Source organism: Drosophila nasuta, chromosome X, assembly GCF_023558535.2.
Source record: "Drosophila nasuta strain 15112-1781.00 chromosome X, ASM2355853v1, whole genome shotgun sequence".
Classification (NCBI taxonomy): Eukaryota; Metazoa; Arthropoda; class Insecta; order Diptera; family Drosophilidae; genus Drosophila; species Drosophila nasuta.
Window position 1 is genome coordinate 18,761,173 of NC_083459.1, and position 70,496 is coordinate 18,831,668.

A 70,496-nucleotide genomic window follows, 5' to 3' on the forward strand; every position below is an offset into this window, starting at 1 on the left:
CCATAATTATAAGAAGGAACTTCAACTGCTTGGTGAGAGTATAAGTTAAACGATTATGCAGAAGTTTGCTCGAGGAAATGACCCATAAATGACAGCGCCCATAGAAAATGACACGCACACAAAATGATTTTACCCACCATCAGCTACCACCACAATATATGCACTATATGTAAGTAAAGGAGAGGAGAGAAGAGGAGTTGGACACTGACCCAATCCACAAAAACAGAAAAAAGCATATGGCATGGCGCTTATCCATTTATGAGTGCACATTAGCCATTATATTATAGCTTGCTGCCGTTATGATTTACGGGAATAAGTGAAACCCAAACCCAAACCCAAAAAGAGAAAAAAAAAAAGAAAACCCCATCCATCTAGCCATCGTCGTCGAGCGTCGTCCGGTAAGTGCCATCGTTGTGCAGTTGAGTGGAAACTATAGATAATATATTTATAGTAGTTTTGCAGTGTTGTGTGAGTTGCGAGTTGCGAGTGAGGTGCATATTCATTGTCTCTGGGTCTTGACTATTTTTGTATATTAAAATGTTGCCACATTGAAATTTATTTGTCTATTTCTTGATTTATGACTTGGCATTTCTTTTATTTCCAACTGGTCAGCTTCTGTCTGGTCAGACCTCTGGCCTCTGGTCAACAAATGATGCGTCAGCATTCGTATCATCATGCCACGACATGTGCCACACATTAAAAGATAGAGACACTTACTTTCATGCCCGCAACCCGCAGAAGGGTAATCGCTTAATTGACAGCATCTATCTCAGTGACAAAAGGTTGGCACTGCTCCAGAGATCAAACTAAATACTATCTGAATCTATTATACCTGAACTCAATTCCTGCTGCGTGTTGTGGACAGCAATGTGCAGATTTGCAGATACAAAATCAAATAGTACACGAAAGAGTTTAAGCCGCCAGCAGCTGAGCAAATTAATTCCACATCGAAGCTGCTCTAACTAATCTATTTTACAATACTTATGCGTAAATCAACTTAAATTGTAATTAAGAAAAATCTATAAAACATAAGTAAATCATTTCCATACTAATAAAAATGATCATGTTTAATCAAAAAATCTTCTTTCAGAATTTTAAGACTGAAAAGTTCTTTAATCAAGATTTGCTTTATACTTTTCAATCTATATTTTTTCTCTACTTGGAGTTTATCTCATCTTTAATAGATTCCAAAACTAAAACAAGACACTCTTAAATTCAAATTCATGGCAACATTATCATGAATATTAAGAAATAAACAGAAATTTTAAATTTCATATTGAATTAAAGCATCTAAATCTAAATACTGAATAAAACTTCATTGATGTTTCATTTTTATTTTTGAAAATACGTATTTAAATATACAAATATTTATTATTAAGGAGACAACTTTTTTAGAATGATGCCAACTAGTTTTTTAATATTATTTTGAATTTTTCTTAAAGAGTTCAAATTTTATTAGAATAATACTCAAATATATTTTACAAGTAAATGTATTTTAAATTTTAAAATAAATGTAAATATGTAAAGATGTAACTATGTAAAGAAGATTTAATATATTTTATAGATGTTCAATATTTATATATAGACTCATGTAATGTTAAACATTCCTCGCATAGTTGTGTAATTCATAAGATAATTTCTTTATAGCATTCAAACATGCAAAAATTCGTTTAAATTTGAAATTTTTATTACTTTTAGAAAAATATGTGAATAAGAATATATAATATTAATATTCTTCACATTCAAATATGATTTTTATGAATATCTATAAGCTTCATATTATTAATTATTATGAGATTTTAATATATTTTAATTGAAAATAAATTTCAATATGATGTTTACAACATATTTAAAACGGTTTGTGCAAATCTATAAAAAATATATTGTTAGATTAGAGATATAATTTTTAGAAATTACCAAAAAGGAAAAGCTTAAAAAGTCGCCTACCTCACGTTCATTTTGGCAGTTATTAAGTCCTGGGATAACCAATGCTATAGCAGGACATTTGTTTCAGTTCAGTTCAGCTCATCTGTGGAGCTCTCAGCTTGCAGCTTCAGCTACGTTCCTTCTTCGGATGGACAGTTTAACTTGCCACCGAGGCGGTGGCAGCAACAAAAACTTGCCGACACTTATTAGCCTTGAGTACATCAATCATCGGCTTGTTTTAATTTTAAAAAATCGCACGCTGTTTTCCCGAGTCGTCGTCGCCCAACCCTCATGCTGCTCTCTCTCTCTCTCTCCCCCCTCCTCATCCCCCTCACGATGCCAAGCAACGATGCGAGGGGGAGTTGTGTGCGCACGTTTAAGCACTTAATTAAATGCCGCAGGCCACACGCCCCCCGTCGTTGTGGGCGCCATCGTCGTCGTCGTCGTTGTCGTCGTCGACGTCTCGTTGAATCCCGCCCACTGTGCAGCATGTGCGGCATCTCTTTCTGGCTGCCGAATGTATCTCCATCTCTCTATGCAATGGTACTTTGTGTGTGTGTGTGTGTGTATGTGTGTCTCTATGTCTATACCGAAATCCTTGGGAAATTTTCTGTTTGGCACTTAGGGAAATTTTCGTATCATGTTTAAAGAGCGCCATTTTCTTTTTGTGTGTTCTCAACTTATATTTCACTTGAGTTCACTTTGTGATGATTCGTGTGGTTTGGGGTTGGGTTGGGTTGGGTTTCGCTTTCTCGCTTCAAAATTCATTCAACTTAGGCATTTGCCTTGTGGTCTGGCAAATGGCAGTCAGCAAAATAGCGGGGCGAGTGGGAAGTAGACGACGACGTTGCTAACTGGGCTTATCTGTTGGCAGAAATGCTTATGTTGCGGACAAGATTGATCTGTTTAATAAGCAAAACCTTAAATTTTTGATTAAGCAAAGTGTAAACCTTTTTTAATTCGCTTTTATGTGCCACACCATAAAAAATAACATAAGATATTCATTCCCCCACCACACTCTGTGTGCATTTCATTATGAATACAAATTGTGAATGGGGCGTGGCATCTCATCGCCATCAAAATTATTAACTTAACAATGAACTTTTATGATTGCGGAAGATGAGCCAAGTTCAAAGCAACCACCGACAAAATTTTAATGAATTTTTATATGAAATATGTGTGAGAAAGTTCAGAGTAAAGAAATAAAAATGTTGATTACAGCAACAGGTAAGTAATAAAAAAAAATATAATAATAAATAAAATAGAATACATAAAATAATAAAAGAAAACATTTTCCCTTTTAAATATCTTACCAGAAATCCATCCATAAAAAAAAACAACTCGAGTTTTGAATTGAAATACATAAAGTTTTTAATGATTCCATTTATTTTGTTTATAGTATTTTTAGAATTCAATATAAAAATAGTTTGTTGTGTATAAATAAAGATAAAGATAATCATCGTTATTGTTTTCATTGTTTTTGTTTTGCTTTTATAATAAATATGCTAAAGCTAATCGACCATTCATTTTCTCTAGGTCTAAGTATATAAAATAAACTCTAAAATCAGCGTTTAATGCATACAAGTTTGGCCCAACTTTATACCCCCCAAAACTGAATAATCCTGACACAATACAATATTATTTATATAGCTAAATATATATTTATATGAGTAGGGCAAAAGTTGCACGGTAAAAAGAGAACAAAAAAAAAGTACACAAAAAAAATACGTATTACAAATCTAGGATTGAAAAATCTTTTCATTATCTAGGCGAAGATTCGTGCCAAAAAATAGTATTGCTCGGTGCCATGTGAAATGCATTAATACGAGTAGCTTGCTGTATGATAATAAATAGTTGCTAGCCAGCCAAGAACAAAAAAAAAAAACAAAAATAATAAAAGTATGTGTGTGTGTGTGTGTGAGAGAGAGAATAATGCATTTACAAAAGCTACAGTTTATCTCCCAACTGAAGGTTGTCTCTGCCTCTACCTCTGCTTCTGCCTCTGCTTCTGGCTCCAGCTTACGTCTCAAAGTACTTGTAGATAGCTGTGATATAGGACATGACCTGTGTCCAATCGGGTCGCTCGATTTGACACATATCATTGATATTCTGTGCGTGAAATAAGAAACATTATGAGCACAGAAAATGGATGATGAATTAGAAGTATTTTACACTTACCAGCGTGGTGGTAATGCCCACAGATTCGGCGGCAGCAAAGGCTAAAGAAAAGTTGCGCCGCTTATTCACCGGACTGAGAGTATCGTAGGGTATGCGATCCGGCAGATAGGAATGTAGAATGGCGCAAAATGCTAAGCCATCGTTCCACGATGAGCTAAAATTGGTAATGTCAATGTTGCGATAGCCAACCGTCTTATTTTGACACCACTTGAGCAGTGCATTCCGCTTCGAGCCGCCATTCTTGGCCAGCATATTGAGCGGATCCTTGCGCTCACCTAAAATGAAATATATTTCGTATTTCAAACAAATACATCTTTGAAATGTGTTGCTCCTCACCACTCAAGAATGATTTTGAGACGTTGCCAAAACTGAGACTGCCCACAAGAGCGCTGCTTGGCGATTGTCCGCCCGCCGTTGTTAGACTGGGCTGCAAGCTGCTGGGCGTGTTTGGTGTGGAAGGCTGCGATGATGATGCTGATGCTGATGTTGCCGATGTCGCTGCCGATGCCGCACTTGCCGTTGACTGTGTCGACAATTGCTGCTGCAGCTGTGGCGGCTGCTGTGTTACTTTGGTTGGATTAGCTGATGCTGATGTTGCTGATGCAGTTGTTGCCGATGTTGCTGGTGGTGTGGTTGCAGCAGCATTGTTGCTTGCCACTCCTCCTCCAACATTGTTGACATTCACATGCAGATTGCTGCTCTGCAGAACGGGCAAACGTAGCTGCGTAGTCAAAAAAGAGAATTATTCAAAATATATTCATTACAAAAAATAGATTTTTATGCTTACGCTCTCGTGCCAATCACTGGATACGGGCAAAATGATGGGCGTGTGGCCTGCTTCGGGTGTGCCGCTGTTCAAACTGGACGTTGAGCTGTAATGAGATTCCGTCTCATCCGCTTTGCCTTGCTATAAGTAAGAAATCAATATTAGATCGTTTGTACAATAATAATTAAGAGAACAAGAGCTAAAAGGTCGCATAGTTAGTGTAATTTATACGTACAATAAAAGTGAATTTTATTTTAGACCCTAATTTAAATATCTTCTATTATGCATTCTAAATAAGCTGACAGTTAGAAGGCTGCATATAATTTGCCTGTACAATAACTCGGGGTTTTTTTTTAAACCTTGCTTTAAATAACTTCTCTCGTGCATACTAAATTAGCTGACAGGCTAAATTATTAAGAGTTAGAAGGCTGTCATTTATACACAGCATAGTTCATGTAATTTGCCCGTACAATAAGTCAGGGTTCTTGCTATAACTATCTGCGATTTAAGATTACAACTTAATATGAAAACACTGACTTAGTTATACAAATTTTTTGAGATTTAATTGACAATTGGATGTCTAACTCATTGCAAATTTAAATTTCTAATCAAGCATTGTTGTTATAGCAAAATGCAAACTCAAGCTAAGTTTACATTGAGTGAATAAAAATTCAACATAATTGTAAAATTAAGTTTAGTTCCAGTTATAATATAATATAATAACAATATAATAATATAATATATATATATATTATTTAGTAATATACTATAAACAGCTGTCTATTGATATTGTCATAGTTACAATAAAATCAGCCAATGAGTCAATATAATGATTGGCGATATATGCTTAATAATTATAATAGGTTTGTAGGCAAGTGTTTAGTAATGATAAAAGAAATGTAACTTCCAACTTACCGGCTTGTTGTTCTCAATGCTCTCGATGAGCGTCTTCACAGAGAGTCGCGAATCCTGCCGACTGAAGCTGAGCTTGCTGCGTCGCGAGGCCATCTCCTGCTGCACAGTTGATAGCACCGATTGCTGTGTCTCCGTCTGCTGCAGTTCTGTTAGAGAGCAACCACAAAATCAAGTCACGAATAAAGGACTTCTTTAATAGTAGTTCAACTTACGTTGCTTGGTCAACTTTTCGAGCTGCTGCTCGAGCAATCGGATCTTCTCCTTTTGCGTTTTGTTGTCCAGCACCAGCTGTTCGCGTGCGCTGAGCGCTTCAGTCTTGAAATCGTTGGCAACACGCACCGTCATGAGCAGATCGGCCTGAAACTGTTGCCACTCATCCGCCTCCCGTTTGCGCAACTGCGTCTCCTTATCGAGTCGCGATTCGCTGTCGCTCAAATGCAACTGCGCATCGCTCAGATGTCGCTGCGTTTCGCTGAGCAACTGCTGCAGCTGCGCCTTATCCTCCTGATGGCATTTGCACTGCACCTGCAACTCGTTCACACGCTCCTCGAGCGTCTGGCAATCGCCACTCAACTTATCCTTATCCCGTTGCAGTTGCTCCAGGCGAAACTCGAGATGCGAGACAGCGCATTTGGCATTGTTCTTGGCCACCTTGCACTCCTCGGTTAGGCCGGCAAGTTGTTCGCGCAATCGTCGCAATTCCGCCTGGCTGCGTGACCATTGATCCTGCAGCTCAGCCAGCCGCTCCTCTAGCGCATCCTTTTCGCGACGCGCCGCATCGAGGACATCGCTTAGATCGGTTTTGTCGCCACGCGCCAAATCCGCCTCCAATTCCTCGATCTTGGATCGCGCATTCTCCAGCAGCGTGCTCAATCGACTGATCTCGATCGCACGCTGCGATATCTCATCCTTGGCCAGCGACAACTGAGCTTCGCTCTGCTTGCGCTCGGCATTCGCCGCATCCAGCTGCGAGTCGAGCAATGCATTGCGCTCTCGCTGCCGCTGCTGCTCGAGTTGCACAGTGTCGCGGGATTGCCGCAACTCGGCCAGCTCGCTTGTTAATTCCTCCTGCTTGAGCAGCAAGGCTTCGCGTTCCTCTTGCGATGATTGGATCAAATCGAGCAGCTTATTCTCGAGCAACATGAGCTCTTGCATCGTGCTGCGATTTGTGCGTGACTCGTTGAGTTTTTCGGTCTGGCGACAGAGCGATTGAAAGAGCACATCCTTCTCCTCGGCGAGACGTTCGTTTTCGGTTTGTGTGTCGGTCAATTGGGTTTGCAGATCGGCGAGTTCCTGGAGTGTGGCCTGCAACTCCTCGTTGGTTGAATAGTGCGTCTCCTCCATCTGTATGATCTTGTCCTGCAGACACGCTACTGATATCTCGCTGGACGACGAGTGTTTGTCCCAATCGGGCGTAAGACACGGCGTCCCATCGTTGGTCGCTTCGTTGGCCTATTAATATGCAATGTATAACTGATTATAGAATAAATATATATTTATATAGAGTGACACTCTTACTGTGGGCAATGCTATCGAGGCGGGCGCTGAGCTGTGCAAACGCTGCGAATCTTGGATAATCTGTTGCTTCTCGGCGTCCGACAATGGCGAGTTGACAACGTCCCGCAAACGATTGCGCAAAGATTCATTTTCATATTTCAAATTGCCAATTTCCATTTGAGTTTTCTCCTGTTGATTCTGTAATAAGAGAGAAAGAGCGAGCGTTCAGTTCAGTTCAGGTGAGCGAATTCTTTTCCCTCATTTATTGTTGTTGTTGTCGTTGTTGCAACACTGAGTGCAAATTGTATTTAAACTGGAATAAGAATGTTCAAATATCGATCGTTTATGATCTACTTTAAATAAAGAGCAAGAGCTAGAGAGTTGCATAAGTTCGTGCGATTTAATCGTATAATAAAACTGGATACATATTATCCATATTATGCAAATTATAGTCATACAATTTAGCCAAGTTTCAGTTGTAGATTGATTGAGACATTCGCCTGTTAGCTTACTTTTAATGCACACTGTTGAGGTGGCGACAATTTCAATTAAATGAGCGCAGTTTTTTGTTGCATCGCATATATATCGAAACATATTGAATATCAATAAATTGGTTAAAGTAACGAAGCGCAACGCCCCCAGCAGCAGCAGCAACAACAGTAACAACAACAACAACAACAACAACATCAATTGCAAACACAGTAACAATATTAGACGACAATTGACAGCTTTTTGCGGTTAATTGACTGACTGACTGACTGATTGAGTATATGTTTTTTTTTTGCCATGTGATTCAACTGGCTTTTTACCTGCATCTTGAGCAGATCACCCTTCAGTTTGGTCACCTCGCTTTGGTATGGCAACAGCTCCGTGATTCGCGTCTCCAGCTGCAATTGCTCGCGTCCCAAACGCTCCAATTGCGTCTGCAATTCCTGCATTTTGTTGTTAGCCTGCAAACCAAACACGTTTCAAATTTATTCCAATACATGCATTATTTATATGTATTTTGTTTTCATACGCACCTCTAACAGTTGTTGTTGCTGCTGTTCGTTGTTAATGAATTGCAGTTGTTGTTGCTGCTGTTGTTGTTGCTGCTGCTGATAGCTGCTTGCTGCAACAGCAGCAACTGCAACAGCTGCTGCGGCAGCATTGGCTGCTGCTGTTGCGGCGTTGTTGGTGCCGGTGCTGCTGTTGTTGCTGCTGCTACTGTTGCTGGCACTTGTTGTTGTTGCTGTTGTGGTTGTTGCTGCTGCCGCTAATTGCTGATAGAAATCCGCAGCGGCAGCGGCAGCAACGCCGCCATCTTGCAACGCATTGCTGTTGTTATTGTTGCTGCTGCTGCTGTTGTTCGGCGCCGGCGCAGCTGCAATCGAAGTCATCAGTTGCTGTTGCTGCTGTTGCTGTGGTGATTGCTGTGGCAATTGCTTTGGCTGCTTTTGTCCTTTGAATTTTGATTTCTTCTGCGGCAGCGTGTTGCTCAGCTGCTGTGGCTGCTGGCGTAGCTGCTGCTGTTGTTGTTGTTGTGTTGTCAGCAACAACGCTGCCTCGTCACCAACATCGACACCACGTTCGTAAGTCGCCTCGTGATTTGAATAGAATTTTGTTGTTGCTGTCGTTGTTGCGTTGTTAACTTGTTGTGCTTGCAACAGTTGCTGCTGCTGCTGCTGCTGTTGTTGCTGCTGTTGTTGTTGTTGTTGTTGCTCATGCGCCGTGTTGAGCGATGTGCTCGACTGTGACTTCTGTCGATTGTTGTTGGAATGTTGCTGCTGTTGCTTGTGCGTTGAATTGTTGGAGGAGGCAGAACTCGAGGTTCCTTGTCCTCTGCGGAATAATGATTTTAATTTAATCATTGTGTTGCAATTGTTATTAACTTTGCTCTCGTTGTTCTCGGTGTTGTTGTTGTTGCAAAACGTAAATCATTAACTTTTGTATGTATTTTTTATTGTAGTCGAGTTTGTTTTTTATTTTTTGTTTATGCAGTTCGTTGTATTTTTATGTTTATTAATATTTCGTTGTCGTTCGTTATAAATTAATCGTTATCGCTTTCAAAGCTGTTATCACAAAACACACACACACACATAAAATTTATGATAAAAACAAAATATAAAGACTTCTTTCATTTGCTCTGCAGAGAAAGTACAAAAATTTCTGCGAGACATTTTCCCATTTTTGCCATTGCAAGTGAAATAAAAAGACACACAAAAAAAAAGTAAAGCGAGCGCAGCAAACCGATGAATGAAAGTTCAAAGCAGATGCTAATAAAACACAACGCGCGTCTCTTGTCTTGTGTTGCATGCCAAACAAAAAACAAAAATAACCAAACGACAACAACAACAAAAACTCGTTTTATGTTGTCGGCTCTGACAATCGCATTGCATTGTTGTTGTCGTTGCTTTTGCTGTTACGCCGCCGCCCCATAGAAAGGGTGTGTAAGCGAGAAGGTCGAAGCCACCATGAATGTGCCGCTTGCTCGCTCGCTCGCACACTCGCAAGCTGCAATAACAGCGTACTGTTCTGTTAACTAACATGCGTCGCGTCAACAGTGCGTTTTGTACTAAAAACAAAAACAAAACGCAAAACCACAACAAGCACACTCATTAAGTATGCTGTTAATAAGAAGGTAATTACAAATTGAAATGCAAAGGACAACAATGCCGATTGCAACGTCAATGGTGTCTAGTTTAAAAAATCGCACGTAGCTAAGTGCACGCATACACAGGCATATGCATGTGCTATATGTATTCATGTGTTTGTTTTGTTTGTGTTTGCTCATGTGGTTTTTGTTTTTGTGCTGCTATTTTTTTATTTTCTGTTTTCATTGTCATCATGTGGCCTGCGTATGGATTACTCATTCGTATATACGAATTGAGAAATTGAAATGTGCATTAAAGACAGACGACGTTGACAACGACAGCGACAACGATGGGGAAGTACTGCTTGAAGTCATATAGATAAACATACGCACACACATGCGCATCATATGTTTGTATGCATGCGTATTGTCCATAAATGACACTGCTTCTTCTTCTTTTCTGCCGTCTATGGCCGGCCGGCGCTGTTAAGGTTACCCTGCGATCAGGTTGCGCTCACGCTCTTTACAGGGCATGACGTCACATCTGTTCAATGATCGCTGTGACTGTTGATAGCATTGAAGAGTAGTAGCAATAAAATACTATAACATATTACAAGCAATTTTGTGACGTCGACGTACACACAGCTTGTTGTAACCTTTTTTGTTTACATGCAATGACTTCCCACACACAACAATCTACACGCAAATTTGTGTGTTTTTGTTGAAAAGGCTTTTTAAGGCTTTCAACTTTTTTTGACAAGACAGCGACACATTTAAACTGAAGCACAAATAGCAAAAGGCAACAGAAAATACAGAAAATAAAACAAACATGACATCATTGCACGCGAAAATTTCGGATTATTTCATTAATTACAAAACAAGCTAGCGAGTTTTATCTTTTTTCTTTTTTTTTATCAGGTGCGTGGGTCATTTCACACAATGAACAAGAATGAGAGACAGAAGTATGGTAAGGCAGTTTTAGGTTTATCTGATGTTTGTCTTTTTTGGCGATAATGCGCTAGGCTATTAGATAATTACATATTTTGCTATCATACAAAAATGAAGGTGGCTCGTGAGCTTGTTTTTTGCATTTCAATGCTAATTGAATATACAAATACACAAATTCACGTATGTTTTTAGCACACACACACACGCGCGTTTTGCAACACTACATAAATGTTGCAAAGGAGTGCAGCAAGAGCAGGATGCAAGACTTGCAAACACACACATGCACTTTAAGCGGAAACTGTTGCTGGGGTAACAACAAACTTAACAGCTCGCTGTAAGTGAGAGGAGAGTAAATTAAATAAAAGTAACAGCAGCACTTGAAGAATGTCGTGCACACAGAAGAAGAAAAAACCAAGACAACAGCAGCGCTTGAAGCCGTTGCGACCGCTTAACAATGAATTGAACACACGCACACATACACACTCACGCATTTACAGAGGTATTTTCGTATATACAGGGGAGACACGTACACACGCCGCTCTAGCTTTCGATATGTGTACTCACACACATACACACGCACGCATACACTCTCATTTAATTGTTTGCAGCCAGCAAAGGTATTTTTTTTTTATAGAGGTTTGTAATTTTTGCATCAATTTTATTTGCACACACACATACCGCACAGTGTGTGTTAGCCATACAGTTAGAACGTATATACAGTTAGACTAAACACAAAGTCGTACAAATAAAAACAAACAAAGCGCGCACGAACGTAAAAAAAATAACAAAAAAAAAAGAAAAACAGAGCTAAGAAACTGACAACAAAACGCGAACGCGACGCGACGCGCGTTTTCTGAACGAGCCAACTGTAAACGGTGTGACCGTAGTTTGCAAGCGCAAAATGTTTGCTTTTTGGAGCGCGCGCGCATGTTAACAACAGCGCTATGTTACTTATGTCTGCCAACAACAGCGCATGCGTAACACGTTGCCCAACACTGTTGTTGTTGTTGTGAGCGAGCCGCTTTACAGCACTCAACTCAACACGCGGTGAATTTGACAATTTCAAAAAAGGGTAAGGTAGAAACAAGTAGTCTTGCTTTTGTTTTCTGTTTGTTAGTATCTTAGGAGCAATTGAATTTTATTGTGATTAGGTTCGGTCGAAATATTTGTTTGTTTATTCCATTTTTTGTTGTTCGATTTTCATGAAAATTCTACCATTTAACAATTAATAATCAATTTTTTATCGAACGATGAACGCCCCAAAGCAGAATAACGCGCCCATTGCTGAGGACATTGCTAAAGATATAGACGATGATATGCAAGTTAGCGACTTATTCGAAGGCGGACACAAATTGAGTGCCCTCGAAAATATTGGAACATCCCTGACCACGTTATGGAGCAATTGTGCGATCAATGGCATTCCAAGCAGAGAAAACCTTGATAATCACGATGGCAAGTTCAACTCCTTACTATATATATATATATATATCTGTTGAATTAATCAATATGTGCATTTATAGTGAAAAAGAAGACCAACAATGCTGCCAAACAAAATGGACTTGGTGCCGTCACGTAAGTTTCGAAATCTTTAATCTTAAAACAATCGACTTTCTTCTCCCTCACACACAGCTTTTTACCTTTTAATGCAATTTAACCGGAACTCAATTATGCGACATTCATACATATATAGTAAAATTAACGATTAATTATCACAAGTGATAAATGAAAATTACCAGTTTCCGGTACATATTTTTATAAAATAAAAATGCGAATGAATATAAAACAAGAAGAAATAAAGTGCAATCTTTTTAATACACTTGCTGTTCTACACGAAGTGAAGGATGGAAGATTTGATCCGCGAAGACTTATGAAATTAAAATTTGTTAAAGAATATAAATTAATAATAATAGCACGTTGCAGTTCGCTAAATTTCTCTCTGATCTTTAATCATCAATAATAATTTAATATACGATTATTGGAAGACTTTTCGATTTGAAATAAATTGATCTCAATCTTAATTGACTTTCTCCTTTACAATCTACAAAGATTCTTCAGCAGCTTTCTTCTAAACTTTGGAGGCAACCCTCTGGCAAATAGAGAAGCGAATGCAGAATGCAGAACCGGCAAAGGCAACGTTGATGTATCGATTTCACAGCGTTTGTCGGATTAGCGACGTGGAGTTTATTCAAGGTGGAAAGTCAGGCATGAACTTTTCCCAGGCGATAGGGCAATCAACCAAAGAAGAGTCCGAGTCCGAGCCATTGGCTGGAATGTCTTAATAGATGACAGTTCAGTTTCAGTTTCTTTCGATGCTGTGATTCTTGCTTCGTTCTCTACAGAGCCAGAGCAAGAGGGCAGAGGGAGGCAGCGAGGTTAGAATAGAGACAAGCGCCTCAGGTAGACAACCGGTAGATTACTTCTGATGTCTCTCTTTTGCTTTTGCTTTTCCATTTCAGTTCATTTCGTTTAGTATCTTTTCTATTTATACCCGTTAGGGTCAGAGAAGGGTTATTAAGACTTAATGCCAGTCGCAAACAATATGATTATATGAAACTCTAATTCCAAAGTTTACCATAAACTATTCGATGATTATGATTATATGAAACTCTAGTTCCAAAGTTCTACATAAACTATACGATGATTATGATTATATGAAACTCTAATTCCAAAGTTTACCATTTACTATACGATGATTATGATATGACATTCTAGTTCCAAAGTTTTACATAAACTATACGATGATTATGATTATATGAAATTCTAATTCCAAAGTTCTATATAAACTATACGATGATTATGATTATATGAAATTCTAATTCTGAAGTTCTACTTAAACTATACGACGATTATGATTATATGAAATTCTAATTTCAAAGTTTACCATTAACTATACGATGATTATGATTATATGAAATTCTAATTCCAAAGTTCTACATAAACTATACGATGATTATGATTATATGAAACTCTAATTTCAAAGTTTACCATTAACTATACGATGATTATTATTATATGAAATTCTAATTCCAAGTTCTATATAAACTATACGATGATTATGATTATATGAAATTCTAGTTCCAAAGTTCTACATAAACTATACGATGATTATGAAGTTCTATTTCTTGAAAAAAGATAGTCGATTTCTTTGATTTAAAATAAAAAAAATACCCTTTTTTATTATTATATTACATTTTTAAAATATGGTTTTCAAATGTGTTCTATTTCAAACTTTCCTTTTTTTGTCGCTAAAAACATAAGTGAGATTTCTAATAAAATTGTACTAAACTTTTTTGATTCTACAAAATATCAAAGTATTTTAATGACCTCAAATAAATTAGTGGTTGATTTTTCAAAACTTTTTCTATAATTTTTTGTTACCACAAAATACTAAACTGAATTTTTTGTAGGCTTTTCTCTCCATATCAACTATTCTAAATTATTTAATGACTTTTTAGGTATCTCATAGTCGATCAGCTTTCTTCCACTGTTTTTTTTTCTTCTGTATAGCAGCTGATGCTGTGGTCTGGTAACTGCGATAGCTTCTGCTGCTGCTGCTGCGTGAGCTTATCAAGCGACCCGCAGATAGACCAAAGAGATAGACAGATAGAAAGAGGGGAAGAGGGGGAAGGTTGTTGGTTGCGCGGTTCCGGAACCACAAAAGCCACAAACCGCGTCGGCTATTTGCGGTTTTCTGCATTATTTCGTTCTGTTGTTTTTAATTCTACAAACGTCGCTGTTGTTCTTCTCATTCGCTTTTTTTTATAGTATGTTTATTGTTTAGGTTTTGGTTTTGGTTTTGGTTATGACCAGCTCGACTTCGACGTCGTCGTCGTCGTTGTTGTTGTTGCTGGGGTCTATGACCATCTGAAACACGAACGAACACAACGTCAGTTATCGCAACAGCGGTGATAACCACCGCATAAGGTGCTTGCTTCCAAAACCCTTCCCCTCCCTCTCCCCCTCTCACACTTCTCCTTCGTCGCCTCGATCGCAAGTCGTACTAACGGATCGCATTACGCCTGGCACCGACTGTGGAGGCACCTGAGAAACCCAGTGGGCAGTTAACTAGTCGAATAGTCAGACAACCAGAGAGTCGAACAGTCAGAGACAGTCGGCTAACCAGCGAGCATGACATAAGTATTTAAAAAACACAAAAAGCAACGACTTAAGAAATGCAAGAAAGTTGCGCTGCAACACAACGAAGTCTCAATACACTAACTAGTTGCAAATTACATATACTTTGATATCATTTTGTTGTTTAAGTAAAAATAAAGATCAACAACAAGTTCGATTTAGATAATTGAAAAACTAAAGAAATTATTACCAATGAATGTTACGGAAAGACGAACGAACCGCTAATAATTATCTATACGATATAGTAATCCGATCAAGCTGAACTTAATATATGCTATTAAAAAATACAAATACTTTGATATATTTTTGTTATTTTAAAAACATCAGCAACATGTTATATTTAGATAGTTTACAAAATGAAGAAAATATCACCAAAGAAAGTTGCGAACAGACGAAAGAACTGCTCTATATTATATATATGATATAGTAATCCGATCAAGCTGAACAAATACAAATACTTTGATATCTTTTTGTTTTAGTAAAAATAAAGATCAACATCAAGTTCGAGTTAGATAGTTGAAAAACTAAAGAAATTATTACCAATGAATGTTACGGACAGACGAAAGAACTGCTCTATATTATCTATATGATATAGTAATCTGATCAAGCTGGACTTAACATATGCTATTGCAAAATCAAAAATATATCTATGCACCTACTTTCGTATCAAAAGCTTTACCACTCAATGAGTTATTGCTGTGAAAAGCGACGGACAGACGGACAAACAGCTTTATTTATATAATATGTAATACTATTAGCTAATGTACAGATCGGAAACAAGTTGTATTCCAATAACTTGTAAACTGAGCGAAGAAAGTCTCAAACAAAGCGATTTAGTGATCATGCAAATTCGTAAGATTTTCTGTAAAGAGTATGACAAACCAAACTCTAACACTCAGTCCATGAGCATTCACTCGTGTGAGCAGCAAAATATTTGTTTGTTTGTTTGTCGCTTTGTCGATTTCTTTACGTGTATTTGTGTGTGTTACGCTTTGGTGCGCAGGGTGTTGCGCTATAATTTGGGGACTATGCGTTTCAACGCCAGCTTTGATTAATGTATTAGATAAAAATAAATATTGTATTATATTAAATTAATAATAACTAGTTTTTCAAATTTTACTGTTATCGATAAGAAAATCCTTAAGCAATCATCTAATAATTCATTATTATTGGAAAAAAATTAAAAATAATATCGTACTTAGATTGAAATTTAGAAATGCGCAAAAATTTTGAAATAAATGTAGGAATTGTACAAATATAAAGTTCTGACTGATTTGATTGTTATACAAATTGATCAAAGTTATAGAGAAATAAGCAATTCCACTTTCATTGATCGCGACTTATTTGACGATCTCAGCTATATTTTTTAATTTGAATAAGCTTTGCTATTTTGTCCATCAAAATGCGAGTTATTGGAAGAATTTTCACAAATGCACTTTAAGAGATCGTGAATAACTTGAGGTTCTAGTTATTTTATTCTTTTTTAAGAATAATAATTGAAATTACGAATAATAATTCACGATCTCTTAAAGTTAAAAACTATGTTTGCCATTAAATAAATAAATTCATTATATTTCTATTTCAAATATTTACTGAGAATTGAAATCGATCATAAACTGTTATCGAAGAGTGTCGCAAATTCAAGTTGACAACCCTCACGATCCCCGCACTCCGCAGAGTTGCCTGGTTCCCCATTCCCACATTCCCCATCCCTGATTTCGATTCCGCCAATTCCCTTTCCACCGTTTTCATGCTCGAGAAATGTGCCTTGTTGACATGTGTGTATGTGTGTTTATGTTTGCGTGTTGTTGTTGTCGTGTTGTTGTGTTTATCGCACGCTTTGTTCGCATTTCTACCATATGCTAAACATTTCGCGGCGCTTTTTTATAACGCGTTTTTTTTTGTATTTTATGATTCGATTGTTGTTCATAGCCATTATAATCCGTTTTCCTTTCGTTTCTCGAGCACAACTCACAGCAATAAGAAAAAAATAATAATAAATACAAAATACAAACGAGATACAAAATACGAAATAAATTATTTTTAGAAAACGGTTTCATTTTTTTCTTTTCTATGTAAAAATAGAAACTAACGCTATTGTTGTTATACTTTTGTTGTTGCTATTGTTGCATTTCTAAACTCAGCTCATTTCTGTTGAAATTTATTCATTGATGTTGCTGTTGTTGTTGTTGTTGTTGTTAATGATTTACGTTTTGCTTATTAATGTTTTTTCTTGTATTTTGCTGTTGCAGCTGTCTCTCGCCATCTCTCTCTGCGGCTTAGAAGCAGAAAGTGAAGTCGAAAAATTTCACTCAAATTATATAATTAATGAGTTTTTAATTAACTCTTGAAAACTCAATTTCGCCAGCCAGCCAGCAAGAAAGACAGAGAGAGCAACAGCAAAGAAGGGTCAAAGAAAAGAGAGAGCGATATACATTCATACATATGTAGATTGTTTATAACTTACCCGCAAGACAGAAGCAGTAATAATCAATCAACGGTACACACACACACACAACACAGCAGATGTGTGTGTGTGTTCTGCAGCACTTGCACTTTGATTTTGTTTTTGTAATTGCCAACACACTGAAATGCCGTTAGATGACTGCGACGTTGTTGAACACTTGACTCTCTTTTCCAACTGCTGTTTGCACTATGAAACACACACATGGAATGGAAAGAAGAGCATTTAAATAGCATAAATTTATATAAAAAAAAAAAATTCAAACAAAAAAAAAACACATTTTCCACTCAGCTGCTGTTGCAGCAGTAGCAGCGACGTCGGCGTCGACGCCGACAGCGGCGCGCACGTTAATTGCATTAGAAATTCGTATGCGTGTCGCGAATGAAGCCTTTGCAAGACATCAAAACAACAACGAAAAAGAAATGCAACTAATTAGCAATTATTTGCAGCTTGAGCGACTTTTTCTCTTTCGGCACAAAAATTCCAATTAGACAAGAGTATTGCAAATGCCATTTGTTGTTGGTCCCGTTATTTCTCTGACACACACACACACACTCTAACACTGCGACGCGCCGCGACAATAAGGAGCAAAAGAGGAAGAGGAGAGCAGACAGTGTGACCTCGCTTGATAGCCAATTAATATTCATTAAATAAATTTCGATGATGCTGTTTGCAGTCTGCAGTTGTTGTTGTTCTTCTTTTTGTGCTGCTTGTTCTTATTCTTATTTTTAGATGCAACACGACCTACACAACAGCAGCAACAACAACTGCAGCAGCAGCAGCAACGCAGTCACGAAGAAGGATTTAATTATTACACATACACATTCAAATTTCAATTCTTCACTAGAATTTTGTTATTATTATGTTTATTTCAATATTATTGCCGAGCGATAGCGATTGAGACGTTGAGTCTGCATGCAGCGCGAACGTTAGCAGCCTTGGCTTTGCTTGTTGTTTGTGTTTGTTTGCTGCTGAGCGTCAGCAGCGGCGTCTGTTTCTGTTTGCGTTTAGCGACCAGTGTGACCGTATCGCGTTTACGTTTTAAGGGCAAATAATAAACCAAATCCAGTATTCTCGTTTCGCTTTTGCACGTTTATTTAACAATTACCAAAAAAAGAAGTTAAGAACTAAATTATAAATTACAGTGCTTATTCTTTGACGCGCTTGGCTTCAGTAGCATCGAATGGCACCTCCTCTACTTTGGAGAAACCGCTGATACGTATAATTTTGCCAGTGCCCTCCACATTGAGATGCTTGGCAAATTGTTGAGCCGGCGAGAGAGCCGCTTCTTCAGCCGTTTTGTAGCCATAATACTTGGCCCAATCATTGCGACCCGTGTAGACCATATAGCAGACGAGTCCAAATGCCTGCCAAGCCAGTATCGCGTATCCAATGCTGAGGCGGCGCTTCCACAATTCTGCGCGATTCTCCGCTATGGGATTTGTGTGACGTCGAACAAACCGTCTCAGCCATTTCATCTCAAACAAGGCCATTTTCCGTAGTTTGTATTATGTAAACAATTTTATTTACGAATCGCGTTGTGCGGTGAACTTCAAAACAGAAAGAAATGTGAAAACCGCAATCAGCTGTTCACCACAAGAGATGAACAACACTGCGCTGCTTAGTGATGTGCAACTGTCAAAAGCAGTGATAAAACTATCACGATTCTTATTGTGATTTATTTTGTTTGCAAAATATTCACAAAAGTTCTTTGAAATAAATTAAAATCATATCAATTAACTTGTAAAAAAAATAAATCCAGAAGTTATTGACCAAAAGACGCATTTATTTGTTTTTCTAAGGCCTTAAAAACAATCGTGTGATTTAACATGAACAAAAATCACAGTCGCATCTCATCTCTATTGCGCATAACACTCACATAACAACAGAAGCAAAAATATAGAAGCTTCTCAATTAATTGCAATTATATTTGGCAACAAATCAATTTATTGTTGATGTGATAACTAAATAGCAATTAAATAATAAACAATCGCATCACAGTGGCAAGTGTCTTATGTTTTGGGCCAAAGTGGCAACGCTATATTGGCAAACAAACGGTGCTTCATAGAATGCAATGCAGTTTTTTTTTTTTTGTTATAACATAACACTATACCAAAAACTCCCAAAACTTTGATTTAAAATTTTGCAAGTTAGACAACTTAATGCAAAATTGCAATAGGTGAGTTAAATGATGCTGTAATTAACATAGCACATATGTTAGATTTTTCTAGTAATAAAGTCTCGCCTGTAGAACCTCTGCAGAATTTTGAAGTTATTTCGGCTGCAAGATGCCTACTGCGCAGCAGACGCCACAGCAGACGCAACAACAACAACAACAACAGCAACAACAACAATTGACCAATGAGGACAACAATGGCGTCAATGAACTCAAGTTAGAGGATGACAATATGCCAAATTTATCAACACTGTCACTGGATGAGCTAAAGCAGCTCGACCGCGATCCCGAGTTCTTTGATGATTTCATTGAGGAAATGTCAGTGGTGCAGCATTTGAACGAGGAACTCGACTCCATGATGAATCAAGTGGAGAACATCTCACGTAAGTTGTCATCGTCATTTGGCATTGCACACGGTTTAATTGTTCTGAATCGCGCAGGTGAAAACGAAAGCAAGGGCTCACATCTTGTGGAGCTCAAGCGGCGGCTCAGTGATGACTATACGGCGTTAAAAACGCTAGGTGAAAAGTGTGACCAGCTGAACAAGAAATACTTGAAGAAATCCGAGGAATATGCCCCACAGCACATCAGAGTAAATATTGTTCACTAAACCCACACAACATATATACTTACTATTTGTGTTGTTTCTGCAGGAACTATTGCAAATTGCTGCATCCAATGCGGATGCGGATTGCGATCGGCATGTGGAGCATTTTTTGAATGGCAAAATCGATGTGCAGACATTTCTTAACACTTATCAAAGCTCGAAGAAGATTAGCGCAGAGCGCAAGGCCCGCGAAGAACGTCTTGGCACACAATTAAGTGCACTAGAGCGTGCGGGCATCTAAAATAATAAACGAGAGTTTCGAGGATTTTTGTCTATATAGAATTCTCTGTGCTCGCGTTCTTTGCTCATTTGCCCGTTGTTTTTGTGTTTTACCCCCTTAATACAAACAATATATATATGAGAGAAATGTTGTTCTTCGCAAAACCGCAATATGTAGTGATTAAGGTTTTTAGCAATTTAATATGTAGAACAAACAACGCGATAGTTATTTATAATAATAGTGTATATGTAAAGAGATAATAATGCTATACTACTATGTATGTACATCTTAAGTCGTTAGGGCAATCAAATTATGGTTTTTTTAATTGTATGGAATTTGTGTAATAACCAACCACAACCAAGATTGTATTGTATTTAATTGTCGTCGATAGGCGACGGTCCAAATAACTTATTATCCAACCGAATGTATGCGTATGTACCAAGGAAATATAATGTGTATGACTTAAATATATGTATTTACAAAAGATTTCAAATAGTTGCGTCTTTCATATTAATTCAACAAGTACATTTAACGCACAAATTAAATAGACCGCTAATACTGAGTTGTCAATCGACTATCGATACCCTAATTATCGATACGGGATATCTATTTTATTGCTACATGGCAGTGGAGCTGCCACTTATAATATTTAAAAAACGTGGCAACGCCAGTTTTAATCAACAGATCCCGCCATTTATGCGGCGCATCATCAGTTTGCAGAAATAAACGCATTCGACATTGTGGACATTCATTTAAAATATTGGACAAATCGGATAAAACGTGTAAGCAATATGACGAAATGCCTGTTGTGTCGCAGTGCCAACAACGATGAGCTCTTGCTGGGTAAAATGCACATTCGCCGACATGGCTGCGTTGCTGTTCATGAGAGTTGTTTGGTGGGTAAAGGACAACAACAACAGGTCCAATAATTTGCTAACATTTTATTTGTTACACTTGCAGTATTTGAGCTCGAATTTGGTGCAGCGCGGCCGTGAAACTAGCAACGATATTTGCTGTTTCACTTTAGCAGACATCAAAAACGAATCACAACGTACACAAAAATTGGTAAGTTGTTTTGTTTTTGTGTTTGTGTTTATTGCGGCCAATTTCCTTGTATTTACATACGTTTGTATGTATGTATGTATGTATGTAGTAGAAGTGTATTACAATTCACTCAACAGGCAGCAACAGCATCAATTATTATTATACCTGCCTACGTACACCTGCGTCCGACTATTTACTCTTTTATATCTTTAAGAGTAGATTTGTTCAAAATGTTTATGTGGTTGCAACGCTTGGATTTTGGACACGCCCACCTGCGTCCTTACAATTCCATATAAACTAACTTTTATGGCCGAACCAAATTTGGCAAATTTATAATTCAAGTTTTCTTCCACAGCTTAAAAACCGAAATATCCAAATGCTCAGTTTCGAATTGTTATAACGAGTTCTCTTCCTTCTTGCAGGAATGTTTCTACTGCCACAAAAACGGTGCCAACATTGGATGCTGCGCAAAGAAATGCCGTCGATCATTTCACACCGAATGCGGCATCAAGAATGGAGCCCAGAATCAATATTGCAACACGTACAATTCCTTCTGCAGCTCGCACATCAAGAAGTTCCCACAGCGACCCAAGGATCAAGAAGAATGTGCCATTTGCCTGGACACGTTGCTCAAAAAGGAAAAATTCAAGTACACGGAACACATCTTAGGCAACTGTTGCAACCGTGGCTGGTATCACAAGCGCTGCTTGCAACAATATGCTAACTCGGCGGGATATTTCTTCAAGTGTCCGCTGTGCAACGATAAGAAACAGTTTCATTTGGTTAGCATGTGGGGTATCTTTGTGCCAAATCGGTAAGAGATTATTGCCAGCAAATAATTGGAACTGAAATTATAAATTTACTTTGTATTTTTAGTGATGCTTCTTGGGAACAAACAGATGCCTATGACGATCAACAGGTGTTGGCGACTTCCTGCACAGCCGAGAATTGTCAATTGCGACGCGAGAATCCAGATGAATCGGTATCGGAAATTCTATTGTATTGCAATCTCTGTGGTGGCAATCCAATGCACACACAGTGCACACCATTGGACACTGAAGATTATTGCTGCAACGATTGCAATGGCGTGGCAAATGATACAATCGATCCGACACTGGACGATACTTTGATTCCAACGGAAACAGCCACGAACTTGAATGGTTCACGCATGAAATTCGAGACAATGGAGCTTTCAATGAAAAAAGAGGAGAATGCTCCTAGCATTACGCCTTTGCGTCCACGCAATTGTTCACCATCCGCAGAACATCAAGATTCTCGTTTTCGTGATCGCAATATTTGCATGACAACGACTGACATGAAGGGAGAGGAGAAGAATAACGAGAATATTTTCTTGGCACAGTCGCAACCGATGACGCCAGTTTCATTGCCTTCCAAACGTGGCCCCATCACAGTTGACGAGCTGGAAAAGGAGAATTCCTCACCGATTTTGCGAGATCAACGCTTAGGGCATGCCATGCAAGCAGCGCTTGAACCGAAATTTAAGAACGAAGATCAATTGAGCGATTCGGATATAGGAGATGATTTGGAAATCGCTGTTGCAACGCTCAAGAAGCAAGAGGAAGAATCACGCAAAGCCAATCAATTGAAATATGAGCAGATGCCTGTTTCTGATCAACGATCAAGTCACGGTGATCAAGCATCGCTTGAGTCAAAGTCAGAGATCAAAGATGAGTTGAATGATTCGGAGATGGGAGATGATTTGGAAATCGTTGTTGCAATGCTCAAGAAGCAAGAGGAAGAATCACGCAAAGCCAATCAATTGAAATATGAGCAGATGCCTGTTTCCGATCAACGATCATGTCACGGTGATCAAGCATCGCTTGAATCAAAGTCAGTGAAAGATGAGTCGGATGATGAGATGGGCGATGATTTAGAAATCGTTGTTGCAATGCTCAACCAGAAGAAAGCAGAAGCAGACGCGGCAAGGGAGGCTCTTAAAAGGGACATGCAATGGGAGGAGGATAAAGAGAATAATCAGCTAACTTCAAATACAACTGCAACTCAAAGGCCTTCAATCTCAGTTGAAAAGTCTACGCAATCGAGTGAAACAGCTATTGAGATGCGTGAAACGCGTTCGCGATCGAGACGTCGATTGTCACAGGATGTAAATGTAAAGCATGTTGAATCTCAGCCGGAGAATATAACTGTGCGTTCGAGACTGAGTTGTGGATTGTCGCAGAATCCCAATGATGAACTTATTCAAGCCCAGCCAGCGAAGGCTACAGTGCCTCCGATGCGCTCGCGCTCGAGACTGAGCTGTCGATTGTTCCCGGATGTGAATGTTGATCATATTGAATCTCAGGCTGAAAAGAATACTGTGCGTCCATCGCGCTTGCGTTCAAGACTGAGTTGCCGATTGCCGCAGGATGTGCATATCAAACCTGTCGAGTCCCAACCAGAGAAGATGGCTGTGCGTCAAACACGTTCGCGTTCGAGATTGAGTTGCCGATTGTCGCAGAATCCCAATGATGAGCATATTCAAACCCAGCCAGAGAATGCTACAGTGCCTCCAACGCGCTCGGATGTGAATGTTGATCATATTGAATCTCAGGCTGAAAAGAATAATGTACGTCAAACGCGTTCACGCCAACGTCGCGCCACAATTGCCGTGCAGCCGCAACAGTGCGAAACAATGCGTCAAACGCGTTCACGTTCACGTCTCCGTGGCTCCCTTAAAGATGCAAATAATGTGCCTCAGCCAACAGCGAATCGTGCAGCTCGCTTGCGTCAAAGACGCAGCACATTCGCTGTGGAAAGATCAGCGAAGGAGAAGTCGCAATCGCCGCCTTTGAAGCGTCAAACGCGCTCACGCTCTGCCTTAAAGCGCAAATCACCGACGGACTTGGGTGTAGGTCGGCATCCAATGCGTCGTCGTAGCCAACATGCGCTGCAGCCCGAGGCGATGTTGAAGAGCTACGATGTTGAAGAGCAATGGAGAAGCAGATTGTAGCCAAACGGTTCCCAATCGAATGATCTCATGTGGTTTCATGTACCGCAGTCTAATATAAAATGTATCCATTTATCTTTTAAGCCAAAAGCGTGAAATTTGCAGCTATATTTTTTTTATAACACATATTCACCAAGTTAAGAAATGAAAAAAAAGCCTGGTATAAGGCAGTTTTTGAAGGACTCGAATATCTTCAATTTAATGTATTTTCATTAAACATATCCACCAACCTGGAAAATATTGGTGCATTTATTTTTTTTTTAAGTTCTAAGTTTGTAAGTTGTGAATTACGCGAAATGCTAAAAATTTTTGTTTGCTAATTGTTGGTTATTTTTACCTAATGTAATAAATGGATTTACTTTGTTTTGATACACTTACGTTCTCTTGTCTGTCATAAATTATTTGCACATCAACTAGACAAGGACTGAAGATGTGAATCCCAGAATATCTCGCTCGGATTTGTGCATTGCTATCGTTATCGATATACCAACATTTAATACTTTTCTATGCTGCAATTTTACACCAAAGTAAGAGCTCATCGAAGATGTTTTTTTTAGAACTAAGAAGAAACTACATAAAAAATATAATATATTTATTATTTTGCTAACGATAACTTATTTTAAAAGTTATTTGAATTTTATCAGTGACGAAAATCATTGAAATATATGAAAATAAAGATTATAATATATATATGTATAATAAAATTAAACTAAAACAAAATAAATATAAAAAAAAACATATCAGAGCGGAACGTCAATGTGACCACACACCAAGAGCCAGCAGCAGTATATACTAGACTCATTCACTATATATACTAGGCTATGGAAAAGTTGGGTATATTTGCGACCAAAGTAGTTATATTTGATCGTTGAGATTTGGTCACACTGCATTCCATATATTCGTGTGTTAGTAATAGTTTACTCATAATATGAATATTATTTAGGATTATGATTTTAATTAAGTTAGTGCAAACAGTCAGCAGAGCAGGTGCGAAATAATTGAAAACATAATTGCAACACCATAAAGTGAATATTTGTGAGTGAAAACGAGCGACGACGCCTAACGCCTAAAATACAACAAAAAAATCGAGGCATAATCCGCTGGCTTTGTGTGCACGAAAGGGAGAGGGAGAGTGACTAGGGAACCAAGCTGCCAGCAGCAACACCAGCAGAGACGGAGAAGGAGAAGGAGAGAGGGCGACTTGCTAATTTATTGTGCGTGTGTTTGTGCGTTCGTTGAGTTGTGACATTATTAATATAAGCATTATAATTGTAATATTTTCAAAAATACGCACACCAGCAGCGCAGCAACTCAAATAACCATTGTAAGCAAAAGTTCCACTGTGCTTCCAACACAGCAACAGCAACAACAACTGATAAAATACATGGAAAGACAGACGTGAGCGTCAAGTGCTTTAACGCCGGGGCGAGAATTAAATAACAAGTAACAAAAGAAGCAACAAAAACAACAACTATAAACTCTACGTACAACAACAGCAATAACAATAGAGAGAGAGCTTATCACACATACACACACCCGCAGCTTCAGCAGAACAACAGTTTATCATATTGTTTAAGCAACCGGCGGCAGCAAGCAGCAAGCAGCAGCAGCAATAATCAGCATCAGGCACAGGCAGGCAGCGCTGTGGGAGTGAGAGAGAGAGCGAGATAGGCACACGCCAGTGTATGTGTGTGGGTGTGTCTGTGTGTGCATGTGCGTGTATGTGGGAGCAAGGCACAAACACGACGGCAAACAACACCACCGGCAGCAGTGGCAGTAACAACAACAACAACTACAACCGCAACTACAACAACAGCAACAAGCAGTAACGAAATTTTTTTTTGCATTGTTCCGCAACTTGGACGCCGATTAACAATAGATTAAAACACCAACAACTATAAGCAGTAGAAGCAGTAACAGCAGCAGCAGCTCCAAAATGGCACGCCACTTTGATCATATGTTCAAGTTGCTTATAATTGGCGACAGCGGTAAGTGTAAAATGCAAATACACACACACATATATATACAAACCCAAACCCAAACACAAACTCACACTCAATCACTAACATGCTCACATATCCGCTGACAAGCTTGCATGCTTAGACATACGTGCGTATGCGTAATATGCGCTTGCATTTTTGCATGTTTTTCACCTGACCAACAACAACAGCAGCAAGAACAACGCGAGAGCGTTATAAATAGCAACAAATCATAAAGCAACAAAAAAAAAGTGCAACGTTTGTGCTCAATTCAACATTTGGGATCTTTTCGTTGTTATTTTTTCTTTGTGCGCTGTCTTCGCTGTGTTGTTGTCTCGACCAATCAGCTGTTTTGTCTTCCCTTTTGAGAGAGACTTAGTGTAAATGAGAGAAGTTTGACCCAAGCTTGGACAACTGGTTTGTGTCTTCGTTAAGCATGGGTTGAAATATATGCTACGCTTGACTTTGGTTCTTTAATGAACGAAAAACGCTTCGCTTTATTTTTAATTCTAAGTGTCAAATTTATTTACAACAGAAAGTGCTTCATTTAAATACTTTAAAGTTCTTATTACTTTATTTTGAAATTAACTAAAGTAAATATTATATTGCTGATTAAAAAACGTGCTTTGCTTTGTGTCTTCACTTAATGAACTTACATCCATTTTAGTTTGATTTGAAGCACGGGACCCAGCTTAATTGAAAGAATAGTCTTTTAAGAATTTATCCTCTGTCTTGTTCCTTAATGTGCAATGTTTATGTTCCGGCAGATTTCGTAGTATCGATCAATTGATTATCTCTTAAACTGCTTTAAAACGGAACTCGTAAAGCTCTAGTTTGTTGCGGCTGTAATTGGAGAAAAGTAATTTACCAAATCATTTATTTTTGGATAAACAATCGCCGAACATTCCACACAAATTGCATGGAACTTTCTTTTATCTCTTTTGCTCACTTAACGCTCTCTTCTTTAAACCCATTTAACAAATACATTATTCATGGTTTTTCTTTCTTTTTTTGTTTTGTTTTGTATAGGTGTTGGCAAATCCTCGCTTCTTATACGCTTCTCAGATGACACATTCTCGGGCAGTTATATAACGACAATTGGCGTGGACTTTAAGATACGCACGGTGGTCATCGATGGACTGCGTGTCAAGCTGCAGATTTGGGATACCGCTGGCCAGGAACGTTTTCGCACCATCACCAGCACCTACTATCGAGGCACGCATGGAGTGATCATTGTTTACGATGTGACGAATGGTGATTCCTTTGCGAATGTGCGACGCTGGCTCGAGGAGATCCAAAACAATTGCGATGTCGTCAACAAAGTATTAGGTGAGTACTCTCAGTCATCTATCTCAAATGAGATATAAATAAATGTATGTGCAATCTTCGTTTTTTTAGTGGGCAATAAGAACGATGATCCGGATCGAAAGGTTGTCATTACGGAGGATGCGGAACGATTTGCGCGACAAATGGATATTCAGCTGTTCGAGACATCCGCCAAAGATAACCTCAACGTGGAGGATATGTTTCTGTCGATAACGCGGCAGGTGCTCAGTCATAAGCTGCGCACCGCCTCCGATGAGCAGCAAAAGGATCGCATTGTCGTGAGCAACAAGAAGGGCAATCGGAAATCCAATAAATGTTGCAGTTGAAAGCGGCGTCGTTGCAGTCGAATCTTGATGAGAATATGTTGTGGTGGCGCGTAGTACAGGTTCATAATGGCACACACACACACACACACACACACACACAAACACACAAACAGATAGACCAACATGTAGTTTACACACACACACATACACACAAGACAAGTTTTTTTTTGTTTTAATTTTTGTAATGCCTCAGAGCCGTAAAAGAGAAAAGAAAAAATTATGAAAATGTAAAGCGCAATTAATTGTATTTAGCAATTTATATACATATTATATACATATATATAAATTCGATATGTATATATATATTTGTGTATATATATACATATATGTATCTCGATATACGTATTCTATATATATTATATATAAATATACATAAAGATGAGAAAAAAACAACAAAAAAGAAAAAAAAAAAACAAAACAAATTGCATATTTATACAAGAATATATTTATATTTGAAACAGAAACAAAAAACAAAAACAAACAAAATCGTATTTACAATATTATATTATAATACTAAATAATGATAACGATAATTGAAACAATAATTGCGATTATACGCAGCAGCTGAGAAAACGAGACAGAACGAGAACAAAACCAACAAAATGATCTATGATTATTATACGTTTCATCGTTGTATTATTTGTATTTATCAATTTGTGCGTCAAAAAATGGCATTTTGTACAACACTTTCGCCAAGGAAACTATTTTTAACACCTCCCCCCTCCTGTAACTGTTCCCAAAACTGAAACTGATATTTGCCACACTCACACACACATACATAGTTCAGTTATCAGATCAATTTTTGATATGTGTAGTATTCGATCATCAATCAAACTTCACTTCCAATTTTGATATTTGACCACCTCCTTGCACTTACCACTTAGTTAATGTTCAATTTATCAATTATATATTGTATAATTAATATAATTATTATTATATATATTTTTTTGTTTTTTTTTTTTTTTTTTTGGGTCTGTAAATTTGTTTTCCATATGCCAATTAGATATGAAAGTGAGATCAATAATAATTGTATATGATTGTATTTACTATATAGATTGATAATAGACTCTTTTTAAATCAGAAATCGTATACATATTTATTGTGTTTCAACACCAAATATAATTATTTAATGGCAGAGACTTTTAGAAAGTGCGGTAAATCCATAGTTAATTGCTATCCACACTATACATGCATATATAATTTGATATATACTCGCATATACATCTCTATATATATGCTATATACATATATGTATATACGTGTATATATATTCATATTCACAGCAGAATGAGAACGAGTATGAACGTTATAAAATAAAGCCACTAATTCAATTTTTAAAAAAAACTCTCTTGCACAACTTTTTGCTAGTGTGTAATTATGGTTGAAGTACAGAACAAAAAAAGATATTTAATAATACAATTTATATTTGCAGATGATGTAGATTGTGCAATGGAATTTGAATGTGTCGTTAATACAGTTGCAACACATTTGAGTGGATGCTGTTTGACGAGCTTTAGTTAGGAATAACAAAGTTATTCGCTCCTCTTTTTCATGCATTTAATTACTGCCATTATTCCTTTTTACAGGGTATTAGAAGTTTGCTCTGTCTGTCCGTATAAACTGATTTTTATATTTTATAATAAGCTAACGAAAAACTTTGACAAAAAAACGGTTGCTGAAGTCCAGTTGTAATTGCTTTGATTGACAATTTGGTATATTTTGACACTCAATAGTATATTCTGTACTCAATGGTATATTTTTAATGGAAAAGTATATCGATCCAGTTCGGTTTTACTTGCTTGAGTTGACATCTGGTATATTTTGAATGAAAATGTATATCGACATAGTAAAAATATAACCATCGGTATATTTCAGTATATTTCCGTTAAATGAATTCGGTATATTTTAATAATAATACCACAATGTTTTGATTTTATTGAGAGTCGAGCTTTCTTACATGTTTCTTTTTATAGGTAGAGTTATTTTTTTATCAATTGATAAAATCCAATATTTATAGTATAGTTACATTTTTAATCGCCACAATTTTGTATTTTATAGTTATGCAAAGTGTAGGCAATTATTAAAATTTGCTGGCTGCCTAATGTAACATATTCAAGGTGACATTTTTAAAGACAATTTAATTGTGGTTTCTAATATTTTTTAAAATAATTTATTATCAATTATTTGATTTTATGTTGCTACCTAATTGAAAATCTTTAACTTGACATTTGTAATGGACCATTTTATGGTGGTTTTTAATATCTCATTTTTTAACTAATTTATTGGCATTTCTTTTATTTTTTCTGCATAATTTAACAACTCTAAATTTTCAACTTTAAGCAAAAATAATTTATTTTGAATTTATTTTATGTTTCTGCAAATTTAACATATTTGAAATTGGCATCTTTTATAGACAACTTTTTGGTGGTCTTTAATATTTACTTTCCTAAATTATTTATAATCAATTTGTCTAGTTTTTTCTGCATTTTTAATAACTTAAACTTACCAAATTTAAAGAAAATAATTAATTACCAATTTTTTAATTCTTTGCTTCCTAATTTAGCATCTTTAAATTGGCATTTTTTATGGAACATTTTTTGGTGGTCTTTAATATTTACTTTCCTAAATAATTTATAATAATTTTTTCTAGTTTTTCTGCACTTTTAGTAACTTTAGTTTATTACCAATTTTTAATTTATTGCTACTTCATTTAGCATCTTTAAATTGGCATCTTTTATAGCAAATATTGTTTAGCAACTTTTAGTACCTATTCCAAAATCAAAGAAAGACGCAATTTGTTTTTAATTATGTTTTTTTAATTCGTTTTTATTCGTTTTACAAATTGTATTTGTTTTGTTTTTTATTTAGCGGTGTCACAGGCGAATTAGGTGCAATTGGATTAATAGAAAAGCACTGAGAACTGTGAGTGAAAGTGAGTGAGAGTTTTGTTGTTGTTGTTGTTGCGGGCAGGCAGTGCGGCGTTTTGGTAGCCAGAATGAACATCATCTAGCACTGTGAAACACTTAAACTTATGTTAGTGGTACTTGGCCACGGGGAAGTTGCGTGTTTGGCGGCACGAGACGAGCGCATCGCCCGATTGTCCGGCGGGACAACGACAGACGGCGAGATGAGCTTTCGCCTCGCAGCTGGCGCCTGTGGCGCATTTGCCAATGCAGGGATCGACGCACTGATAGTTGATGCAAGCCCGGTGATCGGGGCACTCGTTGTTGCTCAAGCACTCGCCCTGCAACAGACAAGAGAAGAAGTTAAAGGCAATTTTGAAAGTGTGAAGTGTGAAAACTTACGCGCTGACAGTGCGAAAGAGGATTGCCCGTGTGTCCGGGCAGACAATTGCAGACGGGACGTTCGCGTCCAGTGTTGTCGTGACCGGGGACACAGATGGCATTGGTGCCGCATGGATTGGGCTCGCAGAGATCCTCCTTGGTGAAGGGGCGACAGCGCACAAACGGATCGCCAGTCATGTCGCGTGGACAGCTGCACACGGGCGTCAATCCACGCAGATTGCAATCGGCTCCGACACCGCAGGCGCCCTCGCATGTGTTCTTGCAGATGCCATAGAAGCAGGCGGGTCGACTGGCTGGACAATCGACATCGCCGTAGCATTCGGGACGGCATTCGGTGTACGGACTGCCAATGTAACCCTTGGGGCACTCACAGATGGCTCGATGGTTGGCCACCGTTTTGCAATTGGCACCGATGCCGCACTGGCCGCAGGATGGGACGCACTTGTAGTTGCTGCACATGTCGCGACCGCCGCAGTCGCCGTCGTGTTCGCATTCGTGGCGGCAACCGCTCAGCGGGTTGCCCAGATAGCCGTGGAGGCAGGAGCACGTTGGCACCGAGTTAATGATCTCGCATTTGGTGTTAATGCCGCACGGACTCGGATGGCATTGTTCCTCTGCAATGTACGAGTAATCGATGCGATAAATATATTGTTATTATTTTTATCGAGTAATCCCCGACCATGACAATGAAATGAAATTAAAGTGTTAACTATCGAGGATAAATGTGGACCACAAAGCGACAAAAGAACTGAGTATAAATACAAAATGATTAAACATTGTGGAACTTGCTTCAACTTGCTATAGTTTTAAATATAATTTTAATTATAGTCGCTACAATTGTATTGAAATAAAATTGAAAATGAAATGCTCAAGTAAATCAATAAAAAATAAACTTACTTCTATTGTACATAAATAAATTAGTTTATCAGAGTGAATTTCATACAACATTATAAATTCTCATTCAATACATATTCGTACATTTTGAGTGCAAAATTAAATATTTTAATAATTTCTTTTATGTAATTTACTTAAAAATATATCAATTTTGAATTGAATGTATTTTTGAATCACTTGCATAAAATCTATTAATTTTTTTTAAATTTCTCTGTCACAAGGAAATTTTAATTAACAAATATATATTTGAGTTCAATGTATTAATTTCATTTATGTAAATTACTTTAAAAAAAGTATTTCTTAAAATCAAATACATTTTGAATTGAAAGTCAATTTTGTAATTAAAACATTTGTATTGGAAAAAAAAATTGATTATTTTGTGTATTTTTTCTTTGCATATAGAAAATTTGAAGTAAAATTTGCTAATTTCAATTATTTCTTTTTTTAAATTTTAAATTTGTTGATGCAAAATATTGCAAAGTATTAATATTGAAAATTACCTAAAAAACAAGTCAAGTTTTATGTCAAAGAAATATTGCAGATAAATGATTTGATTTCTTGAATAAAGAAATATATTCTAAATTTGAAAATTTGTATTGAATAAGAATTGATTTCTTTCTATGAAAATTAAACACTTTTGTAATATTAACTAAGCAGAAACAAGACAGTTTTGATTTATAAGTATTTCAATTTCAAAATTTTCTGATTTCAAAATACAATAGAAAAATTTAGTAACGTGCTTAAAAAGAAGTTTGGAAATTTTTTTTTGCAAAAATCATTATTTCAGAAAAGCTTGACAATTTTATAATTATATTTTCAAAAGCAAACATGAAAATGCTGTTGATATTTCTCAATTCAAATAGAGATTTTTAGTCTCTCCATTAAACACTTTGAAAACAAAATGTAAAAGCTGTTGACCACATTTGAATTAAGTTGAATGTATAATACTTAGGCAAAGTAAAGACTTCACTATACTTTAAGAGAATTCCCTTAAGGGGACAACTGGGAGTTTAGGAAACTTTTGAAGGAGACAAGCGCACAGGGTATTAAGTTTTGTGGCATTCAGCATTCGGTTATCAATTTCATTGAGTGCATTTAAATAAATTTCCAATTTAAATGCAAATTTTTTTGGTTTGTTTTTTTTTTTTTGGTTCAGTATTGATTCATATGCATTGCAATTAGCATTTGGCTTAAGCCCATAAATTGAAGGCATAGAAATTTATATACGCCGATTGCAGCTGTCCCAACTCCTACACAGAAAGAGACAGCTACAGACAGAGAGAGAGAGAGAGAGAGAGAGAGAGAAGGACATTGGAGACGCCCATTTGCACTTGAATTCATGTCGCATATTTGTATATACTCGTATATACACTGATGACTATATATGTATGTATATATTCTGGGGATATACACAATAAGTACGTATCCATAATGTAAATTTCAAACAATAGGCAAAACAATGGAAATGGAAATGAAATCAGAGATGGCAATGCTCAAGTGGTCGACTGAAGCGATATTTTGTGGAGGAGGAGTCGATTGACCAAATCTATAAATAAATATGAGCATTTAGCTGTTGTTTTGTCCGTTGTTGAGTTACTTTTAAGCATTGCAATGATTGCCAAAGTGTGCCACAACTTTTGTCATGGTTACAAATGCCACAATTTCGAAATCATCATCATCATCATCATCATCATCATCATCATCATCATCATCATCATCATCATCATCATCATCATCATCATCGTCATCAATGAAAGGAATCCGAAACAAAGATTGCCGCAAGGAAAGCCACGATAATTGTACAGCAAAAAAATGAAAGTAAATTATAAGTAAAAATTATGCGCATAAATGAGCTTTGACTACTATTGTATTTGAACTGAAACTGGAGCTGGAGCTGAAACTGTGGACGAAGACGGAGATGGAGATGGAGACGGGGTCCATTGCTTTATTCGATTTATTCAGGGCTATTTCAAGTGCCATCGCCCAGCCACGCCCCCAATTATTTGCGCTTTGTTACTGCCGCATAAGTTGTCCACTATGCGGGGAAATGGAGCGGGGAGCGGGGACTGCCTTCGACTGCCCAACTGCTCCTTTGACCCAACAGCAAACCTGCACATGAATAACATGACCCTGCATAAATCACACTCTTCGACTGTGCCAAGCAACTAATGCGCCATTCTATATATAACGACTTCTAAATGCCCTATATATAATATATATCTTTATTCTACTTATTTTCCTGTAATATGATAATTAAACTAATTTTGAGGTATAAATAATAAATATATATTTAACCTTAATTCTTACCGATTTCTTATCGTTTTTTTGTGTTTTGCACTACTTTGTATTATTATTTTATTGGAAATACATGTACTATAATGTTCTACAAAAGTAATATTTAATATTTTGCCTTTTTATAATTTTAACCTAATGTCTTCCGCAGTACTATTTTCTAAGCAGTTCGATAATTTAAATAAATTGATTGAATATATTTTTTTTCATATATATACATAAGTAGTTCAGCTGGTGAATATGTGAGAACTTCAAACGATCACCTAAAGCAAAACAAGTTAAAAGTTAAGTTGAAGAAAATGTAAGTAACGATGAAGTAAAGCAGACGTTAGATCATTAGATCAACTAATATAGTGGCTTGAATTTAAATTTATTAGGACAATACTCGCAGCATGAAGAAAATTAATAACAGAAATGAATGCCACTTTTATAAAAGAAGAATTAAATTAGTTAACTAGAAGCAATTGCTTCTATTCTAGCAGAAGAAGTTGCTACTTTTTAGTTCTAGAAGTATAACAAAAGATGTTGCTACTTTTCTAAAGGAAAATGTTGCTAGTTCCTAGTGCTAAAAGTATAAGAGAAGACGTTGCTAAAACTCAAGGTTATGCTAGTGAGAAAAGGAAAACAGAAGACGTTACTACTTGTCTAACAGAAGAAGTTGTCTATTCTCTAGCAGAAGAAGTTGCTACTTGATAGTTTAAAAGTATAACGGAAGAGGTTGATACTTGCTGGTGCATTTGTATAACGGAAGAATTTGCTAATTGACATTGCAAAAGTATAAGGGATGAAGATGCTACTTGGCAGTGCAATAGTATAGCGGAAGAGGTTGCTACTTGCTAGTCTAAAAGTATAAGGGAAGAGGTTGATACTTGCTTGTGTAAAACAATAACGGAAGAAGTTGGTACTTGCTAGTGTAAAAGTATAAGGGAAGAAGTTGCTACTTGCTAGTGCATTAGGATAACGGAAGAATTTGCTAATTGACATTGTAAAAGTATAAGGGATGAAGATGCTACTTGGCAGTGCAATAGTATAGCGGAAGAGGTTGCTACTTGCTAGTCTAAAAGTATAACGGAAGAGGTTGATACTTGCTTGTGTAAAACAATAACGGAAGAAGTTGGTACTATTCTAACAGAAGGCGTTGCTATTTTGCAGGGCTAAAGAATAACGGAAGAAGTTGCTACTTGCTAGTGTAAAAGTATAAGGGAAGAAGTTGCTACTTGCTAGTGTATTAGTATAACGGAAGAATTTGCTAATTGACATTGTAAAAGTATAAGGGATGAATTTGCTATTTCTCAAGCTTGCGTTAGTGGGAAAAGGATAGCAGAAGGCCTTCGCTTTTGTTTTTAGCAGAAGCAGTTGCTAGTTTCTCGTTGCTAGTGCTAAATATAAAGAAGAAGACATTACATGCAGGTAAAGAGAGAAAGAGAGAGCATGAATTATGAGAAACTGATTAATTTGCTATGTAGCCAAGTGCATTTTGTTGTTCTATTTTGTGTGAAATGAAATATTTTACAGAAATTCAATGAGAATATATTTTTTAATTATTTAAAATATATATTGTAATTTTGAAATTATACTATGATTATTATTATTTATTATTATGTAATCAATAATATAAACAAATGTAACAACATTCTTAATCTATATGACCCTTAAGCAGATAACATTGTTAGCTAAAGATACCGAGGGGAAGATAAACTTTTCTAATAAATCTAATCTAATAATATAGAAATGACAAAGCTGATAGCAAACTTATACAGACTGATATCATTTATAGTATGCAAGAATATCGACATTTCTGGTTTGCGTCGTTCGCTTTCGCCTTCGCCTACTTGGCCCCGTCCTTGATCTTGACAATTACGAAACAAAATGCCAGCTAATTAGCATAAAATTACAAAGAGCAAGTGCGTTTTGTATTGGGCGTTCATCACACAGCTGTTGTTGTTTTATATTATTGTTTTTGTATTGAGCGAGCAAAATATTATGCACGTCAACCTACATAAAAAATGAACTGCAAAAAAAAATGAATCAATGCGAGCACAGCCCAGCCCGAAAATGACTTTTTTTGGTCAAAACCAGTCAATTGGCTATAAAGCGACAACAACAATAATAACAAGTTTTTTGCGACTTAAATGTAAAGTGATTTGTGTACGCATTTCGTCGAAGCGAAGCGCGCTTTAGTTAATCACACATAATGAAATATTATCGTAATTTCATTGGCTCTAATCCTTAATTCGTTTTTATTAAAACATTCTCGGGCTTACCTGGATCGTTCAGATGGCACGAGGTATAGGGATCTCCGTTGTAGCCAGCCGGGCAACTGCAGACAGCAACATGATTTCTGGCCTAAAAACAACATCATGATGACATATTTCATTGGATGAAGCGAGCGCGAAGGTTGTCAACAACTTACGTCACAATTGGAGCCGATGCCGCAGGCGCCGACACATGGATTAACGCAACGATTATCCTTGCACTGCAGGTCGCCGCGGCAGTCGATGTTGTCGAGGCATTCGCCGCGATTGCAGTGCGTAAGCGGATTACCGCTAAAGCCGGGCGGGCAGGAGCAGACCGGACGGCCGCCGGAGGCTTCCTGGCAGACGGCATTCACGCCGCACGGATTGCCGCTGCAGCCATAGGTCTGGCCTTCAAATGGGATGTCCAAAAAATACCAGATGGTGGCGGGTGGGAGGTGGCAGGTGGCAGGATTGAAAACAGAGAGCGAGAGAGAAAGAGAGAAAGGTGTGCGACAGTTGCATAAAGGTGTTTCGTGCGATTGCAAAATACGACTACGACTAATTTCAACTACGTGGTTATATACAAAATACATACATACATCGGTGAGTGTGTGAGTCTGGTGATTCTGTGTATGTGTGAGTGTGTGTCTGTGAGTGTGATTAAGGATGATTTAAACTCGTATTAACCAAGTGCTTTCGTTAGCTCAACTTAACGTTGCATTTCCGCAAAAGTCTAAAACAGAACTTTTTCTGTTTTTTTTCTGAGATATTAGCTACTAATTTTGAATACAAGCAAAACTGTGCAGTATTATTCCAAAAATATACCAATTTTATGTATCACAAAAATACTAAAAATATATCATATACTATATTTAGTATATTAATATAGTAATGCATTCAAAAAATATACCATATATATCATATATATCATATACTATATTTGGTATATTAATATAGTAATGCATTCAAAAAATATACCATAGAGTGTAAAATATACCATATTGCCAGCTAAAGCAACTAAGACACGTAATATTCTTTAAATAATGTATCACAAAAATACTAAAAATATATCATATACTATATTTGGTATATTAATATAGTAATGCATTCAAAAAATATACCATAGAGTGTAAAATATACCATATTGCCAGCTAAAGCAACTAAGACACGTAATATTCTTTAAATAATGTATCACAAAAATACTAAAAATATATCATATACTATATTTGGTATATTCATATAGTAATGCATTCAAAAAATATACCATAGAGTGTAAAATATACCATATTGCCAGCTAAAGCAACTAAGACACGTAATATTCTTTAAATAATAGCTGTAACATTTTTAAGAATTATAAGGACTAAGTTATTATTGTTGTTACTTAAAATCATTCTACGCTTCTATTTTATTTTTTATCGATTCCATATGACAAATTAAAAAAAATGAAAAATCATAAATAAATAAATAAATCCTATTAATTCATTCTACAAAATATTGACTGAATCATTGATTTACAAATTAATCATCTTTAAGTAAAAAAAATAAAATTCAAAATCAACAAAAAAACGAATAATTATTTATATTATTTGTTTAGCGAAAATCGAATTATAATCAAGATGAAAAAGCATCATTTAATCTACTAAATATCTTGCTCTCTTCCAGTTACTATAAGTGAATAGTATTTTTGTTTAAGAACAATTAAAACATTAAGTGAAGTCTCCGATAAAAAGTAAAATTCTATTTGCTAGCGTCTCAATTTATAAATAAAGTAAAGAAATAAATAAACAAAAATGCATTCATTGTAATATTTTATCAAACTATTTGCAACAATAATTTCACGGAAATGCTTCAATTTTTTTTTTGCTCTGGTATTAAAGGATAAAAGTGCCTTTGGCAGTTAGTCTTAGTCAAGAGTTAAATCATAGACAACATTGTGTGAGTATGGAGAACTGTATTCTTGTATATTGTAAATACCACGTGTGTAGACTGGATTTGTATAGATCACGCGCTGCAGGGATCGGCCATCGTTGCCATAGGTATAATACGTACGATATGAACAGTTGACACAACGTTTCTCTAGTTTTTTGCCCATCGAACTGCCGATTGCCATGAGCATCACTGCCAGGCCTAAGAGCCGTTGATGCTGTAAAAACTGTTGACGATAATTGAAGAAATAAACATGAATAAAAAGTAATCAAGAAATTTATAAAATATTTTAAAAGTTACTCTTTGTAACCTTAAATTTATTTGGAATGTACAAAATAAAAAAATCAAATTTAAAAGACGAAATCATTGTAATGATTATAAATATTTCAAGAGCTAATGTGTTAGTTTATTGTACAAAAATTTGATTTTCTTTTAAAATCAAATTTCAAAAGGAATACAAATTAAAAGAGCATATACAGATATGCTCCTTAAAATAGCAGTGCGACTGTTGCAAAACTAAATTATGTTTTTTTTTTTTGTATATTTCTTTTGGTTAGTTGATCGTTGTAGATTCTTTTTGTAAAATAGAACCTAGACATATGAAATAAGCAAAAAGTCCATTAGATTTGGTTTCTTTTTCTTAAAGTTATGTCAGTCAAATAAGTATTGTGTCTTTTTTTGAAAAATGAATTTAGTGTAGAATAAAATTCCCTTTACTTTAATTTTTTGCTATATACGTTAATTGACTTGCTTCATAGGAATTTTTATACAATTATCCAGTTTACATTTTGCTTCGAATTCGCAGCAAATTCTTATTAACGAATTTCTATGCTTAACAAATTCTTAAAACTAAAAGTCGAGCCAATCGTAATAAGCTAACATACGAGCCCCTCCAATTGCATTATCACGAATCTTATAATTGAAAGCAATAAAATGATATCACATCAAATGAAATTGATAAGCTATCGAATGAATTGAATACATTGCATTTTATAGCTAATCAACCAGAAACTTGTTTACATAAAGTTCACTCTGCTTCACGCTCTTCAAAAAATACGGTGTGTCATAGCATTACTTGGAACGCAACGCAAAGCAACGCAAACAAACAAACAAAAACAACAAAATTCTAAATTCATAAATAAACAAATTAGTTTATCGTCATCGCATCGCATCGCATCGCATCGTCAGCGACAACAAATATCGTTAACATCGTCAGCGTATTAAGTATTACGACTGTGTCCGGTGAGCGTTAAATATTCGATTTAGTTGCGCTACTTAATTAAGATTGCTTTACCAAATTTGGTCCGTCATCTGGGCTCGATGGCTTTATTACATTATCTCGTTGGAGATTTGCGATCGTTTTGTGTTTGCGGATGACACATGGCAAAGAAACTTGTTGTTGTTGTTGTTTGTCAAGTTCGATTTCAGTTCGAACACATTAAATGACTACGAAATTCCGCAAAATTATGCAAATTGGCAGCAGCTTGCCTGAATTACTTTCGGCCCCAAAAAAAGGCAGCCTCAAAATCACACTTGACTAGAGCAAAGTAAGACAGCAGCCGCTGCTTTGGCCATACAAGGTCAATGCAATAGAAATATGATGATCTCAAATTATGATCGAATATTAATCGCTTCACATAAGTTCAGCTTAATGCGGGCGATTAATCATCCGCATAATTCTAGCTAATTATTTTTACGGAATTCCCAAGATAGCGCTTTGAGTTGTGAGCTATCTTTAACTCTCTGAGTTTGTGGGACAAATGTGTTATTTATTAAGCCAACTAAGAATATGATTGAAAGATCTAACTTTGCTAGTTTATCGGCTACTTAACATTCCCTTTACTCAAATTTTTTTGTTATGTGTATTAATTCACTTGCTTCCTGAGAAATTTACATATTGCTCAGAATTCCCAGTAAATTCTTGCAATTATTTTAATTCTTAGTATTTTGCACAATATTTTGTGCTTTCTTTTGTCATTACAAATTCTTGCAATTATTTTCATTATTAGTATTTCGTACGATCTTTTATACTATATTTACTCTTTACATTGCATTTATTTGTGTATTACGAAATAATGTTATTTAAATTTCTTTAAAATTTTCTAACTCTTAGTCTTCATATTTTTATTTATATTTAACAAAATGAATTTATATAAAATTCTATTAAAGCAAATCAAATTATTTTAATTATAAATACACATTTTTGCAGTTTCTGTTTGTTATTTTGTTTCATTTTATATCACTCGAAATTATTCAATTTGTAGGATCAAAAAAACATCCGAGTCTACGTAAATTTATTACAAAATTTATCAGATTTTTCTTTTAACAGTTTGTCATTTTTTGTGTTGTTAGTTTGTCTGATTCATTGGCTAAGCCAAGTGCCGGAAGCAAACACTTCAAACAGAACTCAAATTGAAGGAATTTCCAGTGACGCCGACGCTTCACAATTTTTTTTTTTTTGTATTAATGTTTATTGTGTTCATTTAGTTTGAATATTCGGCTCACGTATCATATTTAAATCATGTTTTATTTTGTTTGTCATTTTTATACGAGTAACTCGATTTTGTTTTGTAAAATATCGAATTAAACAGTTTGATTTGTTTGATTTCTTTCAAGAGTTTTGTTTACATTGAACAGTTGCTCACTTGAATGCACTCACCATTTTCTTCTTCTTTTAAGAAACAACAAAAACAACAGAAAAAAAAATATAGAAAAAAAGGAGTAGATGGATATAGTCGAGTAGTTTACTAGATTAAAATTATATGCCACTTGAAGCGTTCGATTTGAACTAAAGCGGCTTCTAGACGGTCTTGGGCTATTTATAAGCCTGTCCACGTCCGTATCTCAGTATCTGTCTCAAAAAAACAAAAAAAAAAAGGTCGCTGAGAACAGCTGAGAAGTGAGACAATACTCGTAGAAACCCAACGTTGGCGTCATCATCGCCAGAGTCAGAGCCAGAGACAGAGACAGAGCCAGAGAGTTTTCGAGTCTCGGTTTTCGTCAAAGTTGACTTGACAAACTTGGCAGTGTTTGTCAGGTCGGAACTGCTTTTTGTTGTTCGATGTGTTTTATTTGATTTCAGTTAAAAGTCATTTACTGTTTCTTTGCTTTGCGTTGCTTAGCTTTGCCTTACACTCAGTCATTCATTCACTCATTTATTCATTCATTCATAGAGCTAGCTTAGCCATCAGGTTATTTATATTCGTGTACTTGACAACTTGCTTTTCGGTATATGAGAGTTCTCTTATGCGTAGGCGTCATATTTTAATGTGTTATTGTTTGTGCGCTATTCAATAAAATCTAATACAAGCAGTATTCGTTTCGTACATATCCATTACTTTTTCGATATATATTTAATATTCTTAATTAATGGAAAAAAAGAATTGGGAAAATCTTAAAACACATTTTTTATGCAACAAATTATTATTATTTCTTACTATGTTTTGTATTTATATATTTAAGAAACACAAAACTTTATTGTAATCAATAAATGAATTCAATTTATAGACAATTAAAGATCAGAAAATGTTGTATTTATTTGTATTTTAGTTATTTAAAGCAACGTTAAAAGTAAACACATTTTTACTGCATCGAATTGTTGGCAAAAATGGATTTTTATAATTATTCTATATTAGCAAAACTAAAAGTCAAATTTATTGACAGAAATTATGAAATAAATGTATATTGCAATTTCTTTAGTGAATTATTTCATTAAATGTCTAAACAATCATAAATTTCAAAATTGTATTTATTTTCGATTACTTATTGGGTGAATACAATTTTTTTAATTTCTCAATTTCATTACAAACAACTTTTATTTAATTACTTATAATTTAATTTATTTATTGGCAAAATAAAAACTATTTAGTTTTATAGCTAAAACGCAGTCTTTATTTATATATTTGCGATTTTAAATTTTGCACTAAAACTATATTCAAATTGTCTTAATTGTTAAATTTCTTCCACTTTTCAATTTTCAAAATTCAGAAATTCTATTTATTTATTTATAATTTCATTTCGAACCAAAAAAGGAATCATTTCTTAAGCTAAAATATGACTTTAATATATTTCTATATAATTAAATTTTTTTTTGCAAAATAAAACGCATAAATATCTGCAGCTCATCAAACCCAATTAGCGAATTTGCATATTCCTCAAGGGTAGAACAATAAAGGTGAATATAATTAATAATCGCAAGATGCTTTTATACATATTGATCTCTCTCTCTCTCTCTCTCTCTCTCTTTATGATTATTTCATTTGGTGTTTATCGATGATACAAATTTGTATAGTATGTATGTACATACTAAATGAGATATCGTTCTTCGATATGCGCTCTCTGCGATTATCGATGATGATGATCAACGATCGCTGATCTCAATGCAGATGTCCGGCCCATAAATATGGTCATGTTTATCTCATTAATAATAGCATATACTCATGACATGTACTTTTCTAAACGAATCGAGGCAGTTAACCAGCAATTTGTATCACACGAAGGCGTTTTTGCCTTTGTTATACTCGTAGAGAGAGAGAGAGAGAGAGAGAGAGAGAGTGCGAGCGAGAGTCGCTTCTATTTATTTTAGCTACTACATTCACAGAATGCTAATTGCAATTAAATAGATTCATTGCAGTGGGCTGCAGCATGTATTACAAATATGCGTGTTGACATTCATGCTGTTCAATCTAATTTGTTTATGTTATTTTTTCTTCTGTGTCGCATTTAATTTATGCTTTTCATTATAAGTTTTTGCCGGAAATCTGTAAATAACACGTGGAATTGACTTTGCTCATTTCCATTCCATTTAATTTCCGTCGGCCCAAAAGATAATATACGTTTTAATTTCAAAGTATATTTGATAATAGTTATGATGCCCAAAAAAAATACAAATATATATGTATATACTCATATATAAAGCAAATGTCACAGTTGAGTTGTTAAATATTTATTGAACAAATAAGAAAACTACAGTCGATAGTTCACAACTCTGAGATACCCGTTAACCTTCTCAATAAAAGTATAACTTAAAATATACCAACTGAATATAACAGAAAATATTAGTATATACCGAAGTTTATATTTGGTATATCGATATACTATAACATTCACGATTTACCAAACCAAATTAACATACTAAAATATACTGGTCATCGGTATATATTTGGTATATCAATTCACTACTACAATCAAAATATACCATAAAGTAAAAAATATACCAGACTGTTAATCCAAACAACTAATATAACACCTTCAAAAAATACTATACCAATTAATATATCTAAAATACTGAAATATATCTATATGCCAATATACTACTACATTCAAAATATACCATAAAGTACAAAATATACCAGATTGTCAATCCAAACAACTAATATACCACATTCAAAAAATACTATACCAAATTAATATATCTAAAATACTGAAATATATCTATATGCCAATATACTACTACATTTAAAATATACCATAAAGTACAAAATATACTAGAGTGTGTTTTAATACCCTTCTTCGCTATACATACATTCAAAAACTAACATAGAGTAAAACAAGTAAGAAAGCTACAGTCGAGTGTACTCGACTGTGAGATACCCGCTACCCATTTTGAATAAAAGAAATATATTTTGCGGTATTTTCTCAAAATATACCAAATATACTGCAAAAATACTAAAAATATACCAAATGATATATTTGGTATATCGACATAGTATCGTATTCAAAATATACCATAGACAGCACAATATACCAGATTGTCAGCCAAAGCAACTAAGACCCCTAGTAAGTAGGCGTTTTTGCCCATACAAAAGTATTTCTTTAATAACTTCGACAATTTTTATCTTATCGCAACCAAATTTTCAGAAATCATAAATACTATAGTTATTATTGTATATACCAAAATTCGGAACTCTAGCTTTAAAATTACGCTTGTTATTCGATTTTTTTGATTTGCGGGGGCGGAAGTGGGCGTGGCAAAAATTTGAAACAAACTTGATCTGCGTGCAAACATAACAAATGCTGTCGAAAAAAAATTATAGCTCTATCTCTTATAGTCTCTGAGATCCAGTGTTTCATACGGACAGACGGACAGACGGACAGACACACAGACGGACAGACGGACATGGCTATATCGTCTCGGCTGTTGACGCTGATCAAGAATATATATACTTTATAGGGTCGGAGATGCCACCTTCTACCTGTTACATACATTTCCTGCCGGCACAAAGTTATAATACCCTTCTACCCTATGGGTAGCGGGTATAAAAAGTATTAGATTGTCATCAGAAGAAACGAATATAACACATTCAAAATATACAATATCAAATGAATATACGGGTATTAAAATATATTTATTTTTCTTGTTGTTGGGATTAGCTCTGGCTAAAATGTCAAAAATGCTTTAACTAATAGAGTATGTATTCAAATTACCATCAATAAATTTCAAATGCCTGTTTAATAATTGTGTTTAATCGATAAAAAACAAATACCTGAAATGCATACGAAAATATATATTTATAAATTGGAGAAATTAAAGCAAAAAGGATTTGGCAGCAGATTTATTTATTATTATTCGATTTAAATCGATGGATAAATAAGCGCTTTGACTTATTTCGAATTTAGCCAGTGATTTGATGCGAATGCTAATTGAACTCGATTTGAATTTGAATTTTATGAATGCCAGTTGTCAAGTATCGCAAGTAGTCACAAATTCGATTTCCAATAATTGACCTGCAATTGACATTATTTATTTAAAATTGAGACCAGAGCACCTGATGGTGATGTGTCCTTCTGTCCATCTGTCCTTCTATCCGTCTGCCTTCTGTTGGCTTCTGGCAATGCCAATTTGCCGCCCGGTGGCCATTTAATTATTCGCCTTGTGCAAATCTTTCGGCTTACGCAGCTCATTTGTCAAATGGCCAAGGTCGCGACAGGTTGCCCAGAGTTTTTGGGGAGCTAAGCAGGGATGGACGGGATGTTTGGATGTTGGCTGGGTTTGCCCTGTTCATAATTTATGCCGCCAAAATCAATCATATTCAATCATGACGACGCTCTGTTCTGTACTGTTGTGTTGTGTTGTATCTGACGGATGGCTAAGCTCCATGGTCCATGGGTTTGAGCCCAGAAACCAGATTCGCATTGACAAATGTTATATAATCAATTTGGCATTATTAATTTGAATACACGCCGCGTTTGACACCTGTGAGCGGTGCTCCCCGATAGACATTCTATACTATACTTTAAATATATATTGTATATTGTATATTGTATATTGTGTATCTCTGGCAAACCAAATGCAGATACGCCCACAACTCAATTAGTTCTAGTTGTTTTTTGGTTAACAACAAAACTGGTATGAACAAAGTAAAAATGCGCTTTGCTTTGGTAGCTTCATTCAACCTGTTCAATAATCTATTATTAATTCCTTATATATGTTTTATACTACTGGGTTTTTTCTTTCTCGCGATCGCATTTTATTTCAACACGTTAAACAAGCAAAATTAATGCAGTGCAATTTCGTCATTTCGCATCTCACTCTTAATTTTAATCGCCATCAAAGAGTTAAGTGCGCCTTTAATTTGATATGGCCAGCATGAAACTTTAAGTGTGTGGGGTAAACGCTTTTTTGGGGTGGCAATTTACGCATTAAGTAGCCGCCCCATTGGAGGTGCTGGGCCAATTTGCATAAATCTAGTCTAGGCGGACGCTATAAAAGCCAAGTGTCGAAAAGTGTTGTGAATAAAATGTTACCCGCAGTTGTTGTTGACTCGACGCGTGCCTTTGCCTATCAATGGATTATTTGGCGCATCTTTGGCCTGCATCCACCCGAGGGGAATACGTTTTGGGCCCAACACTATCAGGCCTATGGCATTATCATCAATTTAATTGCGAACGTGCATGTGCCAATGTCCTTCTACATTGAGTGCTTGTTGAGCAGCAATCTAACCGAATTCTGTGAGACTTTCTATTTGACTTCTGTGGTTCTCGTTGAACAAGTCAAGTATTTCAATGTTTGGCGCATACGCGGCCAGTTGAAGCAATTCCATCAGATACTCCATCACCTGGATGCCCGGTTGCAGCATCAAAGCGAGCGCGACATTGTCGAGCAGCATATTGAACTGGTGACACGCATTTTTCTGGGTCTTTTTCGATGGTTTGTCATCATTCTTACCTCGTCCATGCTGTTTGTGGCCTGCACAGCCGAGCAGGAGTTGGCGTTTCCCACTTGGTATCCCTGGGATTGGCAGCGTTCGAATCGTGTGTATTTGTTCACCGTCATCTGGCAAACGTTAAGCCTCTATTCGTTGGCTCTGATGACGCTCAGCAATGACACCTATCCCATGTCCTATATGACTATGGTGGCGGGACACTATCGAGCTTTGGCTCAACGCGTTTCGATGATCGGACATGGTCGAGAGTCGCAGTCGCTGGCCTATGAGCAACTCATTGATTGCATTCGAGATCATCAGATTATTTTATTGCAAGTATAATAATGCACAGAAAAAAACAACATGCTAAATTCAAGAATTAAATCTTGTATGTTATAATGATTATATGATGTCAAATTTGAACCAATAAGGTTTATTCTTGATTTAAGAACGAAATTCTACAAAAATTTCAATATGGTTCAATCTTAAAATTCAAGATTTGAATCTTGTTTCGAGAGTGGAACAATTTCAGAAAATCTCAGCATGCAAAATCTTAAATCAAATTCAAACGTTCTAAAATTTAAATGGTTTTTTTAAGATAGAAAAATTTTCAATCAAGATTTGCAATCTACTTCTTTCTCCCTCCCTGTGTAGTTATGTATTAATACTCTCTTGTCTCATGTTTATTTTCAGATTGGTTTCCATCATACAGGATACAATGTCGTCTGTGTTCTTCTATCAATTTGCCTGCACAGCTTGTTCGATTTGCACCTTTGCCTTTTACATTTTCTTCGTTAAAGTTAGCTTCTCGAAGTTGCTCCATTTGTTTTTCATGTTCGTGGCCATTGTCTTTGAGACATTCATCATCTGCTACGCCACCGAAGATATCGGTCTTGGTGCTGAGCAACTTTATCATGCCATCTACGCTTGCAATTGGCTGGATCAGTCCATCGAGTTTCGGCGCACTTTGCTCTTAATGCTCAATCGTGCACAGCGTTCAGTTATCATTGTGGCTGCCCATTCGATGCCTGTGCGTATGACAACCTTTTTTGGCGGTAAGTAATCTTTTAGTTGCTGTGTAAGTGAGATGCTTTCAATTCACTTACGATATTGTTTAAAATTGGAAATAATTTGGCCATAAAATTTACACCAAAAATTGTCTTTAGTCAAACGAACAGAATTCGAATTTTGCTTTTTAATTTAACTCAGGTTTGAGCGTTAATGGAAAATTGTTGTATTAATACATATTTATGTACTATTTAAATATATGTATGTTCCTGTTTATTTTATATTTAGTTATTTTTTTATACATTCTAAATTTTAGTATAATTTTAAATTATATTTCACTTTAATTTATTTTAATTTCGTTTTAAAATGAAAATTGCTAAAGTTGTGAAATTAATCTTGATTATATACGATATTATTTTTTCAGTTTTCGAGTCGTAAAAAATGCATAAGAAAAATTAAGAAAGTGCTTTATAGCTATGTAATATATGCTCGAAAATTCAGCTTCCCTTTTATGCATTTCTGTAGTGCCAATAATAATTAATAATCAATAACTTTTGAAATGCGCTTGCAGGTTATCAAAACGGCTTATTCAATGTTCACGCTGCTAAACAAAATAAAATCGTAAAATCGTCAACGCGTCTCAGTTGAATTACACGAAAGTGGAGTGTGAACATCATCATGCCTGCAATCAAATTGAAAATGCTTGTTAAAGTCGACAACATTCTCACTCACGCACAACACAGCAACAGCTTTTCATTATTTAAAACATGAAGCACGCAGAGCAAAAATATATATAAAAAAAAAGAAACGGTCGACGGAGCGAATGGTCACCAATATGGCCACTGACTGGCAGCAGCGTTCCGTAGCCGTGAATATGGCGTCGAGTGGTTTGGTTTGGTTTGAGGGGAGTAAAGTGGAGTCCAGTGCAGTCCAGTGCAGTGCAGTGCGTCGTGCGTGCCGCCCGCCATTTTTATTTCAGCTGCAACCGGAAATGCGCATTTTATGCAAGTGTCACCCACTGGCGTTCAACGGAAGTTGTTTATCTTATGCCTCTTAGTCCTTTCGTCGCCCCATCGCCAGCCTTTTGAATACCCTTTTGCAGCTGGCATTCAAAACTTTGGCACGTTTCATGCGGTGCGGCATTAAAGTGCTCATTTCCGGTTGTTCAAGGCATAGCAAATGCAAATTTAATAATCAGCTTAACATATTTTAGTGCAATAAAATTTAATAAAATTTGCTTCTTTTTTATTTATTAGCTCTTCAAATATAAAGAAGTTCTGAGAACTGCAAGAGTATTGAATGGGCGGCAACGATTCCACTGCCAACTTTTATATATATATACTTTTTTTTTGTAACGTTCATGTCAACGGATTTGCGGGTCTGTGACTTTTATGAGCCTCTGAACTGACACTGACACTGGCAACCGAACGAAGCACACACACACACACACACACGCACAAAGGCGACCATGGACTTTTGAAGCGCTTATTATATAATCCTGCCAGCTCATTATTAAATGAATTTACAGGAAATTTAAAAAAATAAAAAGCGGAAAAGACAGCAGGGCGACAAGAGAGACAAAAATACAGAGAGAGAGAGCTAACAAAATGTTGTGTATGTATGTGTTGCAGCAGCTTAAAAAAGCTTTGTCACCTGCAACACACAACTGCCACAACTGCCACAGCTGCCACACGTGCTTTAGTTCTTAATAGGCGTTCATTAAATATGGGCATTTTAATTGATGCCTTCGCTGTGGTCGCCTCCTCCCAAACCAGAAGTTGTGCCCCAAATCACAGCTTATGCATTCGGCTTAATCATATTTACAGAAATGTTTTCAATTAAATGACAACACGCTTAACATGCTCCATCGAGAGTTCAGTTATGTACATAATATACTCGCTCTATATATGTATGTATGTATGTAGTTGATGTGTGCGGGGTGGGGGCGAGTCGATTAACCCGGCGGCTTGCCAAAGCCCGCATAAGTCGGTTAATGGATATGCGATTTACGATTTGCCATTGCCAATAAATTATCATTATTATTATTATTATACCCGCTTCCCATAGGTTAGAAGGGTATTATAACTTTGTGCCGGCAGGAAATGTTTTCAATAGGCAGAAGAAGGCATCTCTGATCCTATAAAGTATATACATACATATATTCTTCATCAGGTCAACAGCTGACCAGTCTGTCTGTCCGTCTGTGCGTATGAACACATAGATCTCAGAGATAGAGACATTTTTTTTTCGACAGAATTTGTAATATTTGTACGTAGGTAATGTTTGTTTCAAATATTTGACACGCCCATCTTTAGTCTCCGCTAATCGAATAACAAGCGGAATTTTCAAGCTACAGTCGATTTTTGGTATACACAATAATAATTGCAGTGTCGATAATTCCTGAAAATTTTCTAGCGATCGGATAAAAGTTGTCGAAGTTATTTAGGAAATACTTTTGTATGGAAAAAATACCTACTTTCTATGGATCTCATTTGCATTTACTGACAATCTAGTATATTCTGTACTCTATGGTATTTTTGGAATGTAGTACTATACCAATAAACAAAATATAGCCTTTGGTATATTTATAGTATTTTTGCAGTGTTATTAATTCGGTATATTTTGCGTATACCACTATATCAATATACCAAATATACGCTCTGCTATATTTTTAGTATTTTTGTGGTATATTATTTTGACATATTTTAAGAATAATACCGCACTTTTTTTTTGCTTTTATTCAAAATGGGTAACGGGTATCTCTTAGTCGAGCATACTCAACTTTATCTTTCTTATTAATATCATTGTAGTGGCAAACTCCGAAAACGAGAATTTCAATCATTTCATAGCCTTTGGTATATTTATAGTATATTTGTAATGTTATTAATTGAGTATATTTAGCATGTATCACTATATCATTATACCAAATATATTTGTGGTATATTTATGCGGTATATTATTTTGGTATATTTTTAAAATAATACTGTTTTGTTTTTATTAAAAATTTGTAGCGGGTATATCGCAGTCGAGCATACTCAACTTTATCTTTCTTATTAATATCATTATAGTGGCAAACCCCGAAAACGAGAATTTCAATCATTTCTTTTCTCAACTGAAATACGTGCATAATATTTGTTTTCGATTATTCATTCGTATTTCTTTTTAATTCCATTTAAGTGTTTTAATCACACAAAAATACTTTAAGTCGAACAATAATGCAAAGTAAGCCACATTTCTGTAGAATACTTTGTGTATTTAAGTGGAAAAATATCGAATGAAAACAAGAAACTTTAAGCTCAAACATTCTGTTTCATTGAGTCATCATCAAATTATTCCCACAAAAACAAAGAAGAAAAATAATAATTCAATAGCAGGTTTTATCAATATATTAACGAGAGTTTATTTCAAAAATTTCAAAAAATATGTACACAACGCGAAGAGCAAACAAAAGTTGGACACAAACTTCAAGGCAATTAAATGTCAAATATTTTGCAAAATATACAAAGCACAGCACCCAATATTAAATTATAAAAATAATAAAAAAAAAACAACATTCGTATATATAAAAAAACACAACACAAAAAAAAGTTATTCTAGAAAATTAGGCGAATTAGTTTGGTAGCAAACTAAGAAGAACAAAATAATCATAATAACAACTGCAACTGCTGCAATAAGTTAGAAAATATTTTGTAGGATATTCATTCACACACACGCACATAAACACACATACAAACACTCACACATAAACATCACATATAAAACAAGTGGAACAAAAATAGCCGCAAGCAAAGTGAACAGTTCGCTGCAGTTGTCGCCGTGCTTTCGACTGTTGCAACTGTTGTTGTTGCTGTTGTTGTTGTTGCTGTTGCTGTCGTCAGGCATCGCTTAGGGATATTTCACAATATTCGTGGCGGCTGTTGGCTGTTTGACGCCGCTGTCACCTGGCAACCTTCCACTTGTTGCGGTCGCTTCACTTGCCTGTCGCTGCTGATGTTGTTGCTGTGGCTGTTGTTGTTGTTGTAGCTGCTTTGTGCCCGCTGCTGCTGAGACGGCGGCAACCGATGCCGGATGATACAAATGCGTGCCATAGTGCACGGCACCCGGATGACTAAAATACGGTATAAGAGCTGGCTGCTGCTGCTGCTGATGCTGTTGATGTTGCTGCTGTGGCTGCTCCTCAATGTAGTTGCCCACCGGCAATGCATGTGGCTGGTAAAGATGTGGATGCTGTTGCTGTTGCTGCTGTGCCATGGCTGGCTGGTAGTGATGGTAATGGTGTATCGGTTGCTGGTGCTGTCCTAATGCGTTGGCTGCTGACAATCTGACAACATGAATTGGTGGCGTTGATTCATGGGCTAGATTGTAACCCGCCTTTGGGTTATTATTGCTAAAACGTGGCAATATTGCAAATTGATGTTGCTGCTGCTGCTGTTGCTGCTGTTGTTGTTGCTCTGCTGGTGCCTGCACATAAATTGGATTGTAGTGCACGATGGGCAGTGAATGATGTGGTTGTTGTTGTTGTTGCTGTTGCTGTTGCACTGCCTCATGCGTTGCTGTTGTTGCTGTTGGTAACACTAGAGTTGCTGCCGTTGCCGTTGTTGTCGTTGCTGTTGCCACTGGCGCCGATGAAACGGAAGAAGCCGTTGCTGCCAACGGCACTGCTGCGTATTTATGTTGCTGTTGTCCATGCTTGGGGCCCAATCGGACTAGACGTGCCGGTTGTTGCTGTTGTTGCTGCTGGTGATGATGATGCTGCTGCTGCTGCAGTGCTTGGTGATGTTGCTGTGCCAGCGGATATGCTATAACACACACACACAAAGAGAGAGAGAGAGAAAAAAATAATTTCAAAAGGCTTGGCAATGTCAACTTCAACAACTCAACACTCTCTATCTCGCAATAGTCACATTGCCCAAAGGCGCTTTTTCAGTTATTTAAATTAGCGTCACCGATGCGAGCTTGCATCAAATAGACACTAATTGCCGCATCCCAATGTGAAGTAAGGACATGAGTTGAGTGGTAACTAAAGCTTCTAGAAACAGAGTTTCAAAGTTGTTTGCTGCTCTGCTTGTGCTTCGAATCACTTGCAAATCATTTAGAATTCTTTAATTGATTGGCAATTAATACTTATAGATTCGTCTTATTCTTCTTGCTATTTTACTTTAGTAAATGATCGAATATGCACATGTTGTTAGAGATTTATCTAATTTTGATTTATGCATATCGGTTTAGCCTGAATGAGTTTTCCTTACATTGTGTTCTTATTTTACTTACTTTATTGCTGTACTATTTCAACTACTTAATAAATCTAAAATCTAAAAAAAATATGAATGTGTATATTGTTTTCTTTTTCTTCCAGCACTTTTCTAGCCAAGTTTTTCTTACAAAGCAACAACTTTATCAATATAAGTTATTGAAAACAACATTTATTTGACAATGCGCAAAACTTTATGAGGTCGCTTTAGCTGTTTTTATCTAACACTGTTAAACTGTCTGTCTGTTTTTTAATATATGTACAAACAAATTTCATAAATTTGCAACAATTTTATAGGCAACACACTGTTGACTAAATATATTTGAAATGATTTAAATTGTAGAAAAGTGTTGCACTGAATTTCTTAGCTTGAAATATTTGCTATTGGTATTGAGGCTATTAATAACAAACTGTCTAAAAATTGAAAGATTGCATTTGCCTACAGTTTCATAGCCTAAACTCATCTGTTGACTAAGTCAAGTGTTGGCCTGAAATTCCTTGCCTGAAATATTCCTATTCTCATTAGTATTATTATTATAGTATTCCGTTTACACTTTTCTAAAATATCCTCTTCTCTTCTTCTATAATTATAGTCAAATGTTGCCTCTAAATTTCTTGCTAAATGTTTTTGCCTTTTTCATAAGCAACTCATAAATTGTTTGAATTCACTTGGCAACTTAACTCACCATAAAGCGTAGTTTGTTGAGCCACTGGCTGCTCGGTATAGATCATGGGCGCTGCTGGATAGAGGCGTGGCAGCTGAAACTGTGGCTGCGATTGATAGATGAATGGCTGATAGACTGGCGACGTTGTGGGAGCAACCTTCGCATAGGTTTGTGGCTGTTGCTGTTGTTGTTGCTGATGTTGCTGCTGTTGTTGCTGCTGCTGATGCTGTTGATGATGCTGCTGCAGTTGTTGTGTGGCAGCTAGCAGAACGCTAGCTGGTATCTGCAGATACTGCTGAGCATAGGGAGACGCTGCAGTTGGCCCCTCAGCTGGATAGTACTGATGGCGATGATACACGCTCGGTTGATCGCGTGCCAATGGACCGAGTAGCTGGACAATTGGATGACTTGCTGAGGCAATTGCTGACTCTGGTGTTGACGGTGGTGCAGCTGTTGATGTGGTTGTCGAGGTGCTGGTTGTGGTTGTGCTGCTGCTGCTGCTGCTTGGAGCTGGGCTCGAGGGCACTTGCAACAAGTTGCCGCCCAGTTGCTGTTGCAATTGTCGCATATATGATAGTGGTATGGCGATAATGTATTGCACACGATGGCCAGGCAACGATGCGGCTGCTGCTGCTGCTGTCGAGGCTCCACCTAATTGGTATTGCTGTGGGGCAAGGCGTTCATACATGCTCGGTTCCGCCTCGACATAGTTGTAAATTGGCGCATGTTGCTTGGCAATCGGCCGCTGATAAAGCTCCACTTGTGGCTGCACTGCATAGCTAAACCTATGCGGTGGCGCTGCATGATGTTGCTGTTGCTGTTGGTGCTGTGAAAGTCTCAGTGGACCTGGCAGGGATGATCTGACAGCGCCATGACGCTGTTCGCCAAAGCGTATGCTGCCACCTTCCGACTTGCCATAAAAGGCCTGAAAAGTGTTGTGCATTTGTTTAATTAACGATTGCTGCTCAGTGCTCATCACTTACCTGCTGTTGTTGCTGTGGTGCTGCTGCTGCTGCTGCATCGGCTGCTGTGTAGCGCACTGTGGTTGGCTCAAATATGGCATCGCTTTCCGCTGGCGCTGCGTAATATGTGGCCGCTGGGTAAATGGGCCGGAAAGCAGTCTCTTTGGTTGGATTGCTTATGAACACGGTGCCTACATTGAATTCAGAAAATAAATATTTCGATGAAATTTCATTACAGTTTTAATTTCTTCGTCATTTAGTTATCACAATTTATTGATTGAATTCAAATAAATATCACTCGGATTGATTGCTTTGCTTGCATTCTACACGCTTAATTATTAGAATTATTCTTTAATGAAAAAATATTAAATGCAACCTAATTACACGAAATTCCTCGCATTTTATTTCAATAAATCAATGCATATTGTTTTCGTATTTGTTAATACACTCTTGTGTTCCTTTTTGTTCGCTTTCATTTCATAATAAACCTTTTAGATTTCTATGCGATGCAGTTTATAATAACAACATTTGCTGCCAATTGTTCTTTTTCATATATATTTTCGAAAGAATAAAACTTATTGAGCAAGCTGTCAATATATCAAGTTGAAATTGCAATCCATTTATGTGTAATTCATTGTGAATATTGCCAATATATATTAACTTTATGTCACGCCCATGTATTTGAACTTGTATGGAATTATTCCATCATTTTTCTTGACCTGTTTGTTGGCGTTGACTCTCTTTAATTTATATATTTTATTAAAAAGACTTTACTCGACTTATTGCGTCATTTTCTTTTTTGTGATAATTACAAACATTGTTTTTGGTGTACACAAAAATAAACAGCGGGAATTTTTTCATCTTCTGTTTACAGTACCATAATTTGTTGTAATTGCTTTCCTTGAATATGTAGGGGAAATTATTTCCTAAATTTCTATTAGCGGATTTTGGAAATTTCAAAATTCTTGGCACTTGTTTTTAATGAATTTAGGAATATTTTACATGTATTAACTTTATATCCCATTTCTTCATTTATACTTGGAAAGAGCTAAAAGAAAATAAGGTAATATATTTTCTTTTAGCTGTTTGTAACAATAAAATTTGTTGACGAATACTTTCTTCAATATAAACGTTAGGTATGAATTTCAAATGACAATAAACTTTGGCGATTGTTTTCAAGTATAATGATAGGAGGATAATTCTCTGTCGAAAACATTTTTTTTATTATGATTCAAGATGAATCTATAGCTCTTGATTGACACATTAATTAGAACTAAGCATATTGCATAATGATCTTGGAATAATTTTTCTATTTTAAGATAATTTCACAAACGAACAAAAATGAAAAATCCGAAAAATTAATGAATTTATACATTTTATGATAAAATAGAAAAAAGCTTGTAAAATCAATCTCAGCTCTAAATATAGTGATAATCCCGAGCTATAAAAATAACCTTTATTTATTTTTAAAATTGATTCAGTTTATGTTTTTCTCACTGTAAATAGTGTCCGCTGGAGAATTAACAATATGAAAATTGTGAGTTAAGTAAATCAATTGCATTTGTTTTGAATTTTAACACAAATTCTTATTAATTTGTTTTTAAATATTTTATTAAATAAAGGCAATGATGATTATGAATATTATAATCTATCTATGATCTATGATGATTATGTATATAAATTTCATTTGTTTAATAGAAATTTATTTAAGCATTTTTTGTTTGTTTTTAATAGGAAATTTGTTGAAAAAACATAATTTTTTTCTTTCAATTTTTTTCGCTTACCTGTTTGATCTGAAGAATCGCGTTTTTCCGTTTTACTCTTCGATTCTTCGACGCTGGGCGTCAGTTTAGTGGTTTCCACAGCCTCGACCTTTGCATCCATGGGCTTAGCTTCGAGTTCCTCGGCTGGCGAGAAGGAGATGCAACAAAAGAGCAGGACAGCAAGCTGTAAATGATAGGGAAAATGGAAAAAGCGAGAATTGTAAATTCATTCGAGTTTGAGTGGACATTTAGATTTAATTGGCAAACGAATAAGTGAATAAAATAATACTGGGCAGTGAGTGCATTTGGCAATTGCGATGTGCCATCATTTATTTAGCGCATTATGCGAATTGTGCAGCCGGTTTAATGCATTTTTAATGCACTATTTGAATGATGCAATAAATGACAGCGGCCGCAAAGCATTTGATTAAAATTGTGTTCGTTTGTGTGTTGATAGTCTTGCATGTTTGATGTTTATGCGGTGTTTGCTTTATCACAGCCATTTTGCATTGTAATTTCATAATAATTTAATTAAATTGATTTATAAATGCAATTATTAATTTAATTGTAGCCACCGCATGTGAGAGGCAGTGTTAAACAAATTGCTGTTGCTGCTGGTACAATTATTATTGCACTGCACACACACACACACACACACACACACACACATTCACACACACACACATAATTATAAACTGTGTATTAATTATGCTGGCATCAGCCGAACACAATTTTCTGAATGCCACGTACAATGAACCTGAGCGAAAACAGTTCAAATTATAGTATGTAGTTACACTTAAAACAAACAAACACATTCAGTCATTATAACTGTAATTATTTATTTAATATCAGCCAACAGCGAAATTCATACCTCGCTCGAAAGCTCAATAATATGCCATGCAAAGCCAACAGTGAACTATTTAGAATCCAAGTGCAAATGATTTTATATATTTAACATGTGATTTTAGAATGCATTTTATTTAAATCAAATTTAAGAAGTATTTAGGTGTGTATAGTATTTATACTACTCAAACATCAATAAATGCAATATTTTATTAATTTTGCATTTTAATGATATATAACTATAGGCTTTTAAACATCTATAAGAAAACTTAATAATTTATTTCAATTTAAAAATTTGTTTATTTAATCATTTGACTGAAATTTTGAGTAATTTTCGTCATTGAATATAGAATATATTTTATTTCAATAAAATTAATTATTGCTGAGGACACATCTATTATTATATTTACCACTCTTAAATTTTAATCAATTCCATTTTAATAGTATTTTAATTCATCAAACTATTTTTTTCTGACTAAAGTGTTTTTAAAATAATAAAAATCCATTGATATTAATTAGATGAAATTTAAATAAGAATATAATAATATAAAAGCATATTTTATTTATTTATTCTTGCAAGAAGAGAGTTTAAAATAGTGAACTATTTTTGAAACAAAGGAATACTAAAAATTTTACATTACAACTTCAAAATAAGAAATTAGAACTAAAACTAGTTTTAATAGTTGAAAATAAATACTCACTAAGAAAACAAACACTATTTTCAAATTATTTAAATTGCTTGCTTAACATATATTTAAAAATGTAGAACTTGATGAAAACTAAAATGCAAGCTGCTAATCGAATTAAGAATCAGTAAATTTAGGATATCAAATAGTTAGATTGGTCGATCAAAGTAGTAAGAAAAATTGTAATTTTGTAATTCAGCAATAAAACGTTCAATTTTGCACTTTGCCGCAATGACAATAACTACACAAAAAATGAAGCAAACATTTAGTTAAAAATAAAACAAAAAAAGTTAAGTTACTGTTGATGGCAGCAAAATGTAATATGATAGGTATAAATTAATAATTTATTCACCTTTATGGGTAACATTGTTGCAAGTCGCGTATTTTTCTTTATTTCGTAGTTTCTGTTTGTGTTGTTATTGTCGTTGTTATTATACTTTTTATTGCTTTTTATTGACGCTTTTAACACTCAATTAAATACCGTAGCACGTGACAAAAAAAAAAGATAAAAACATAATGCGATATCTCGCGTTGATTGTCTGCTTAGATTTAGTTGAATCAAATTTGCAGTTTATTTGTTGAAATGAACATTACGCATACGACACGTGTGCGCGTTTCGTACGCGAATCGCGAGTGACGCTTTGAATGTATGTTTTGTTTGAGTTTGCGATGCGATGCGATGAGATGCCTCTTGGCGCGGCCTCTTGGTTCGCGTGTTAGCTAACAAAGTGAGAGTGAAATTGGCAATGCGGCGGCGTTGCATTTTATAGGCTTTGCCCAAAAGCCGCATGCAACTAACCGATTGCCGCATGCTTGCTGCTAGCTGCTTGCAACTTGGCCATCGGTTAGGTGCAAGCACCTGGCACCGATCGTTTCTTGTTTGTTCAGCTTGATGTTGTTGTTGTGGTTGTTGTTATTATTGTTGTTGTTGTCTGCTTTTAGTTTGCAGTTGGTTTGTAGCTGATACTGCTGCTGTTGTTGCTGCTGCTGTTGATGGAAAATTGAAGACAGCTGCCATTTGGAGCACAATCATTACCATAATCAAACTGATTATCATTAGAGGCCGTGGTCATTGTCAGCGTCTGTTTAAAGCGCGCTGGTTGCTTTTGTTTCACTTGATGTGCCCATATTTGCTTTGTTTGCAAGCAGCAACCAGCAAATGGCAATGGCAATGGCAACAGCAACAGCAACAGCAACAGCAATGACACGGGGCCAAGCCAACATCAACTGCAAGTGCAACAACACAACTACAGCCAATTAGCAGTCGCTGGCGGCGCTTTGAGTTTTCTCGTTTTTCACTTTGCTGCCACAAAATGCAAATTCTACTTACTCACAAAACAACAGCAGCAACAGCAACAACAAAAGCAACACGAAGTCGTTGGCTTAGTGTTTGGTCAACGCAGTAGCGATGATGTTGCTGCTGCTGTTGCTGCTGCCACAAGCAACATCTCGTTTGCTTTGAAGCCTCCTCCCCCTTCCCACCCTTGGAGCCCATCGCAACCCGCTTGCCACCAACACGTTTGCTGTCCGTTGCAGGCTCGTTTTGCCGTCATTCTTTGTGCTTGTGCTGCAACATCCGCAACCCGTTAACCCGTGTCCCGAGTCCCGTGCCCCATTTCCCCCCACTTCCCGGTTGCTCCTGCAACGATATTGCCATTAACGTCTGTTTTTAGTTTATGAGCTCATATTCGCATTGAAATTTATTGCGCCCTTAGCTTATATTTATTAACTTTAATCCACGCAGCGTTCTGCTATTCATCGCAGGTATCATAGCGTATTGCTCAGCAGAATTGTTATTCAAATAATATGGCATTATAACCAATGAGAATTGAGTGTTATAACAGTTGAAACATAGTTCTGAATTCATTTATATTAAACATCAGTTAATTTAATTTGTTCAATTTAGAAACTTCTTATATAAAAATAACTTTAAATGAGTATATTGACAAAAGTATAAATAATAAATAAAATGTGTAGGAAACATCTAGAAAACCATAATTTAAATACTATAATTAGTAGAGAAAGCAAAGGAAAATGCACAGAAAAAGGCAGTGGGAAAAGCTTAAGAAACTCTTCAGAATAGTTCAAGGATGAAATATATATATCCATATGGAGTTATTATTGTCATAAAATCACTGGACAACTAAGATTAGATGCTAAAAATGTATCATGCTGTGACGTGACAATTTATATCATGATAATTTTAAAATGAAAAAAAGGTTTGAGATACAAAATGATTGTTATATATATATATATCTTAAGAAATAAACGTTTGTTCGCAAACAATATTCACCCGAGTCATTGCGTTCATTCAGAAGACAAAGGAAAAAGTACAGCAGAACTAATAGAAAAGGGATGTTGATGAAGTAATGGAAAATGTAATAAAAAAGACATTCCAAAATGCAACAGAAAACTTAACGTAAAGAGCAACAGGAAGCAATAATTGAAAGTAAAAATGTATGACTGGCAAAAGACTAAAATACTAGCAACCATAAATCTAGTATATATCATAAAAATGAATTCAATAATAACAAAAGATATTTTTAAAAATAATAAGAAATAAATTTAACATTTAGTCACTTTTCTTAACTAACATAATATCTTCAAATATGTAAGTGTATTAATTTATGCTAATCGATGACTTAAACAAAAGAATAATATTATTATGCAGCAAATTTTATAAAGTAAAATAATTTCTACAAATAGATATGTGGGAATGTGTCTAGCAATGTAGAGTAAGAGTGCAATTAATACCAGCAGCGATAATCATAAAAATTAAGAGAGGCAGATGAATCGATCGTGAGCAGAGTGAGCATAATTAAAGATAACAATGAAAAGAAGCAATAAGAGCTAAAAATTACGATGGAGAAAAGCAAGAAGTCTAAATATTACAAAACAATTAAATAAACATAACATAATCAAAGAAATAGAATAAATCTGGCAACACTAATAGTGTTCATCTGGGTACAATCATTTTTAAGCCAGACTCTTCTTAAATGCAACTAGTTGTATACTATAAATACATCAATAAAAACTCAGTTATAGTTAAATTATATCTTTATAAAATATTGAATATATCCATTCACATAAATATGTTTAAATCTGCTAGTCGATAACTTAAATGACCTCAGCTAACAGCAATGATCAAAGTGTAAGTGGAAATACTTGTGCAACTTAAGATGAAATCTGGGTTAAGCGTTTGGCTTTAGAATGGCACACTCTTGATGTGCATTTGATTGGCAATCCATAAAGACAGTTGGGCATGCCCAATTAAATGGGCGGGCACTTATGAACCGCATTCCAATTATCGTAAATGCGATTCCACACTCATTGTCTCTTTATCCGGCACGGTTATTACGCAAGAGCATTGCAAATTTTACATCCATTAAGAGTTTGTGACTATAAAAACTGTTTCGAGGGTCGCTTGTCTCTCCACTCTGACGTTCGCTCAGTGTTGGGCAACAACAGCAACAGCAACAACAACAAAGACAATGACGAAGAAGACTTTATGAGCGTTCCTAATAAAATCAAGTGGCTTTCTGTAAAACTTAACTGTTACTTCTGGATGCCATAGCAACATGAACGTAGAGCAACGCAGAGCAACAACAATGATGTCCAAAATGCCCATGTTACATCAAAAATAAAAGCCCCAATTTGCAGTCACACATAAAATGTGGCAGTGGCAACTTTAAAGCCAGAGAAGTTTGCTGTGTTTAACATACGTGTGTAGAGGAAATAAAGAATTTGCCTGGATGGTTGCTGTGCGGCACTTGAAAGCCTTGGCTGCTAACATCCATTTACAGTTACTGTCGCCATTACGTTATTGTTTGTTAGTTGCCAGTCAGGACAAGCAAAAAAAAGAAAAAGAGTTATAATTAGCAGTGCAAACGTTGACTGAAACGAAAAAGAAATAAAGAAGGAAAATACTCGCTGTAATAACAAAAGCCTTCACAGAGACAGAGACAGAGACAGAGGCAGAGGCAGGCAGCAGCAGTCACAGCTGGCAAGTTGAATCGAGTCGAGCCTCAACTCGACTGTTTATGATGCGCATGGCTCCTCCAACAGTTGATGTCCTCGCATACAAACAACAAGGATTAGAAAATGCTCGGAAGCAGCAAGCAGCAAGCGCAAATAACACACACAACAGCAATCGACTTTGCTCAGTTCCTTCTTCTTCTTAGCTCACATCCACTCCACATTAGACCTGTAATTTTTCTTGTTTGCGCATACAATTGTAAATGCGCGCTGAATTTGAGTTTGGCCCAGTTAAGTGGCATGCTGCATGTGTTGGCAGCTTAGCAGCAACAAGTGAATCCGCTGCTGATTATTTTGAGCACTTTGAATGACGGCTAAACAATAAGCATTTATTTCACTTTTAATTGGCTTTAAGACTCGAATGCGTATACGTAATATCAACAATATATTATAGCATATCATTCGCTTTGTATATCTGTATCTTTTATCCTTATGTTATCTCAATAAATTCTAGATGCAATTTCAACATAAGTTGTAAACTTTTTGTGTATCTATGTGTTTGTCTAAAAAAAATTAAATACAACATAATTAATATGAACAAATAACGAAAAACTCACATGAATATAAAACGTTATTCTGAGCTTAATGTACATATATATTATTAAAACAAACTTAAATGCAGTTGCAACATTAATAATTGTTAAGCAAAATTCGAAGTGTCCTTATTTTGGCTTATTTTAAACTTGTAATTACTAACAGAAAACATTTATAAATTTGTTGTTTTTACGAGCCTCTTGATGTCATCGATATGTTAACCGCTATCGATCTATCGTGTCATCAGTATACCGATATAACATTGATATTTTGACATAATATAAACAAAAACCTAATTATTGTAAAATACTTTTTTTGTTTACTTCATTTATCCATTTATTTATTGAATTCTCGCAATAACATACAAATTCTTGAATTCAGAAATTCGTAAAAATAATACGTCACTCTCAATTGAATCATGATCTTTTCATTTTGGGTAATATTTTTAATTGAATTAATAAAATTTAATTTATTGTTGCATGGGATGATAGCTTAAACTGTTTAGGCTTATACTTTATTATCTTTTCACTTGAAGTAAACGGATATCTGGCCCATATTTAGAGTTTTGTTTCTTTCGAAGTGCTATCTAAAGACTGGTTTCAAAGAACTGGATTTTCGTTAGAGGAAACTTACCCAATTTAAATTTAAATCAAATTCTGAACAAATTAACAGGTAATTGTATTGTATCGACATTTCGATTTGTTTTTTGTTTTATTTTTTATTTGGAACAATGAGTCAGTTTAGCTCAGATCGCATGCTAATGAAATATGTGACTGCTTAATCTATAGCAAACTGCTTTTTTGAGAATGCAAAAATTTCCCAAAATATCTACTCACAGATTTATTTGACACCCGCACAAATTTTGCGCTCTCACAATCAATTTACAGTCCGACTTCTCTTGAAGTTGATTATGCTATCATTTGTGCTACATTTTTGCTTAAATTTGAGAGAAATTAAATTATTTAATATGAAGTTTTTTGCCATAATAAAAGTTATATTAAGCGATCAATTACTGTCATATAAATCAATATGCATTTAATAAAAGCGAACACACATTTTAACGACCGATAATGTTATTATATATTTTATATTTCTAAAGAAAAATATTGAATTTCACATTAAACACAATTAAATTATTTCGTAGGAAGCGCTTTACAAAACTTAAAGATATTTTAGAGATCCGATTTCTCGCACTTGAATCGATTAAAGGCTACTTAAATAATATGACTAATTAATATGACTGATTAAATTTTAGGAAAACGCGAATATGTTTTATCAAATAAAAATCATATTGAAATGCATATCAATTCAACGTTTGGCCAATATCTTAACAATATACATATATTTATAGAACAATTACGTTAGTAGTTTTTTACATTTATTAAACGAAAACTTTTGGAATTTACTTATATAGAAAACTTAATTATTTTATTTAAAAAGGTTCTGCAAAAATAAAAGAATATGAAGAGAATATTGTTATAAATATTAATTTAAATGAGTTGAAAAACTAAAATATATACCGATTAAAATTGATATGAAAACAATGATATTTTTCATTAACGTAAGAAGAATGCTTAGCAAAGGCTTCACTGTACTTGATTTCAGTTGCCAAATGCTAAATGAACTCAAATTGTGAGAATTGGGTAATTCGCACAAATCAAACAAAATCCAAAATTATAAAGAATCAAATGACTGAATCGATGCTGATGGATGCGCATCCAAATGAAATTGTGCAAATGTTTGGTTTATCATTTCATATTATTTGATTTCATAATCATTGCATGCCATTCACACCGTCGTCAGCTGATGATGAATGCCATCGCTTCGATGCGAGTGCAATTCATTCGATGTCCATAAATGGCAAATATAAAAGGCGACACAGAGTGGCCAACTGGTTGCCTGGCAACTAATTAGCTTCACGAAAACCAAACCAATACTTTACGATACAATACGGCGACGGTTAGAGTTGGAGACGGAGACGGAGTTGAAATGCTGTGGGGATATGTGATGTCCGGAAATGGCAAAATGCGTGAGTCCAAATGGAAAGCGAATATTGCATTATGCAATCGAGTGAGTGAGTGAGTGAGTGAGTGGGCGAGAGACGAAAACTAAATCAGCGCAGTGGCAGCACAAACAGCAGAAACAAGTTCCAGCTTCCCAAAAGGAAGCCAGCAAATCTGGTTGTTCGTTTACTTCAATTGCCACGGAAACGCGCGCCTTGCATTGTGGCGCCTCTTCGTCCCGCCTCGCTGCCACCGGGCAGCTGTGGCACCTTTGAGAGCGTTGCTGCATTAACTGGAAGAAGCGACCAGAGGCAACACGACAACGGACAGCAGACGACCGACAAATGGACAACAGACAACAAGTTGGCAGGCTAAACAAGCAAGTCCAAAGCAGTCAACCGGCCAACAGGCTTGGGGGCCAACAGCTTTGGCCAGCAGCAGGCTCAAGCTCGGATGCAAGCAAGTGAACTGGTTTAAATGGCTTTGAATGTGCGCTCGAATTGTACTGTAGACATCCAGACGTAAATACCCTACAGTCAGCTGAAAAAGTATGTGACCCTCAAGGCTGCGTTGTCAACAAGTGAATCAAGTCTCCAAAATAACTTGTTGATGCCACTATTTTTTTGTTTGCTGTTGTTGAAATTTGTTAAATTCGGCTAAGCTTTAGCTTGTCGATTGAATCGCTTTTATAAGCCAATCAACAAGTCGGATTGTTTGCATTTTTTTACACCTTTCAGCGTAATGCATATTTATGCATTATTATTCTCGGTTTGTTTATGTTGTCATTTAATTGCTCCATGTGAAAAACAAGCTTATCATCAACGCAATACATTTGTGGGTTTCAGTTTCCTATTTATAACCGAGACGAGGCTTGTTTACCACTTGATGCCGATTTACAAGCGAACCATAAATGTATTTTTCCTTTATTACTATTCTACTTAAGCTCTTGCGAAAAAAAAACTTGTTGAGCTTGAATGCGAATGAATGGGAGTTGAGAAATAGGAGTTCGGAAATGAAGATCGTGTCTCCTTTAACGATCAAATTTTATTCTCTTTTTACCTATTTTGTATGTAATAAGAGTTTATGTTTGCTTATATATAATTAGACATTGTTAATAGCTTTTATTGAACATTACTTATAATTATTACTACATTTCAAAGCCTAATAAGAAGACGCCCAATATCAAATTTGTTTATAGTTTTCTCATCATAAAATGCAAGCTGCAATTTTATCTAATTATTGGTTGTAGTTTTGCATATCTGTTTACATAGCAATTTCAAAATTTGCACACAGCGCCGCAATTCAAAATTTTAATCATACGGAAAAGAAATTTTGTGTGAAGCAGCTGAGCATTAAAATATGTATTTAAAAGTATCTTTAAATTGTACTTGAGACAATTATTCTGCAACTTATAAATAAATCATAATCAAAATATCAATCTGCGTATACTTAATATCCATGTTAAGTATACGACTAGCCTGAGAACGTTTCTCTTCAAATATTTAGTTTGATTGTGGAATGTTTTCCTTTCTACAAATATGATATTGAATTAATATTAAAATCATTAATACATATTGTGAAATGAAAATCATATAAAATAAATATGAATTTTTCATACATATTCCTCACATTGTTCTGCATAAAATTAAACTATTTTAGTACAAATGGCCAAATTAGTCTGCACTCTTTTTCAGTAATCTAAAATATGTTTACTTGTAAAATTTCGTTAGCAATAAAGAGTTTTAATTGTTTCTCTTGCAAGATCAGCTAAAATATGAAAATTGCCAAGCAGAGATTTAGTTTCAGCAATTCAACCATTTGAATGCTTCCCCTCTGGCAGCTCGAATTGAATCTCCCTATGGAAGTGTTGGCCACCTAGGCGATGTCAAGTTGTCAACAATAGCAAACTGAACCAAGCCAAAATCCCAACCCAACAACCACAACAACCACATTGACGATTCAAGCCAGATTCCGATACAGATTTTGTTTTCTGTCTCTCTTCAGCTCCCTTGCTGCTCTGTCTCAAACGCGCAGACTTCGTCTCTCGCATTTGTCGCTGTCGTTGTCGCTGTTGCTGGCTCCCCAAACAGTTAAAAGCAAAATTATTCATTACGATTTCCGCGCTAGCGAGAAAAAAAAACGAAACGAAGAGGAAAAAAACTGAACTGAACTCAACTGAAATGAAATGAAATAAAATAAAACGCGCGCACGCGGACGTGGATTGTGGACAAAGAAAAAGTTTTCCATGAAAATGTTTCAAATGCTCATTTGGCGCTGCTGCTGTTGCTGTGTGTGTGTGTGTATGTGTGTGTGGTTAAGGCGTTTTGGGTGTTGGGGCGTTGGGGCGTTGGCGATGCTGGGGCGTGGCATGACGACTTGCGCGCCGTGCGCCGAGTGCCAACAATTGACTTGGAATAAGTTTTACATTGAAATGATGCCAATTTGTTGCTCTCACTGTTCGCTTGGCTGTTATTATTATTGTTGTTGCTGTTGTGTGTTACAGTTGGCGATGCTTAAGCTGCGACACTGCCGCAGATAATTTGCGGCGATGTTGTAATTTTTCTGGTTAAACTTTTGCCAGTAAACAACTTGAGGCGTTGTTGCAGTTCCAAGCATACCATCGTCATCGTCATCGCCAGCAGGCTGCGATTGCGATTTGAGACTGCGTCTCTGTTGTTGCTGTTGTTGTTGTTGCTGTTGCTGCTGCTGGAAGCTGTTTTTGCGCGACGTTAGCCAGCCACTTCATTTTATTGTTATTGTAATTTATTTCCTAATTTCGCTTACGCAGCAACAACGAGAGACAGCGCCTTATGCACTTGTGTGCCTGAACCATGCCCAGACACTAATCCAACAGCAGCCTTCATTATCCCGCCACTTGTTGCCCCATTGTTGTTGTTGTTGTTGCCTCGTTGCTGGCTGCCACAGCGCCGTTGTTCTACGTCAAAAAACTTATGGCCGAGTGCTCAGTTCAAAAAACTTTCTTTAATTTTAATCAAAAAAGTTGGTTGTTGCTTTTTGGCGGGCAACAAAACGCGTTTAATTGGACAAGGGAATACTTGGCTACCAGCAGAGCACACCCACAACAACAACAGCGTCTAATAATGCAACAGACTAGTAAATACCCTAAAGAAAAAGAGGCCTAAGATATTCGAACCAATTGTCATATTAATATGCAGAGTATTTTGTACTCAAATTCTTTTTTTAAGCTAAGCAACCATTAATTGAATTTTATGTACAATTCTGATAAATTTTTAAAGGGTGTAAAGCATAAAAAACACAAAATGTTTGTTGGTTTGCACAAATGTTTTAATAGAGTGAAGCACTTTAAAAATAATTTAAGCAACGCATAAACGAAAATGGTTTGAGTACCAATCCAAATGAAAAGTTTCTAAGGCTGTGGTCTAACAATAGTTATGGAAATTGAACGCAAAAACTTTGACAATATTGCAAACTGAATTCATCGATTTAAATGCAAGCTAAAAATTGAAGCATTCAAATGCTTGCAAATTACCTGAGGCAATATTTGAGATTTTTGCTTAGTCAGCGGCCTGAAAACGCATTCAACCGCATTGCAAACAACTCACAACTATGCCACAAAAAAAGGGTAAGAAAGAAAAATAACGATTACAACTATTTGCCACAAGAAAGTGTGTAACTGACATTACGCATTTTTGACTTGGGAAGGGAAATGGAAATGGAACTGAAACCGAAACTGAAACTGAAACCGTAAGCAAATAAGATTGAAGTGGGGGGAGGAGAGCAGAGGAGGACTATACAAAATGCCAAACGCACAAAAAGACAAGGCATAATAAACACGGCACACTGGAAATACTCAGGCACAAAACACAACGCAAATTGCCCAGTCAAATGAAAAACTATTTAAATGCAATTGCTGGCCAAGCGTCGATTTGCTCACTGAATATTCGAGTGCGCAATGAAAATATTTGGTGAAGAGCCACCCGCACCCCGCAACCCAACCCTCACCCACAAAAAAAAAACCGAAACCGAAACAGAAACAGAAACATCTATCCAAAACTCAGTTCACGAACACGAAGCAGAATCTACCCCGGGAGCTAGAAGTCAGTTAGCAGATAGTAGAAGTTCCGCTATCAGTGCTGCATCCGGTGCTCCGACTGCGAATGTGCCAGAGAGCAAGAGAAACAGAGAGAGAAAATAAGAGAGAGATAGAAAGAGAGAGAGAGAGAGCAGGAAAGTGTGGGCAGGATAATGGAATTGTTGGGAGTTTAGTAGCTTAGGTCATTATGTTCATTTGTTGTTTCTCGTTTTTTTGGGATGCAAGCGGTTAGCTGTAATGCTAGTGGCTGCCACTCAAAGTCGAAAATATGAATAAATAAGACCACTGAGTGTGCGAACCAATTGAAGGCGCCTGCTTAACGGCGGTAACCTAGTAACAAACGAGGAAGAGCATCATCACACAAAACCTCATCATAAATGCGCTACGTTCGAGTTAAGCTTTAAAGTCCACTAGATATGCCTTATTATTAACAACTTCTCGAGGGTATTTCTGCACAAAACAACATTTTACTGCTCGCTGCGAGATTTGAATGTGGAACGGGCATTAAATTGAGGTATTTTTCTATGAAAATTACATTCATTTTTCTACCTTTTGCATACGTTTATTATCACAATTTTTACTTATCACTATCATTATGTTTCAATACGCATAAATATATCGGAAGAGCATATAATAAGTATCAAAAGTATATTGAATCCAAATTTAAAAGGTATTTTGTTGTGAGTAGATAAAAATTTTAGAAGTAACTTAAGTATAGAACCTACTTACTACGGACCTTAGTTACTTTGTCTGACAAATTGGTATTTTTGTACTCTATATAGCAACATAATTTAAAATAATTTGATCATTTTTTTTGTCATTTCATAAATAAATAATATTTAACAAGAAGAACCTGCTATACTTTTTGAACATTTAACTTCATGTAAGCAGCGTTTTAATTTAATAATAAAAAGACTTTTTAATAACATATAAATAATTTATATTTAGTAACAAATGAATATTAAAAAAGTATAAATATTTCAGTTGGAATATATTATGTTTTAATTTGTAAATATATTTTTAAATATCTTGGGAAATTATCTCAATTTAATAATCAGACATGAATGTCAAGAAGAGACCATTCGGATAACAAATATCAAAAGATTTCATTTAATTTCAAATATGTGAATCCAATGAGAAATAATTGCGTATAAGTTTTGTAATGTAGTTTGTGTTGTTATTAATACTTTGATGCGTTTGCTTTGAATAACGAAATGTATGCGAAATCAAAGAGTGTGCTGATGACGTGCAGCAGCAGCACACGTCACGTAAAACATTTTCACGCATTTGCACACACATACACAGATGACTGTTCACATTCAGATTCAGATTCAGACATATGAATCGTATACAATATATGGCAGACAGATGAGTACGGACAGATCCCCAGAATGACCCACACTCCGTTTTGGAATTGGTATTTTGGCAATTTGCTTTTAACCAACATGAAGCTCATTTCAGAAATGAATTTTTATCTGAGCTTGGCACCGCGACTCATCATCATCGTCGTCGCAAGCAGCAGCAGTCGATGGAGGAGGAGGAAGCGAGAAGGGGAACACCAAAAAAAAAAAAACGCTGCAGGCGTCAACATAAACACAGGCATCAGGCGAGCTCTGCTGTGTGGGAAACCGTGTAAGCCAACAGACAGCCGCATCCGCAGTCTCTTCACCCTGCCCCTCGTGCCATATTCTTTCTGAATCCGCATGCGAATCCCGCTGGTTCATGCCAACCAATTCCCAAAGCTCATACCCTGGACGCAGTCAAGTGTGCAACACTTTGGGCGCTCCGCCAACTCCGAATACTTCGTACTTATTTATTTATTTCTTT

The 70,496-nt window shown here is 35.9% G+C and overlaps 8 protein-coding genes across 12 annotated transcripts; 4 read left to right on the forward strand and 4 right to left on the reverse strand.

Moving 5' to 3' along the window:
* Window positions 1-3,403: 3,403 nt before the first annotated feature.
* LOC132794986 (cytospin-A) lies at window positions 3,404-18,366 on the reverse strand. Of its 2 annotated transcripts, XM_060805360.1 has the most exons (10): window positions 11,481-11,587; window positions 8,305-9,333; window positions 8,092-8,232; window positions 7,304-7,480; window positions 5,998-7,237; window positions 5,786-5,931; window positions 4,892-5,011; window positions 4,441-4,825; window positions 4,105-4,379; window positions 3,404-4,035 (listed from the first exon to the last, which is right to left on the reverse strand). In XM_060805360.1, exons 2-10 carry the CDS (start codon window positions 9,130-9,132, stop codon window positions 3,946-3,948), a joined length of 3,402 nt encoding a protein of 1,133 aa, XP_060661343.1. In that variant the 5' UTR covers window positions 9,133-9,333; window positions 11,481-11,587; the 3' UTR covers window positions 3,404-3,945. The 2 variants fall into 2 exon arrangements, with proteins under 2 accessions (XP_060661343.1, XP_060661344.1); XM_060805361.1 differs by lacking the exons at window positions 8,092-8,232; window positions 8,305-9,333; window positions 11,481-11,587 and adding exons at window positions 17,404-17,589; window positions 18,222-18,366.
* Window positions 18,367-18,450: 84 nt separating this feature from the next.
* On the reverse strand, window positions 18,451-19,019 carry LOC132794989 (uncharacterized). The gene has a single exon (XM_060805366.1). It carries the CDS (start codon window positions 18,891-18,893, stop codon window positions 18,549-18,551), a length of 345 nt encoding a protein of 114 aa, XP_060661349.1. The 5' UTR covers window positions 18,894-19,019; the 3' UTR covers window positions 18,451-18,548.
* A 243-nt stretch (window positions 19,020-19,262) lies between these two features.
* Window positions 19,263-20,896, forward strand: LOC132794988 (vacuolar protein sorting-associated protein 37C). Of its 3 annotated transcripts, none has more exons than XM_060805364.1 (4): window positions 19,263-19,579; window positions 19,632-19,959; window positions 20,017-20,168; window positions 20,230-20,896. In XM_060805364.1, the coding sequence occupies exons 2-4, from the start codon at window positions 19,689-19,691 to the stop codon at window positions 20,422-20,424; spliced, it is 618 nt and encodes a 205-aa protein (XP_060661347.1). In that variant the 5' UTR covers window positions 19,263-19,579; window positions 19,632-19,688; the 3' UTR covers window positions 20,425-20,896. The 3 variants fall into 3 exon arrangements, with proteins under 3 accessions (XP_060661347.1, XP_060661348.1, XP_060661346.1); XM_060805365.1 differs by having other exon boundaries at window positions 19,640-19,959; XM_060805363.1 differs by having other exon boundaries at window positions 19,266-19,579; window positions 19,652-19,959.
* Window positions 20,897-21,072: 176 nt separating this feature from the next.
* Window positions 21,073-24,755, forward strand: LOC132794987 (uncharacterized). Its single transcript, XM_060805362.1, has 4 exons — window positions 21,073-21,299; window positions 21,364-21,468; window positions 21,870-22,261; window positions 22,324-24,755. Exons 1-4 carry the CDS (start codon window positions 21,195-21,197, stop codon window positions 24,416-24,418), a joined length of 2,697 nt encoding a protein of 898 aa, XP_060661345.1. The 5' UTR covers window positions 21,073-21,194; the 3' UTR covers window positions 24,419-24,755.
* A 543-nt stretch (window positions 24,756-25,298) lies between these two features.
* Window positions 25,299-28,988, forward strand: LOC132796104 (ras-related protein Rab-35). The gene is made up of 4 exons (XM_060807147.1): window positions 25,299-25,629; window positions 25,718-26,403; window positions 27,424-27,723; window positions 27,793-28,988. Exons 2-4 carry the CDS (start codon window positions 26,352-26,354, stop codon window positions 28,044-28,046), a joined length of 606 nt encoding a protein of 201 aa, XP_060663130.1. The 5' UTR covers window positions 25,299-25,629; window positions 25,718-26,351; the 3' UTR covers window positions 28,047-28,988.
* A 1,869-nt stretch (window positions 28,989-30,857) lies between these two features.
* LOC132796483 (stabilin-2) lies at window positions 30,858-41,475 on the reverse strand. 2 transcript variants are annotated; one of them, XM_060807662.1, is made up of 6 exons: window positions 41,360-41,475; window positions 38,749-38,926; window positions 36,951-37,183; window positions 36,802-36,883; window positions 31,352-31,965; window positions 30,858-31,290 (listed from the first exon to the last, which is right to left on the reverse strand). In XM_060807662.1, exons 1-6 carry the CDS (start codon window positions 41,360-41,362, stop codon window positions 31,081-31,083), a joined length of 1,320 nt encoding a protein of 439 aa, XP_060663645.1. In that variant the 5' UTR covers window positions 41,363-41,475; the 3' UTR covers window positions 30,858-31,080. The 2 variants fall into 2 exon arrangements, with proteins under 2 accessions (XP_060663645.1, XP_060663646.1); XM_060807663.1 differs by having other exon boundaries at window positions 38,824-38,926; window positions 41,360-41,474.
* Window positions 41,476-46,439: 4,964 nt separating this feature from the next.
* On the forward strand, window positions 46,440-48,290 carry LOC132795642 (odorant receptor 19a-like). Its single transcript, XM_060806499.1, has 3 exons — window positions 46,440-47,176; window positions 47,538-47,899; window positions 48,277-48,290. Exons 1-3 carry the CDS (start codon window positions 46,440-46,442, stop codon window positions 48,288-48,290), a joined length of 1,113 nt encoding a protein of 370 aa, XP_060662482.1.
* A 2,950-nt stretch (window positions 48,291-51,240) lies between these two features.
* On the reverse strand, window positions 51,241-58,708 carry LOC132796767 (hormone receptor 4). The gene is made up of 5 exons (XM_060808040.1): window positions 58,375-58,708; window positions 56,515-56,677; window positions 54,752-54,921; window positions 53,790-54,693; window positions 51,241-52,651 (listed from the first exon to the last, which is right to left on the reverse strand). The coding sequence occupies exons 1-5, from the start codon at window positions 58,387-58,389 to the stop codon at window positions 51,738-51,740; spliced, it is 2,166 nt and encodes a 721-aa protein (XP_060664023.1). The 5' UTR covers window positions 58,390-58,708; the 3' UTR covers window positions 51,241-51,737.
* Between the last annotated feature and the right edge of the window lie 11,788 nt (window positions 58,709-70,496).

What these genes read in the sequence shown, in the direction of transcription:
- LOC132796104 (XM_060807147.1), top strand. Translation starts at nt 26,352, where the DNA reads ATGGCACGCCACTTTGATCATATGTTCAAGTTGCTTATAATTGGCGAC. An exon ending in GCTTATAATTGGCGACAGCG is followed by an intron (nt 26,404 to 27,423) that starts GTAAGTGTAAAA and finishes TGTTTTGTATAG; the next exon opens with GTGTTGGCAAATCCTCGCTT. An exon ending in TGTCGTCAACAAAGTATTAG is followed by an intron (nt 27,724 to 27,792) that starts GTGAGTACTCTC and finishes TCGTTTTTTTAG; the next exon opens with TGGGCAATAAGAACGATGAT.
- LOC132794987 (XM_060805362.1), top strand. Translation starts at nt 21,195, where the DNA reads ATGACGAAATGCCTGTTGTGTCGCAGTGCCAACAACGATGAGCTCTTG. An exon ending in CTGTTCATGAGAGTTGTTTG is followed by an intron (nt 21,300 to 21,363) that starts GTGGGTAAAGGA and finishes TTACACTTGCAG; the next exon opens with TATTTGAGCTCGAATTTGGT. An exon ending in GGTATCTTTGTGCCAAATCG is followed by an intron (nt 22,262 to 22,323) that starts GTAAGAGATTAT and finishes TTGTATTTTTAG; the next exon opens with TGATGCTTCTTGGGAACAAA.
- LOC132794986 (XM_060805360.1), bottom strand. Translation starts at nt 9,132, where the DNA reads ATGATTAAATTAAAATCATTATTCCGCAGAGGACAAGGAACCTCGAGT. An exon ending in AGCAACAACAACTGTTAGAG is followed by an intron (nt 8,233 to 8,304) that starts GTGCGTATGAAA and finishes TTTGGTTTGCAG; the next exon opens with GCTAACAACAAAATGCAGGA. An exon ending in GCATTGAGAACAACAAGCCG is followed by an intron (nt 5,012 to 5,785) that starts GTAAGTTGGAAG and finishes TCTTACTTATAG; the next exon opens with CAAGGCAAAGCGGATGAGAC.
- LOC132794989 (XM_060805366.1), bottom strand. Translation starts at nt 18,893, where the DNA reads ATGGCCTTGTTTGAGATGAAATGGCTGAGACGGTTTGTTCGACGTCAC.
- LOC132796483 (XM_060807662.1), bottom strand. An exon ending in AAATCCAGTCTACACACGTG is followed by an intron (nt 37,184 to 38,748) that starts GTATTTACAATA and finishes TCCCATTTGAAG; the next exon opens with GCCAGACCTATGGCTGCAGC. An exon ending in GCATCGGCTCCAATTGTGAC is followed by an intron (nt 36,884 to 36,950) that starts GTAAGTTGTTGA and finishes TGTTGTTTTTAG; the next exon opens with GCCAGAAATCATGTTGCTGT.
- LOC132796767 (XM_060808040.1), bottom strand. An exon ending in CACCACAGCAACAACAGCAG is followed by an intron (nt 54,694 to 54,751) that starts GTAAGTGATGAG and finishes AACACTTTTCAG; the next exon opens with GCCTTTTATGGCAAGTCGGA. An exon ending in TCAACAAACTACGCTTTATG is followed by an intron (nt 52,652 to 53,789) that starts GTGAGTTAAGTT and finishes TGTGTGTTATAG; the next exon opens with CATATCCGCTGGCACAGCAA.
- LOC132794988 (XM_060805364.1), top strand. Translation starts at nt 19,689, where the DNA reads ATGCCTACTGCGCAGCAGACGCCACAGCAGACGCAACAACAACAACAA. An exon ending in TCAAGTGGAGAACATCTCAC is followed by an intron (nt 19,960 to 20,016) that starts GTAAGTTGTCAT and finishes TGAATCGCGCAG; the next exon opens with GTGAAAACGAAAGCAAGGGC. An exon ending in ATGCCCCACAGCACATCAGA is followed by an intron (nt 20,169 to 20,229) that starts GTAAATATTGTT and finishes TTGTTTCTGCAG; the next exon opens with GAACTATTGCAAATTGCTGC.
- LOC132795642 (XM_060806499.1), top strand. Translation starts at nt 46,440, where the DNA reads ATGTTACCCGCAGTTGTTGTTGACTCGACGCGTGCCTTTGCCTATCAA. An exon ending in GATCATCAGATTATTTTATT is followed by an intron (nt 47,177 to 47,537) that starts GCAAGTATAATA and finishes GTTTATTTTCAG; the next exon opens with ATTGGTTTCCATCATACAGG.